The sequence below is a fragment of the Gopherus evgoodei genome, chromosome 3, assembly GCF_007399415.2.
Source record: "Gopherus evgoodei ecotype Sinaloan lineage chromosome 3, rGopEvg1_v1.p, whole genome shotgun sequence".
Taxonomy (NCBI): domain Eukaryota; kingdom Metazoa; phylum Chordata; order Testudines; family Testudinidae; genus Gopherus; species Gopherus evgoodei.
In genome coordinates this window covers 160,042,516-160,114,376 of record NC_044324.1, presented here as the reverse complement: position 1 = coordinate 160,114,376, position 71,861 = coordinate 160,042,516, and the positions used below count along the sequence as shown (strand labels likewise).

The window sequence follows — 71,861 nt, the reverse complement described above, 5'->3', positions numbered from 1 at the left end:
CTCCCCATTCTCATGCCTGGGGCAAGGGACAGCTCTGGGGGCTCTTCACTCTCCTCTCCTCCTTCCCAGGCCTGGTGTTGCTGGGATGGAGGAGGGAGGGGGAAGGATCAGACTGACCCATTATTATTCACAGGAGGGGAGTGGGGAGAAGAGCTTTTTTTCCTTCCAGGGGAAGAGCTCTGCCTGATTCTTGCAACAGCTCTGATTGGCTGCTCTTCCCCAGAGCTGGGAAAGTGGGAAAGGCAGCCAATCACAGAGGGCTTTCCCCAGGTAGGGCTAAAATTCCCAGGAGGGCTGGAGCTTCTCGCATCATTGCAAGACTGGCTCCGATCCCCACCAAAATTAGGCAGGATGGAATGACAAGAGTTGGAAGCAGGTTGTTGGGCACCTCCAATTCAACCATGGGCCAGGGTCAATGAGACACAGGGACCAGGAGGACATGTTTAATTTTCCTGAGATTTTTAGCTAGATCAGAAAGTTCAACTAGAATAGAGAAACCAAGTGAAATTGGCATCTGCTAATTTCAGCTGAGCTGCTTAATCACCTGGGGTACCCTCATCCAATAAGGGACAAAAGCAGAATACCACGTTCCTTGCCACTGCTGACATGCTCCAGCAAACAAGGCTTGACTGCAAAATGCAAGGTGAACAGCAATTTAATAAATAGCTAAACTGGGCAAAAAGAGTTCACTACGTGCTACTGCAGCCAGCTTACAAATATGTACACATCTGGTTGCTTCACAGATGTGAGTCAAACTTGAACCAAGGCTGATTGAAGTGCTTTCAGGGTTTGGGTGAGCAGTTCATGAAGCTCTGGCATGCCTGTGTATGTGACAGCTTACTGGAGTATGGCATGTCATTGTTGTGTCTTGTTTTCACATGCATGCTGAATGCAAGTACATGTGAGAGTCTGAACACAGGGGCATACCTATGACAGAGAGAGATGGAAGGACACAACATACACCAAGGGAAATAGAATCAGAGGACTAGATCACAAAGGTCCTCCTGACAAAGGAAGGACATTTTGTGGGGGACATTTTCTTCCTTTCATTACCTTCTCTATTCCAGTTGGCTTAACTGTGTAATGATGTCTATGGAGTTGTGTGTCCCCAGCTCAGGGGAAGAGGTTCATTTTGCACACTGAATTCCTACTCTGCCCATACTTTGGGACTCAAGAGAAGCAAACCTGGCAGCTTCCAGTTAATTGCCAGTATCTGGAGCAAATGCCCAGTTTGCTAAGCTCGGTGAGACAATGAATGAACACTTACTCAGTCTTTTCCCTCTGTCTCAAAGGTCAGTGCCGTGTTCTTTTGCTGCTTCCCCTTCCTCCCAGGACCTTGGATCCCTGTTTAAGGAACTTGAAATGACAATAACATGTAAACTGTTTGGCCAGGGTGTATAAGTAGAGGACTTTGTTTATCATAAATACATGATAATGGGGCAAAGGAGAGGAACAGAACAGTAGTACTCTGTATTGGTAAAGTCTTTTTCTATGGGTTCTCATTCTCACCTACTCACCTATGTGGAAAAGTCTGATGATATAGGGCTGGGCCCTCAGCTGGTTTAAATCAGTGCAACTCCATTGAAATCCACGGGCGACATCCCCAGCTACTATAATCAAGGCAGCTCTGCTGAGGTCAATGGAACGACATTGATTTAGGAAGATGTGGTCCATATGCTGAAGAGAAATGAGAGGAGAACATATTCAACTCCGTTGTTTTTATTAAGAAAAAAAACATATCCCGGGAATAAAGTGGGGGCTGTCAGGGCTGTGTTACTGCACAAACCCAGGCCTGGCATCCATTAGTGCAGTGTGAGGCCTGCTCTAATTTATGCCACTGGCAGCAGCCCCTCCAAGACCTTATGCTAGGAGAGGATCAGCAGAGCAAGCAGAGATCCCCATGAACCTACCCCCTCCATACCGCTCCTTCTCCCAACACGCCCCCTTCAGTGGGGGTGCTCTTGCTGCAGGAGTTTGCTTGGCCACTGTTATACCAGTGGGAGTTCCCCTCTGCGGGGGCCGAGCAGCACAAAGAAGCTGGATTATAACAGAGGGCCTGGCCCTTGGTCCCTATCTATTTAGGCACATCTGTGACCTCAATCATTATAGTATCTGAGCAGTTAGTACAAGTTTTGACAACACAATGGTCTGTTTTGGTTTTTTGGGAGTTGGAACCTTCATACACAGTAACACTACATTTTGTATCAGTTAAAGTTGCTGCACACATCACATATGTAACACAAATCTCTAAAGCAAGGATTATACCCTCAACTCCTCTATCCAGAAACCCATTCTTTTGCACTTGCACATCTATTTATAGACTACAGACAATGAACCAGAACCTTAACTCTGCCCTAGTAGGGATGCCAGCCTTCCAGCACATCCTTCCCCAAACTCCCCCTACCATTACCATCACAAATGGACCAGGCTTCCTCTTCTACTCTTCCTTCTGCACAGTTCCAGGAAATTGCACTCCCATTTTGGGAGTGGGGTGCTGGAAGGCAGGCTCAGTGGCAAGCCATCACTGGAATATGAGGCAAGTGTGATGAGGAGGCAGTGTGGGCCAGTGGCTAGGGCCTCAAACCAGCACTCTGGCCACCTGGAGTCTATTTCCAGCTTTGCCGCTGACTGCTCTGTGACACTGGACCGTGACTTCACCCCTCCTTTCTGTTTTCCTTCCTATCCTTTGTCTGTCTGGTTTATTTAGACTGTAAGCTTTGCAGGGCAGGGACTGTCTTTCACTATACATTTGCACAGTGTCTAGTACAGCGGGATCCCGGTCTTGACTGGGTCTGATAGCCAAGACTGCAGTATGAGTAATGAATATTCAATCAGTAGAAGCCCGACAGGAAAAAGATGGCCTCAGTGAGAGTAGACAGTCCTGTAATGATCTTTTGTCTTGTCATGGAGCAAAAGTTAAAAACTTTCACATTCTGGTTTAAAAGCCTAGTCTCACGTCTGAAGAGTTTCCAGCTTAGGGGATTTTCTATGTTTAGCACCATGAAAGCAGGACATCAAAGCTTTGCTTTCTCAGGAGCTGCAGGATGCAGCCGCAAATGCTACCATGAAATAAGCAGCTCTGCGCTGAGTTCTGTGGACTTGCCTGAGAACACAGAGCTGAGATCCTCTGTCAAGCTTTTGGGACGATAACACAAATGCCTTGTAATTTCCCAGAAGATCAGTGGAAGGCTCCTGGCTCCAAGCCTATCATTCAGGTAGTGGCACAGGAGAAACAGACAGAGAGTGACCCTGACATGGTTCTAAACAGGGGTGAGGGCCACTTGCCTGCGTCATTATGGAGATAACATCAGTCTGTTGGAGATGGCCTTACAGCAGCCTAATCATTCCTGCAGACAGAGGTGAAGCTGGACCCCGGGAGTAGCTCCCCTTTTCAGCTAATCTCTGGGCAGCTGAGGGATCAATATGGGCAGGGACATTGTTTCACAGGTTTCAGCTCTAATAAGCCAGCCAGTCTCACAGGCTTCTGAAGATGCCACAGGTACTCAGATACCACGGTGACAGGCATAGCGTATGTACTAGGGGCTCTAATGGATGGAGTGGTCCTTGGTTTTCCATATCTGCACTATGTGGAAGAGTCACTGCTCAGTCTCTTTCTCCCTTTGGTGGGGAGGGGTGGAAGTGGGCTGGCAGTGCTGCAGAGGAGGCCTATGCTCAGCTTCTCAGGGGAAAGGGAGCACCTACTCCTGCCCAGCTTTAGAGAGGGGCTGAGTTCTGCAGGGTGTCCATGGCCAAAACATGGATCCCATAGATAAGGGGCCTTGCTGGTGTCAAGGGTGCAAAAGAGGGGACCCAGAAGGCTCCCGAATCACACAGAGGACCATCTCCAGGCCTTTGCTACCCTCATAATCCTTTAATGGTTTCTGCACCTTTCTGTGGGTGGCTTTGAAGCCATCACACCCAGAACATGTTGAGGCTGATGCCATCACAGAACATGCCTACCTGAAATGCAACCCCAGCAGGGTGCAGCACAGAGCTCTGCCGAGTTCTGCAGAACTCCAAAATCAAAGTGTGTGGACCCACCAGACCCAGCAATTCCCTGGTAAAATGCACACACCCAAGATGTTTCCAGCATAACTCATTGGCCTTAAATATTCAGAAACCCACAGTTATGTCCTCTGGGATGTAGGTCAAACAAAATAAACCAACAGAAAAAGCAGCAGGTTTTTTACTTTTGAGAGTTGGATGCTACAACCATTGGTGTCCTGAGAAGTAACATCTGCCATTTGCAGAGCAAACCCAGGGAAAGCAGGGTTTGTTCAGGCTTCTGGGAGTAAAATGAGAGATGAACTGTATGCTTAGGTGCTGGATAAACATCCTCATCCTAAAGCCTTTTGCTGCCCACTGGTGAGAGGCCATGGGCACATGCACTGGCAGAAGATGTAATGGAACCTACTCTTCCCTGAGGCAGAGCCCGTGCAATCTGTGGACTTCAGTGAAGAATCTGGCCCATCATGAAGGCTGTTGAGCAGTGAGGGCTTGTGTGTTCAGAATAGAGTCAGTGGTACCCCGAAAAGGGTGGCTGGGACAGCACTTGCACACACACACATGCACACACACAAACACACACAAACTTGGTTCACTTTCCAGAACCCCTTCCCCTCCCTCGTACACTCACTAAAAGAGTCTGGAAATTGTCTGAGGAAAAGCCCAGCTGGAACTCAGTGCCACAAGCTATCAGTGAGGCCAAGAACTGTGTGGGAGTCACGAAGGGAGCAGACGTTCAGCTGCATTGCGAGAACATCCAGCGTTACATTAGATAGGGTAAGAAAACAAGAGGTGTAAACTCTTGTGCTTTGGAACATAAGCCAGCTACTGACTTATAGGGATTAAGCAGAAACTTCCCTTATGGGCAGATTATTCCAGAAGTGCCTACAGCTGGGTTTCATGCACCTTCCTCAGAAGTAACTAGTACTGACTAGTTTCAGGGTGGTAACCATGTTAGTCTGTATCAGCAAAAACAATAAGGAGAACTTGTGGCACCTTAGAGACTAACAAATGTATTTGGGCATAAGCTTTTGTAGGCTAAATCCCACTTCATCAGATGCATGGAGTGGAAAATACAGTAGGCAGGTATATATACACAGCACATGAAAAGATGGGAGTTGTCTTACCAAGTGGGGGGTGAGCGCTAATGAGACAATTAAATTAAAGTGGAAAAGGGCTATTCTCAACAGTGGAATACCAAGGGAGGAAAAATCACTTTTGTAGTGGTAATGAGGCCAATGTAATCAGGTGGCTCATTTCAAACAGTTGACAAGAAGGTGTGAGTAACAGTAGGGGGAAATTATTATGGGGAAATTAGTTTTTGTAGTGACCCATCCACTCTCAGTCTATATTCAGGCCTAATTTGATGGTGTCCAGTTTGCAAATTGATTACAGTTCTATCGTTTCTCGTTGGAGTCTGTTTCTGAAGTTTTTTTGTTGAAGAATTGCCACTCTTAAGTCTGTTATTGAGTGTCCAGGGAGACTGACAGAGAGAGGACATTGAACAGGATGATCCGCTGGGCCAAATCAGCCTGGGAATTTCTGTGGAGCAATGGAAGGAGTGGGAAGAAGCTGGGAAGGGGAAGATATGGAGAAGAGCTGAGGAATCTCTATTCCTATAGAGCAGTGGTTCTCTAACTTTTGTACTGGTGACCCCTTTCACATAGCAAGCCTCTGAGTGTGACCTCCCCTTATAAATGAAAAACACTCTTTAATATATTTAACACCATTATAAATGCTGGAGGCAAAGTGGGGTTTGGGTGGAGGCTGATAGTTTGTGGCCCCCCATGTAATAACGTTGTAACCCCCTGAGGGGTTCTGACCCCCAGTTTGAGAACCCCTGCTATAGAGTGTGCTCTCCTTCTTTCTCTCACTCTTGTTTTTGCCAAGCATGTAAAGTTTTGAAAAAAGAATTGCCTAGATAGATAGATAGATAGATAGATAGATAGATAGATAGATAGATAGATAGATAGATAGATAGATAGATAGATATTTTTTAATTGTCTGCCCAAATGAATTCTCAGGTCAGCTGCCCCATGATGTCCCAGCCAGGGATGGCTGATCCTCCCCAAACTAAACAAACGTTTGCAAGAGCAACAATAAGCAACAGAATATTAAACACTAAATCAAAGCATGTCCAGTTCCTCCCCCATGGAATAGAAAAGAAATACTGCGGGAAATCTAATCTGAACCAGGTAAAGAAACTGTGCCTACAAGATATTTTTGAGAGAGAATTCCTCTCCAAGAGACTTTGTGTGGAAACCATGACTAAGGAAGGGGTGATCCACAACATGCCTGGCGCACCTGGTGTGTAAATAAATAGTCCCAACCACACCTCCATGTCGAATGGCTGAGAACAGTGCACATCCAACTGCAGGAGCCAAAGGAAAGAAAGAGAGAACGTTCCTCTGAGCAGCTAGCTTTGCAGTACAGGCAGCTCCATAGAGCAGGAGAGAGGCCATCTAAGTCAGATTCACTGGTTGTGAGGGCATGGGCAGGGCTGTGTGTGGGGAGCTGAGGACTAGAATAGCAGGGAGTTGGGGATGGGGTGTTTCTTATCACTGTTACCTTCAGGAACCATGTCTGCATAAATGTGCAGCACCCAGAACAATGAGGCCTTCACCATGATTACCGATAATATATACATATAACTGAAAAGAAATCCTACTAGAGCAGCACAGCTCCCCGTCCAGGCATCTCCCCCTGCTCCCATTCCACAGTGGAACAGCAGTTAAAGTCTGCAAACAGTTCACTCCATCCTTCAAGCAGCATTTTGGCTGTGGCTTTGGGAAAGGGGAGACAATCTGAAATCAAGGAGAGATTAAGGTGCTCAAGTATCTTCCCTTCTGCTCTGCCAGGCACCTGAGTAGGTGTGCCACCACTCATGACTATTGAGTCATGCTTGCCAGGACTTCGTCTTATAAAATCTCTAACTGCCTTTGTGGGTGGCTGTTGAGCTGCCCTCTGGTAATTCAGCATCAGCTGATTGGGGTAGCACAAGTGCCAGCAGCATTCCTTTCATGCAATATCTGACCCATTTACCAGAACAGGACCTAATCAATGAGTTTTGCTGCCCTTTTGTCATCTTATCCCCTACTTGCTTTTCCTCCCTCTATAAATATCTATCCAACAGCTGTGTCCATTGCAATGAAGGGTACAAGCAACTGAATTCACCGGCTCAGCCTGGGAAGGTAGGGCACTAGTACTTAGAGTCACACTGCATGCTGCTGAGATCATCAGGTTCCCCACCCCAGCACTCCAGTGCCAGGAGCCACACTCCCAGCCCCGGAGCACAGAAGCCACCCACAAACATCGTGATTGATACTGTTCCAGAGCCAAATTCAGAGGTATACGTTGGTTAGACTCCTCCACACTAAATTACTTCCTACCTCCTCGGGTAGCTTTCCTTTTTACTTTCTCACCAGATCCTCTCAGGGCTCGTCAACACTGAAAATGCTGCGGCTGCACCACTGCAGCATTTCAGTGAGGATGCTACCTATGCTGACGGGAGGACTTCTCCCATCAGTGTAGGTACCACCTCCCCAAGAGGCAGTAGCTATGATGGCAGGAGAAGCTGTCCCGTAGACATAACACTGTCCACACCAGGGGTTTGATCAGTATATCCGTGTTGCTTAGGAGTATAGATTTTCCACACCCCTAAGCAACGTAGTGATACCGAGATAAGTTGCTAGTGTAGACCAAGCCTCAGACTCACTTACACTGGAGTCTCTAAGAAGGTGTAACTTGCACCTCAAGGACCTGGAAGAAAATGTAGGTTACAGTAGGGCCTGGCCTACTTCAGATTACACTTCCTTGCAGCCTCCTGTAACCCACTAACCCCACTTTTTATCCTATGACTACAGGGGTGTTAATGGGCCACTTCTCCTTGAATGGTCCCTTACATTATGCTTAACTATCTGTTCCACCTTGCATTTAGCTGTGGCACTGGGAGTTCCTATCCCAGAACTGGAGAAGAGCTCTGCATAGTTGGAAAGCTTGTCTCTCTCCCCAACAGAAGTTGGTCCACTAAAAGCTACCACCTCACCTACCTTATTGCGCTGATGTTACAGCCTCTTGTTCATTATTTTTCTCTCTTCCGCCTTCTTTTCTGACCCTTCAGTGTGTGAGAGACACACACTTTACACCTGGTCAGTCTCCGAGGGCCAAATGCAGAGGTGATGGGTAAGTTGCGAAGGTGTAGGTTCTACATTGGTAAATTATGCATAAGTGAATGAATCTAAGCTGGTGTAACATACTCTAACAGGGGTGAAAGTAGAGCAGGGTGAAATTTTTTGGCCACAACTTTTCTCAGCAAAAAATGCAGATTTAGCAACACTAAAATGTTTCTTGAATTTGTTGTATACAGTGTTGTAGCCATATCGCTCCCAGGAGGGCAGAGCAACAGGGTGTGTGAGATAATATCTTTTATTGGACCAACTTCTGTGGTCGAAGAAGAGCTCTGTGTGGCTCAAAAGCTTGTCTCCCTCCCCAACAGAAGTTGGTCCAATAAAAGTGTCATAAACAGATAAGAAAAGTTAATAGAACAGAAGTGCTTCATATCTCTTTGCCTGGAAAGGGTTAACAAGATCAGTGAGCCTGACTGTCACCTGACCAGAGGACCAATCAGAGAACAGGATACTTTCAAATCTTGAGGGAGGGAAGTTTTTGTGCTGTGCTGTTAGTTTTTGGTTGTTGTTCACTCTGGGGGCTCAGAGGGATCAGATGTGCAACCAGGTTCCTCTCCAATCTCTCCAATACAGGCTCTTATAAGTTCAGACTAGTGAGTACTAGGTAGATAAAGCGAGTTTGGCTTATGGTTGTTTTCTTTATTTGCAAATGTGTATTTGGTTGGAAGAAGTTCAAATGTGTATTTGGCTGAAAGGAGTTCAAATTGGTATTTTGCTGAAAAGATTTTAATTTGTACTTGTATACTTAGGCTGGGAGAGTATTCCCAGTGTCTATAGCTGAAAGACCCTGCACCTATTCCATTTTAAATTTACAAAGATAACTTTTACTGTTTTTTCTTTCTTTAATTAAAAGCTTTTCTTGTTTAAGAACCTGATTTATTTTTATTCTGGTGAAATCCCAGGGGACTGGGTCTGAATTCACCAGGGAATTGGTGGGGAGAAAGGAGGGAAGGGGGAGAGAGAGGATGATTTCTCTCTGTGGCAGGATTACTTTCTCTCAGGAAGAGTCTGGGAGGGGAAGAGAGAAGGAGGGGGGAAGGTGCATTTTCCTCTCTGTTTCAGGATTCAAGGGGTTTGAATCACAGTGATCTTCCAGGGTAACCCAGGGAGGGGAAGCCTGGGAGAGGCAACAGTGAGGGAAAGGGTTTACTTTCCTTGTATTAAGATCCAAAGGGTCTGGGTCTTGGAGGTCCCCGGGCAAGGTTTTTGGGGGCCAGAGTGTACCAGGCACTGGAATTCCTGGTTGGTGGCAGTGCTACAGGTTCTAAGCTGGTAATTGAGCTTAGAGGAATTCATGCTGGTACCCCATCTTTTGGACGCTAAGATTCAGAGTGGGGAATTATACCATGACAAAAAGGTATTACCTTGCCCACCTTATCTCTCAAAATTGTGTCTGTCTCACCCAACTGTTCTTGTTGAAAACAAAAACATTCCAAAAAAGTTAAAACTTTTCATTTTGACATTTTCTAAAGGGTCTAATTTTTCATTTTGAAGCGACTTTTTGGTTTGAAATTTTCTTATGTTTTATCTTTTAAAAATGCCAAAATATTTTTGAAAGCTTCAAATCTGAATGGAACATTTTGTTCAACCTGAAACAAACAATTTTTTTAAACTTTTCAATTCACCAAATGTTTACAAATATTCATTTTCAGTTTGACCCAAAACAAAGTTTTTCTCCCCAATTTTTCAGAATTGCCAGCAAACTGATAAAAAGCATTATTTACATAGCTGTAGTTCAGGTTCCGGTACCCTGCATAAGAATATGTCTCCTCTGTCAATTCAGACTAATGTCAGCTGCCAACACCCCCCTATGTAGACATGCAGAGTTGTGTGGCTGACACTTGCTAGCTGGTGGATTCTCTTAGCTCAAATGCAGGATGTAAGAGTGTTTGGAGGATCTCTGCGAGGCACATGGAATTGGGGGAAAGTGTCCTGCATGAGTAAGTCTAACCTCCAACTTATGTTGTTATGGAAGTTAACAATAAAAGAAACCCCAGATAAGCTTTGACCACATCTAATGTGTAGTTACTCTGTGCAAGCAAGATGGGAACTCCACTTGGTACCACAAGCACACTGTGGGGGCTGGAGGAAGGTTACCTCAATTTAGACTCACTGCTGAATCTGGCCTTAGTCTCTGAGTGGATCCACACAGCAGGGCACGGGTGTTCCAGCTTTATAAATACCAAGGGTGGCAGACAGCATTTCATTAATAGCACGAGAGATGTTTCTTGCTAAGCAATAGTCAGAAGCATGGTGATTACTGCTGTTACATGCCAAGGTCTGAGTTCCGAGTCATTTTGCAACTAGCTCATTCTTTCATTGCTGTTGTTTCATTCTCCAAATGAGGGTCCCCCATCTTTAGAACAAGCTGCAAAGTCAGGAGACGAGCAGATGGTAGGCTCTGACCCAATGGGGGAGGCTTCCTGCTGCCAGGTGATCGGTTTACAAACAGTGGCTCACATGAGCAATGAATACATATTAATAGACAGGGAGGCGCCAATGACTTTGGAACGGTGACCCTGTGTAATATACAGTAGCTTTGTGATAAGAGGGTGCAACACCCTCAGGTATCCAAAGGTGAGTATCTCATTTCTTATAATCGCCCAAGATTGTAGACTGCACCAGGATAGGAGGCTGAGGGATCTTAGCCATCATTATTGAAGGACCACCTGCTTCCCATGAGGAGTTGTGGGCCTTCCTGTAGTTGATTCTGGTCACAATGTTTCTCCTGAGACCAGCAATACTGCTGCTATTCCAACCCTGCAATTGCTTCTCACTGATTTGCAGCCATCTGCTATTCCAGCCCTGGGCTCCCCACACACAGCTCTGCCAGTACCCCTTACCCCTGACCTGCAGCTGCTATTTCAGCCTTGGAATCTCCACACTGTTCTGTTGATGCCCCTCTCTCCTCACTCCTGAATCCAGTTCTCCAAAAATGAAAGGATAAGCCTGAAACTCATTGCATCCTTGAATCTGTGCTTTTAACCCCAAAGAACCCGAAAGCCACTTTGGGCTCCATCTTGCTTTACAGGAAGAAAGTAGCAATAAGATGGATATTTCATCCTGAAACCACAGAGCTTGCCATGCAGCTAGAAACAATGTAACAGATCTGCCAAGCCTTAATCAAGGGAGAAACTTCCTTTCCAAAGCAACGTTGATGAGAGTAATGACTCAGGAGAATATATTAATTCAGGCAACAGTTGCACATCACGTGCATGTGAGGTTGTTATCTTACTCTGCTAAGAGTTTGCCCCTCTATATCATACGCGATCTCAAAGCATTTTACAAACATTATTAATTACGCTTTAACAATTATTCTTTAATTTTCCCTTTAACCCAGTGGGGTAGATTAGTATCACCACTCCCATTTTACATTTAAGGAAACAGACACAGAGACACAGAGTGGGGACGGCCCAGATCCTTGAAGCTATCTAGGCTTCTAACTTCCAATGACATCCATGCCAAAGTGACTTGCCCAAGATGACACAGCAAGTCAGTGGCCAGACTGGGAATAGAGCTGCAGAATTCCGATGCTGTCCCCTGCTCTAGCCACCCGCTCCTACTCGTTGCCTGGGCTAGAAGAGCCCACTGAAATCTTCTCTTTGTATCCAGAGACGGGACCTTCTCGGGTTACCTCAGTGCAAGTTTTCATGTGCTGTTTTGCCATCCCTAGCACCTTTTTCTGAGTCAGAGGTCGCTCACTGTATGCACCAGACCCAGAGCTTGCACTAGTATGCGTGTAGTCATTGACTGGTGTAGAACAGTGGTTCTCAGCCAGGGGCACACAGAGGTCTTCAAGGGGATACATCAACTCATCTAGATATTTGCCTAGTTTTTAACAGGCAACATAAAAGGCACCAGCAAAGTCAGCACAAACTAAAGTTTCAGTTACTTCTTTATACTGCTCTATATACTATACTTTGAAATGTAAGTGAAGTATTTATACTCCAGTTGATTTATTTTATAACTATGTGGTAACAATGAGAAGGTGAGACATTTTTCAGTACTAGTGTGCTGGGACAGTTTTCTGTTTTGATGTCTGATTCTGTAAACAAGTAGTTTTTAAGTGAGGTGAAACTTGGGGGTACGCAAGACAAATCAGCCTCCTGAAAGGGGTCCAGTAGTCTGGAAAGGCTGATAGCCATTGATGTAGAGTTCTGTCTGTTTTGCTACCTAGTCTCAGCTCTGAGACACCCGTGGATTTGGTCATTAACATTCATGGTTGTAATTTGAATGAGGAATGAAGGATGCACTTCAGTCTGTGGGTGTGCATGAGCATATGTCCCAGAGTGAGCTGAGCATCACGGCACGTATATGGTGTATGATTGCATGGACGTGGAGGCATGAAGTAATCGTACATTAAAGAACAATATCATTTGGTAGTGATCAAATATCATGACATTTCACACAGTGAGCTCAGGAAGGACAATGCAATTAGTCTGGGAAATGATCTGACACTGGATCTTGTGATACAGCCTGTTACAGAGTGACTAATGATAGGTGTATAGCTGCTTTATGTCAGTGAAGGGGCACAAAACAGCCAGAGTGTACCTGTGAATTCTGCCTTGAATTATTTAGAGTAGAAAAATCTTGGTTCTGCTTTTCTTCTTACAGGCAATTAAAACTAACAATCGGTAAAAACAAAAACACTCTTTGTCCCTACTCTGCCTGAGGGAGTAATGAAATAGCTGTAATATTAATATGAGGATATACACACACACATTTTCTTTTCATTAACATAACAAAAAACATCTGCATAGATTTTTGCTGCCACACTTGCACCCAGCTGCCCCCTCTTTAAAGTGCTAATCTTACTGAAAAGACTCAGTTGGCAGCCCTAAATCAGTTCCTGATTCAGCTTGGTGGCATGAAGTAGCCCAGTTGGCTGAAGTAAGCCGCAGTTTCTCTCGGACGCATCATCTCCAGCACTTCTCTAGAAACAAACCACCGCTTCCTCTGCAGCCAAAACTCCAGCTCTCAATAGTGCTAGATGTAGCCAGGCTCCTTAACTACACCAGCCTGAATTAGGAAGCACTTCAAGGCTTCCAGTTCAGTGAGATTAATAACACATTATAGGAGCCTGTCTGTTTGCAACAGGGGCAGCTGGGTTTTCCATTGGCTAGCAGCCCGTGCTGGTCATGTGACAGGATATTGACCTTTCTGACTGGGGCCAGGTTATAAAGTTTAGTTTCTTAGCAGTATTTACAGGCGTCCTACCTGTAGTATGTGGGATTATAGATTTTGGCTTCTTTCTCAGCTGTAAAGCCTATATAACACTGTAAATAGCTAACATTGGGGAAGGGAGCTTCAAACCTTTTTGTCTCCTCTTTCCCCCTTAGCTTTCCACACACATGACCATTAAGCACTGGCTCCACTGAAATCAGTGGCAGTTTTGCCCTTGACTTCTGTGGGACCAGGATTTCACCCTGTGTGTGTAGGGATTGTTTGGAAAGTATCGCAGCCCTGCTGAGAGTTAATTGCACCCTGTTGTGCCTGTGAACGAAGGGCTGTATAACCTGCAGGGCCCTATGTTGGAAAAAGTTAGTCAGACAGTAAATAAAACTAACCTGGTGGATGTGATTCACTTGCATTTTCAGATGCTTTTTTATAGGACTTATCACAAAAGGCTGTTAAGGATAATTAATAGCCTCTGGATGAGGGGCAAAGTCTTCTTGTACATTAATCACTTTGCCAGCTTTTAAAGAAAGAATCCTAGTCAAAGGCTGGTCCTCAGAGCAGCGGGAGCCAGCCAGGTGCCCCAGAAGTCTAATGGTGCCCCAGGACTGGAGTGTGATGACAGTTATTTAAAATTTTTATTAATGCTCTTGCGAAGGAGGAGGCAAAATCTCAAGTAAGAGAAGAGAGGTTATTGTACCTTTGTATTAGGCACTGGTGTGACTGCTGCTGGAACGCTGCATTGCATTCTGGTGCCTGCCATTCAAGAAGGATGTTGATAAATTCAGGAGGCCTGGGAAAGAGCCACGAGAATGATTTAACAATTAGAAAACAAGATTTATAGTGATAGACTCAAGGATCTCAAGCTATTTAGCTTAACAGAGAGAAGGTTAAGGGGTGACTTGATTCCATAAGTAGGTACCTACATGGGGAACAAACATTTGATAATGGGCTCTTCAGCCTAGCAGAGAAAGGTACAACACGCTCCAATCGCTGGAAGTCAAAGCTTGTCAAATTCAGACTAGAAATTAGATGTACATTTTTTTGATAATGAGAGTAATTAACCATTGGAACAATTTACCAAGGGGTTGTGGTGGATCCTCCAGCACTGACAATCTTTAAACGAAGACTGGATGTTTTTCTAAAAGAGCTGCTCTGGGAATGATTTTGGGGAAGTTCTATGGCCTGTGTTATACAGGAGGTCAGACTAGATGATCACAATGGTCCCTCCTTGCTTTGGAATCTGTGAATCTGGGAACTTTATTGTTGAGACTCAGCTGTTTGAGCAGTTTGAAGCGGATTGAAAAGCAATATGATGCGCTTTGAAATTCACCTTGGATAGGTGCAAGGTGACATTCTCTGGCACAAAATAACATATTTTTTTCCTATCTGCCAAAGTACTGTGAATTTCCTCTGAGGAAAAATATTGGTGCTTGCCCTGAGTATAGAATCCATCCAACAAACAAAGTAGGGGGCCTGAGTGCATTAAAAACGGGACAGGAAATAAGCAAGAAATGTTTCTGATGACACTAGGGTACATGGAACAATCCTCATTTGTCCCTAAGGAAGCTCTAAGACTGACAATAGGCAAGACAGATGGTTAGAAGTGGAGTGAGATTACACACAAAGGGACGCAACAGAAAAACTAGGATTTCGTAGCCTGAAAAGGGTTGGGTAGGATTTAGTGGAGGAATTTAAGAGTGTGAAGGAAGCTCAGGATTGCCAAAACAAGCATTTTAAAAGAGTATACCAGACCTCAAAATATTGTAGGACTGGCTTAATAATAAAAGTTGGGGGGTTTGTTTTGGTTTTGGTTTTTTGCCTCCTGGCTTCTGAACCTTCAGGGCACCCTGTGGTCACACTGTCAAGCTTTTCTCCACAACCATGAGGGCTACACACATTTTTTCCCCGCTGACATCTAAGATGTTCATCTAATCACATGATTCCAGGAGACAGGGCTTTCAGAAGAACACCAAGTAGCATGAGACTCACATTAAAGTCATGAGAGTTGGCAACATTGGAAGCAGATCAGTGCCTGCTTTTAAATGTAGAACCATGAGATAAGAACGTGGGGTGACTCAGTGAAATCAATACCCAGAAGAGTGTCAGTGGAGAATCTGAGCACATTTGGGACCTTCCTTGGAGGTCCAGGTCTTGCAGATTTTGACCTAAGATATGATGTGCTGAGACTTAAAGGCAGCTGCCCAGTGCGGGCTCAGAGACTGGTAAATGTCACTGAGTGCCTGGGAGTTCAAACATTCCTGCAAAACCTAACTGTCAGTTTCCAGCTCTCAGAGCAATTTACTCAAATGATAGATCTCTCCATGAGACTGGAAGAGATTTCATAACTGCACATGGGGTGGGGTTCCTTGTGCCCCACGGCAGACAGATTATCTTACGATCGCCACACCCCACTTCTGAGACAGTCACCCTATGCCGTCTCCTCTCAACGTCACAGGTCACCTCTCTTTCCCTTCACCCGCCCTCTTTTTGTTTCTTGTGCCAGAATGGACTCGCCTGAACTGTACGTCACACAAAGGAGTTTGTCTCCCCTGCCATTTCCTCCCCTCCCTCTCCCTTTCCTGTCACCCACACTTCATTGTATCCAGGAAACCAGAGCACAAGCATTAACCCCTGGACTCACAGTGATCACACTAGTGGAGATTGCCCTGGCAACACTGGGGGCTCATGTCTCCCCTCCCACACCTGAGTCAGGCAGCAGAGCATCACCAGATCAGGGAGCAGTAGCAATACTGTGCAATTCCTAGGAATCATAATGTGCTTTCCACACAAAAGCCCCAAACTGGCAATTTACAGGGCCCGGGCAGTCTGCTGCTCCTTCACAGCATCCCCATCCACATGTGTGCATTGCAGGACTGGGACATAAATAGGCAGGATCCACTTTGCCCACCGCAGCCTCGTACAGGGTGGAATGTGCAGCTATTTGAAAGCGGAGCCGTTGAGGACCAAAAGTGCAAGCACATCCTCTCTGCAGTATGGAATTACCTGAGCTGGACTATGGCCATGCAATGGGAATTAACTATGTGAAAAGTGCTGTGACATCTTCAATGATTACAACTAGCCAGGAGAGCATATCTCTTGAAATATAATAAAACTAAGAATAAACAACACAGAACCTTTCGTCGGAGCCTCGAAGTGCTCTGCCAAGGTGAGGATTATTCTTATTTTCAGAAAAGAGCCCCCCACAGATAACATGCTCCAGATTTATCACACCCTTTTCCTGGTGTCAGCAGGTTCCCACAGCTTTTTACTTCCTGTATGACCCTGGATTGGTGGATTCCCAGTCACTTCTGAATTTTCAGTCAAGATTGGCTGGCTATCTAAAAGCTATGCTGTAACTCGCCTAGAAGTGATGGGTTTGGTGCAAAGATTACTGAGGGAGGTCCTTTGGCCTGTGTTATACAGTAGGCCAGACTAGGTGATCACAGTGATCTCTTCAGGCCTTAACACTTATGAATCTATTAAAAGTTGATGGAACCATAACATTTGTTGGCCCCAGGAGCATTGCAGGGTACAGCGTACAACTACTGAGAGGCGGGAACGTCAGCGGCTTCACGCGGGCTCTCCTGAGCTGTTCCACAGGGACTGCAACTAAGGGGGCAGGAGACTTCCCTCTGATTTGCACCTAACACTCACCTTTGAGGGAGTTCTGTCAGGAGTGTGGGGAACTGCACCTTTAAGAGACTTGTGTTGTGTAATGTAGAGGCAGTTGGCGCTGAGACACTGAATGAAGAAGATCTCTGTCAAACACTTTGTCTCTGAGTGCTTACTGCACACTGCAGAGAGAGGTAAAGGCCCCAAGGGATGTTTCTGAGACAGCCCCTTTATGCTCTATCCAATAGTTTGGTTGAGTCTTTGTGATGCTGCTGTCTGTATCTGTCAACATCAGAGCCTGGCACCGGTTTTATGTCACTCTCTCAGCTTGGCAAATCAAGGGACCTTTGCCAAATTGGACCTTCTGTCCTCACCAAGTGGCCCAAAGCAGGTGAGGGACCCTACCAGTGCACATGGAAATAGTGCCAGGAAGAGCTGGGGGAGAAAGGCTTGAAATAGCAGAGCTGAGCCTTTTCCTTGTCGTCATCAGCCTTGTAACTCAACACCTGGCATCTGCAGTCTGAAAATCACAGGTTTTGCCATCAGCCAACCTGGAGTGTGGTGGGAGTGCACCTTCCCCCATGCTGTACAGCGTATGCTGGGTGCACATCTTCAGAATGTAATCCTGGAGGTGTCTGTCTATAGTGTGTTGCGCCAGGCCACTTCTGGAGTTTGCATGTGATCCAGATGCCTGAGGAGTCATTTGAATCGTGTGTTTCTGATGACACATCCAAAAGGGCAGGGTTCACTTTGTAAAAATAGACTCTTAAAGAGTTTCAAACAGTAAGATTACATCATGCAGGTAGAGTTGTGTAACTCAACCCAAGAGCACAGGTACTTCATAGTAAGTCCCCATGTGATGTAGGTATGTCATGTACCCGGAACTACATATACACTACAATCAGCAATCAGAACTGAACACTTCTGCTACAGTTCTGTTAGCTGTAAGTGGTAAACTTTTATAATCCCTGGGGCAAGCCCCTAGCAGTGACATGCACTAAGCCAGTATATTAGCCAGGTTTGCCTGCATAACCTCATAAGCAGTACAGGTATCCTTACATAGGTGGGCCGCAGCTTGAGAAGGTGTCATAGCATCCACCATGCCAATGCGTGAACCCCGTAGTATTGACAAAGCATCAGAGGGGCCATTAGTACACAGCCTCAGAGTGCATGAAAATCCCTGAGGAACCTGCACACAGTATCTGCACACAGTTCCTTAGTCATGCAGCATGGCATCAGATCCCAACCCATGTCCCCTCCATGGTGCAAAGCCCTCAGGACTCTCTCAGTCCAACCAAGGTCCATGCTCATTGAGCAGAAAGCAAATCCTGAAGGAGGGTCATTCAAAATACTACTGCTAGTGTCACCATCGCTCTAACCTCATCCTCTGCCTCTCTGAGGATCCCTCCCTCATCTCTTCACCCTTTTCTGCATCATACACCAACTTCTTGTACTTATCTTCTAGGCCTTTCACATTTTAGCCCATCATGTCTATGTATCCTTTTACCTTATCGTGACGATCTCCTGTTTAAGGCACTGGACTAGGACACAGGCTATTTGGCCGGCATTCAGTCCTGAAAACTCCTTGTGTGACCTCAGGAAAATCATTCATCTCTTTGCCTCAGTTCCCCACCCTTTGTCTGGCTTGTTTATTTAGACAGTAAGATCTTTGGGGCTTGGACTGTCTCTTCCTCTGGGTTTGTACAGTGCTTAGCGCAATGGGATCCTGAATTTGGGTGGTGGGAGGGGGGGTGAAGTGTCTACGTGCTACTCTAATACAAATAAATAGTAATAATAAATTCACTCCTGTGCAGAGGGCCAGCATAAGGTCTATGAACTACTTAAATCTTAATGCTTAAATGGGACTCTAGGGCATAGGTCTTGTGCTTAGGCACTAAATTTACTCACAGTGAATAGGAATCTGCCCATGGGCCTGATCCCTTTCTCAGCAGCACATAGGATGACCGGACAGCAAATGTGAAAAATCAGGATGGGGTTGGGAGATAATAGGACCCTTTTTAAGAAAAAGACCCAAAAATTGGGACTGTCCCTATAAAATCGGGACATCTGGTTGCCCTAGCAGCACAGTGAAGGGGCAGGGATCACCTGTGCTTTAACGTCCATCCTAAATCTGGTAGCATGGTCCCAGTCGGTTCAAAGTCACCCCAATCTAACCTTTCACCAGCACAAGGCTCTCTCCATTCTTACATTCATGGGCGGGCAAGCTGCCTCCAAAGCACCCAGGTGTTAGCGAAGTCATTGTCCAGTGGTTAAAGCAGCTGCAGGGTGGCAACCAAAGGAAGATTGTGAATGAGTTTAAAACATCTCGGCATCAGCATGATTTTGTCACAAGTCCTATGCTGGATGGGCCCTTTTCACCTTCTTCAGGTACCTCATCTCCTTTAATACTGCCGAGCAAATGAATGGGGCATTAAATGCATGGACGAGCTCCATGACGCTGCACAAAGGCAGCTTTAATTTACTGGTGAGCACCATACGGAGTCCTCAAGACAAAAATCCCATCATGGGGGAGGAAAGATTGTACTCCTAAATTTGAGTGCAAACCTTCAAATCCAGCCTTCCATGCATAGTCTTTACTTAAGGAGTCACCCAACTGAGCTGCACGGGATCAGGCTTGTACTGATGGAGATAAGCTATCCGAAGGAATGGGGACTTTAGCTTCATTCCAAAGGGCACCCTGATGGCACCACTTCCTCAGAGGTCTCACATCTCGTGAAGGGATCATTCCTCAGCCACACTATGGCTACGGCATAGTCTCTGAGCATGTGTGCATCCGAGGCAGCTGCAAAAGTTCCTTTGCACCCAGCCTTAGAGAAGACACAAAGGAGACTTCCAACAAGCAGAAAACCTTGGGGGAAAGATGTGGGATCTTACCAAACAGAGCCGGTTCTCTCACTGAGCAGCAGGACACCGACATTCCCTAGCTATGTAAATGTGTTAGTTCTCCAATCCCCTAATGAAGTTTAACATTAGGGGCACATTCCCATTCCCCTCCCCATCAGGCCCCCGCATACAACCAATGGCTAATGAAGAGCAGAGTGGGTAATAGTCTGGGTTTGTCATGCAGCTTCCCTGAGGCGGGCTTTAGTTCTCCATCTTGGATAAAGTCAGTTGGGTTCCTTTGTGCTGAGATTTCATTTTCAGACGTGCCCCTTGGAGCAGCGTGGAAGCATGGCAGAGGGCACCTTCTTGGCTTCCAAAGTAATGGTAGCCAGGCAGGCTGTCTCTGCATCTTACATATATGGAAGCATCCACCGCATTGCTGGATGTACAAGATATTTGTGAATGAAATCAGTACAGCCTCCTAAAATACTTGCTCCCCTTCCCTTCTGCAGCACAATCTATGTTCAATGGGCTCTGTTAATACCCTGTGCTAGCGTGTCGTCAAATATGCCCACACTCATGGGTGACAACCCGCATCCAATACACTCACCTTCAGGACAACCAGAGGATTAAGTCCATCTGATATGCCCACCTCCATGGCTGAGGAAGAATGGAAAAAGGACACTGGTGGTTTAGCACATTACTTGGCACGTACTAAGTGCTTTTAATCTGTGGATACCAAAGATGTGTCGGTATCATTCTCCCCATTTTACAAAGGGGTAAAGTGAGACACAGAGAGGTGCCAGAACATGACGGCCATGGCTTGGCTGAACCATTGCTGATAGTGTTGTGTTGATATAATAAAACTTGTATTAAAATGTGCACAATAATCATCTCCCTCTCTCCTCTTTGTAGGGCTCTCCTCTTCTTAGATAGTAAGTCCACTGAGGACCATTAGGGTCACATCTGCGTCTATGTTTCTACTCCACCAGTACAATGGGGCTTCAGTCCTGATACTAGTGGCAGAGTTAGAAGTAGCCTGCTGGTCTCCTGACGCCCAGGCCGGAGCTCTAACCATTTAGATAACACTCCTCTACCAGAGCCAGGAAGAGAAGCCAAGAGTCCTGACTCCTAGTCTCCTTTGCTCAAACCCACCAGACCACAAGCTCCTCTTAAAACTGGGAACAAAAATCACAGAGTCCAACCACTGAATCCCAGGTGCTCTCTCACCTCGAGGCAACACTGGAGCGGGGGGGTCTGTTTATACACTGGAAGAACAACAGGATGCAAAGCAGAAGGAGAAGCCAAAGAAAATCAAGATCAGAATTAAATTCTTTAATACAAAAAAAAGTTTGTTTGTCATCGTTGTAGTTGTTTTTTAAGATATAGCTGTACTTTTGTGTTGGTTTGTTTAAAAATAAATATGTACTACGGAATATCTTGAAAAAATTCACTAGACACAATATGTATTGTTAATATCTTTTTCCCCGCAATTATTACAGATAAACAGTAGCACCAATAAATAAAATGATAACAAATATTAAAATTAAAAAAGGAGAAATTCAGGATGTAGAATTTTCTAGTGTTCCTTTTTTTTTTACATATATAAAAAAAATCGTAGCGTCTATTTAATCCGAATCACACATATACATAGACATATATATATATATATACACACACACAGCCAAATATATATATAGTATGTAGATGTATATCTAACCCTTGTCTCAATAGGAATGTGTAGGGGTGTCTGTTAGAGAAACTCAATTAAATAACTACTTAGAACATGCTACTGAGTCTGCCAACAATTGGGGAGATGGGTTGGGGCATATAAGGGTTAAACTTATACACAATCAGTTAAAAAAAAAAAGGAGGTATGGTTTATAAATAGTTGAAATTAAATATTAACAAGAAATACTGAAAAATCCCTACTCTTTAATTAAATTATGTTTAATTTCTAATTTAAAAAGGGATATTAAATAAGTATATAAAACACTTTCTCTTCCCGCCTTGAAGCTTCTGTCTTAAGCACGATGCAGCGTGAATATATACATGATGGATTCAGGCACACACCCGCGTGTTTTCCTCCTCCTGAAAACCATCAGTTGGCTGGGGAATTCGTAGTGGTTAGTAGTCACTTGTGGTGAGTCTGTTTTTAGACTGTCTTGTCTTTTGGGATGCTTTCATTCGGTACATTATTAGGCGTTGGAAGTTCAATTGCAGGTGGTGGCTGGCAGCATTCTGACACAAACCAAGTATCCTTTTGATTATTGTTTTTTTAATCACAGAACTCGATTATATATATCCACATAGACATACAAACACTCATTGGTGTGCAGGGGTGTGTGTGTGTGTATGTGTGTATGTGCATACTGGCGCATATTACAGATACAGAGAGAGATGGCCAAGATTTTCAAAAGAGATTAGTGATTTGAGGTGATGGGTACCCAACTTGAGAGTCCTTAAAGGGGCCTGGTGTTTCGAGAAGAGGTGAAAAATCAGGTCTCCTTAGGGTATCTCATATGAAGCACTCAGAAAAAAAATCACCCCAAATCACTAGGCACTTTTGAAAATCTTTGCTGTATAGATATATATATAAGTACAGATAATTAGATATACAGACACACAAACACACACACCCCTACTGTGTATATACTTTTGATTAATATCCCTTTCCAGAAATGTTCTATCCGCATCTTGGACGCTCTTCAGTGGCAGCGCTGTGCATGAGGAGAGCAGACCATGCTGTCTGGCTATGCACGGGTCCCCATTCTTGCTTCAGCGCCCTACAGGCCCATCTGTCGTTTTGCAGCCACCAGGGTGAGAAACCGAGTTTCTTGTGATACCTCCTCAAGGGGAACGGTTCGTGCGTCAGCTGCCCACCATCCTTAAGGCCAGGCTCTACCCTTGGCAGAGTTTCTACAGCAAGTCAAATCAACGCAATATGTACACTGACATCCCGTGTCCCAGCAAGGCAGGTCGTGAGACGAATAGGGGCAAAGGTTGGAGGGAAGGAGGGGGGGAAAGAATCCTCAACCACGTAGAGGGCCCAGCGTGCCAATCTGCTTCCTTGACCTTTGACCCATAACACCCCAAGGCACCGCTCTTTGGAATCTCCTGCCCTCCTCTCTGGTTCCTCTCCTCCCCAGCACGGGGAAGAGATGGTGGTTTGTGGAACAGCCCACACAACAGAGAAACAGTGGCAGCCGCACAAGTCAGTCAGAGTTAAGAAGGCTACACCCAGCGCTTTCCAGTCTCAGCTTGTTTCTTATGCCCCAAGTAGCCCGCTTGTGTCCACAGCAGTCGAGTATATCCAGTGAAGACACCAATAACATTAGCAATGTTAAAAAAAATTCAGTGTGTGTACGTACACACACGCGCACGCACACACACACACCCACATACAGATGCGGTTAAAATATACACACATATATAGATGCATGTATGTATATATATTTATACCTACATATGCGTTTGTATGGGAATCCCATAAAATACACCCCTATAGTCTTCCTGGCTCTGTTATTTAGCAGCATGAAAAGGAAAAAAAAAATAAAGTTCAAAACCCTGTGCGGCGGGTGCCTCGGGGAATGTTCCTTCCGGAGTCCATTGTCCGTACTGAAAGTGCTGTGCTCTACCGATCCTTCATTTTAGGGTTCATTTGGATTAGGGTTTTTGTTTTTTTCCTTTCTTTCTTTCTTTTTCCATCCAGGCGAGAAATCAAGCTCCAGAAACAGGGCTGTTCCCCCTTCTTCTCCGCTGCTCACCGTCTCGGCTTTTCACATCTGCTGGGGAGGAGAGGGAGGAAAGAGAGAAAAGCGGTTACATTTGTGTGGCAGGGAGGGTGCTGACAAGTTTAAGACTGCGCTGAGGCTTTGCGGGGACTAGCTGAAGGCACCGCAGGGACCCAGGTAGTGATTCTTCCCGTACTAGAAGAGGGAGAAAAATCACTGAGAATATCAACCCAGCCAAATCACATTCCCCTGGGTTCTTAGGTTGTGGGGTGAGTTAGGAACAGAATTACAGCTGAAAAGCGCCTTCTCCCTCCTCAACCTTCAAACCCACCCTGCTTCCCATCTGCCCCTTCTCACACTCACACACCAACTCATGCAGAGACACACATACACTCCCGCCCCAACTCCCAACTTCACCTGTGGTTCCCACTGGAAGCAGTGCAGCCAAAACAGTCTCATGCAGGTAAGATGAAAGGAAAGTGCGTCTCATTCCACTAGCTGCTGTGAGCACGGGTTAGTGCCAGAGAACAGCGGCAGCCACTTGTGGAAGCAGCAGGAGAAACAAGAGCTGGCCCTGCCCCGTAGGGCCCAACTTCAGAAACTCCAGCGAGGAGAGAGGGAGGAACTTCAGCTTAACCAGCTTTAAATCCGGAAACAGCTAAATCACCCGCTCCCATGGCTCCATCCTGCACTCCCAGCCAATGCACTAGCTCTGGAAACCTCTAATCATGCCACTCACCCCACCACAGGGAGGGCTTGGCAAGAAAGACTAATAATCTCTCAAACCAGGAAGGTGTTTTCCCCCCACCACACTTGGGAATATTTCCCACCCTTGAATTCTGAGGGGATGATTTCCAGCTGCTCCTGGGAGGGGGGAGGGAGGTGGTGGGAGATAAAGGTCATGGGCAGGGAGCTGTCTGGTCTCACTCTCTGTAACTCAAGAAGGGCTGGCTTGGCTCTGCCCACAGCACCAATCACTCTCCCGCTCAGGTTACACCTCCCTCCCACCAAAATAATTTCCTTTGCATTCACAAGCCCTGGCAGTGCCAGAAGTCTGGGCTTCCTGGGGTTTGGCACAAAGCAGGATGGCACAATGCTTTCGGGGTGTGAGCACCTCACTCCTAGGGATGGCTGTAATACACAGCCGCTGATCAACCACAAAACTACCACCAGGCAGGGGACGAGATGCCTCAGCTTCCAGCCACTGACCACATAGGACCCTCATTTTCACAGCCACTTGCCCTCTTCACCCCCAGCAGAAACAGACTGATACCCTCTTACGGGAACCAAATCTTTGTGAATCGAGGCTGGAGTTTATAGCTACAGGCTGGTTCTTAGCAGTTCCTTTTACACAACTATAGAGATGCTCACACACACCAGCAGGATCCTCAGCTGGTGTCAATCAACACAGCACCATTGAATTCAATGAGGTGACACTGATTTTCACCAGCTGAGGATCTGGCCCATGGTTTCTATGCAGGTCTGTCTCCAGCTATAGCTATGACTGATAGAGAAGATGTAAGTAGGCTGAAGACACCCACACAGCATGGATGGCTGGACAAACCACACTCTCTCTGTAGTCCCATCACACATGCAGCCAGAAACACAGACCCCGCCTTATGTATGCTATAGACAGACACACACATACCATGTCTCATGGCAAAGCCTCACATGTTCTCATCTCATTGTTAGGGCATGTAGGGAGCTGTGTGCACACCACAGGCCAGAGTCCTCTCCCTGGCATTTAGGAGCATGAAGGCAAGGAGAACAGCCAGCTCTAGGGGTGCATGGGGGAAAGCTCGGGGAAAGGGAGGACTTCCTGGACTGTTTCCAGTCTCCCCAGAGGGGTGTGAAAGAGTCACCCTCCAAACGCACCAAGGGATACATTGTCTATGCAAAAGGGGGAATGTAATCAAAGTGCGATAGAGAAGCCGTGTGACTTTTCTAAATCAACCAATGGGAAGTATGTACACTGGGATGTATATGGGGTTACAGGCTCGTTCCCTGTTTAACACAGCAACACAAAATCCACCAGGGTGTCCTGCTAGTGGGTATGCCGGCCCCAAACGCCCCGTCTGTGCAAGTGTCCCACCCGATCCCTGCCAGCGCATTCAAAGCTCACAGCAGACGAACGGCAAATGCTGTCCCCTTCCCATTGCAAGGTGTCCCTCTGATCCCTGGCCCTTAGTACAGAGGAAAGGAGCGACCACAGAGCATTGGTGCCAGAAGCCAGCAGGAAGCAAGCTCCCCCTCTCTCTCTTTCTTTCTCTTTGGGTGTTTCTCTTTCATCCTTCAGGACACAAACCTGCAAGTGCGCTCGTTTAACTCAAGCTGCCTCGACTTGCAACGTGAGTCTGTGAATTTGCAGGAACATTTACAGGTCTGGGGATCTTGTACAAACAAGTGCTTTCTCCTCTCTGAGCAAGGCTCACAGTGACTGCAAAAAGGCAAAAGGAAAGAAGTCTAAGCTACAGCGCTTCAGCAGGAAGAAAATACACATGCAACACCCTACACATCCAAGCAATCCCCTGCCCCCACCCCGCTGCTCCCACACGGCCCCATTGGAGCGTTGCTGGCCAACGGACTCGCACAGCAGCACTCCGACAGGCCCGGAACCTAGTCGCAACAACACCCACTTGCGTTAGCGTAAAGAGACAGAAAACAGGCTCTCAGCACGGTATTCATCAATCCTGCATTGGGGCCAATCCACACGGGGGCAGGGAGGTGAGAGAACCTCTCTGACTATGGCTGGGTTAGCAATGGGCCCCTGAAATGGAATGTCCAAGCTACAAAGAGGCCAGCAGCTAGTCGGTTAAACCCTCGTGGTCTCTCCTCCCCTAGAGAGGCAGGCAGGGGTCCACTATGCAGTGAGAGCAGAGAAGACCCCTGCCCCTTGCTGCTACAGTTGAGTTTTGTCTTGTCCTTCCTTGGGCACTGGGGGATTTAATTCATTCTTTAAGCCCCCAGCTCACTCCAGACCTGCCACCTGAGAGACTATCAGGAGAAAGGGTGTGAATTTACAATGCAGAATCGTCTGAAGCAGAGTGAGAGAGAGAGAGAGAAGCCACCAAATCCAGCAGATGCAGAAAGCCCCCTAAATCACCCAGCCTTCCACTACTCTAGGCTTGTGTTTTCATCAGACACACACGCACATGCACACACGCATGCACAGCTGAGGCCAGTCTCCTGTCGCCCGCCTCGCAGCAGGGACTGGTGGAGGACGGAAGCCGAGATGAGAAGAGGGATTGCATAGGCGCATTATAAGGAGTGATTACAGCGCAACGAGCCCGCCGAGCCACCACATTCCTGTGCCCTCGGAAACGACTACAGCCGCTCATCAAAGAGAGGAGATGCCAAGCAAGCAAAAGCCACCTGCCCTGAGCTGCACTACCCCTGCCCAGTGCCAGAACTGTGCCACCACCAGTGCTGCCCCGCAGGGCTATGAGCCAACCAGTGATTCGGAGGGAAGGGGGGAGATTTTGAGTGTGCTGCAAGCAGGCTGATTGGTTTGGGACAGAGTCTACGAGCACATGACACAAACGTACAAGCTGAGCAGTTTGTACCGGCTTTTCTTGCGCTTTCTCTTTTGCCCCTTCCCCTTTCCTCGCTTTGATTTTCTGGAAGAAAAACCAAAAAAAAAAAAAAAGAAAAGAAAAAGAGAGAGAGAGAGAGAGAGAGAGAGAGAGAACGGAAGAAAACCGAAAGGAAAAAATACAGCTGTGTGTGTCCATTCGGGGGAGGGGGAAATACCCGGGGCAGGGCCGGAGAACCAGCGTCTGGGATGATGTGCTCATCACACCATTCACACTGGCCTTCTCATGCTCCCACCACAACCACGGGTCAGAGAGCCCTTCAGATCAAAGGCAGCCTGGACCAGTCCCAGCAACAGCATCCTATTGCCCTGCTGCTACTGCCTCTGGCCCAAACTCTGGGAGGGCCGGCAACAGAGCACCCGTCACTGACTGACAAGAAGAAACCAGAACAGAGAGACTCCCTTCCTCCTTGATAAACTAAAGCGCTGGGCCCAGACATACCCAGGTGTGCAGGATAAGCTGCAACACCAGCGCCGCCCCATGCATCGCCAGTATCCCAAAGTGAACGTTGCTGCTGCAGAGAATTCCATCGCGGTGACCAGCCGGGCCAGGGTTACTACGTGCTGGGACAGGGAGTGGAAGTTGCCCTCTGTGAGGGCGGGGTGTGTGGGTGTGTGTTCAATCTTTGCCACGGGAGCCTTGCTACTAAGGGGTAATGAGTTGAAAGCGTTTGGTCAAAGTTCTCCCAGGACTTTGCCCCGCACCCACTGCCTTCGTGGCAGCCAGGGACGGTTTGGCATAGGCAGTAGCCTGCTCACTTGTGGGGGGAGGACCCTGCAGCACCAGGCACATCAGGCACCCAACCTGTTTCCCTTTGCTGTGGTGGCTGCATGGGCAGATCGAGTGAGTGATTCCTGCAGGCAGGTGAGCAGCGGGGCAGGAGGAGTCAGAACCTGAGTGACTCACTCGCTCATCCTTGCTGGTCGCTGGCTCCTGACTGTCAGCCCATGGCTGGGAGCTCCAGAGCTCCCGCCCACTGGCAGCTTCCTACCTGCTCTGCATGAAGGAGGAAGAGGCCTGACCTAGTTCTGACACCTGGGAGGGGAAACAGACCCCTCTTTGCCAGCCAAGCAGTTTTCAAACCTCCCCCTCCCCCTTCCACCTGGCACTGCCGGAGAGAGGAGCGGACGGAGCCAAGAGACTGACTCATTTTACACCTTCTTCTTCCAAATCCATCCATCGCTTCTGATTGGCAGGCGGGTCTGGGAGGAGCCAGCACTGATTCGGCTGCCAATGGCAGAGCAGGGGGACAGCCTGCTCAACCCCCTCCAGCTGCACTAGCACCAGCGGAAGGGACACATGCGACAGAGACAGCAGACAAAGTCCCAGAGTTTGTTAGTCGAGTGACCCTTGCACCAAAGCCCTCCTCCTCCCCAGTTCTGCCTCCTTCCTCACTTCCCCGGCTCAGTCCACCTTGGCTGGGTGGAGAAGGGTGAGGAGAGAGGGCGGGAGGACCCTGAAGGTAACTGGCAGGGCGTTTCTTGGGCCCTGTTCAAGCCTGTTTGCTGGCACCGGCAACTGAGCATTAATTTCCTTCCAAACTCTCTCCTAGCTGCGGGCAAACCGCGCGTCCCAGGAACACAAGCAGAGTTATGGGGTGGGGGCAAAGGGAGGGAAATGTCCACTGGGGGAGATTTCCACGCCTTGCAGACTACAGAGAGACATTAAGGACAAATGTACTCGGGGGTGGAGGTGGGGGGACGGAAACATCAAGCACAACAGAGACTTCAGTCCGACCCAAACCAAACTGTCACCAGCGTGCAGGAATGGCATAGAGAAGGGGAGGTGCTGCGAGTCAGGTTAGAGGAGAGGGAATGTTGCACAAACAGAGGGGAACAGGCCAGCTTCTTCGCCCACCCCCCACAGCACCAGCACTCACACAGCCCCAGCTCTCTCACACTTTCAAACTATAGAGTCACTCGGACTGAACCACCACTGCACATACTAGTCCAGAGAGAAGGAGCCTCCAGCCGAAGCCTTGTGGACGCTGGCCTGATGGAACCCTGAGCCGAATTCCAGGGACGACGGGAAGCAACTCTGGCTGCACAGCTGACCAGGAGGGTGTTCTCTCTCTTTCTCTCTCATCTCCCCATGCCCCAGCTCCACCACTTCCCTAGCTGGCACTGTGCATCCAAATGGCAGAGCTGCTAGCCCAGCCATGCGCAGTCCAGCTCTCCCACTCTTAGGGAGGTGTCACGCTTCCCTCTTTATGGATTGATTTGTGCCGGGTGAGTGCAGGATCCTTCGTTCCTCCCTCTCTGTTATCATTGCCGTGAGCAGATGGCGTCAGGGTAATTTTCGTGACTGTTTTTGGAAAGGTTCTACCCTGACCCCTTCCGTGTCACCCGAGCAAATTCACAACTTTGACCGAGATTCTACCTCTTGCTAAAGCCTCCGCGGGGAACATTCACACATGCTGCTAGGCGAGCTAAAGTGGCTCCTTTCCTTCTTCCACCCGCCCCTCACTGAGCAGTGTCCAGCCCCATACAGTGTTCGCCTTGCCTCCACCGGGCCTCGAGTGCAATCTCTTCCTGCTGCCAAGCACGGCTCTTGTTCAGAGAGGGAGGCCCTGCCAGGAACCAAAGCTGAGATGGATAGTCTGGCTGCTGAAAGAGTCTCTGCGCAAGCTGATGCGAAAGAAGCCAGCAAGCTCTCACCAAAACAGCGGGGAAAAAGAAAGGCAGCAATTGCCAGTGACCACAGCAACACCCAGGTGCTGCACCAGAATCCATTCCTGAATGGCACCTAACTTCATTCCAAGATTTCTCTGCCACTCTATGTAATGTGTCAGGGAGCAGACTCCTGCAGTCCATATAAGAAGGAAGAACCCCCGGAACTGGATTTCTGTGCCCTTCTGGAATGGATTCAGGGTATAACCCCCTTAACAGCACAATTAGCTTATTAAAGAAACAACGCCTAGATCTGAGCATCTCCTGCTGTCAAAGGAGCAAAGAGGGGGAAATAAACCGCCAGCCAACCACCAAAAGAAAAAGGAGGAAAAGGCTAGTCACTTACTTTTCTTGTTTAGCTTTGACGTCTTTCTTTGGTCTGCGGGGCAAGAGAGAACAAACGCTGGCTTAGAAGGGCACCAGTGGCAGGCCCTTACTCTACTGTCCTCCCCTTCACCATCCCAGCCCCCCCTCCCCAAGAACAGCAGTCCCACCCCTGTGCCCCGGGCACATTGCATATAGGCCCCATCTATCCCGACTGGCTGAGTGACTTCTCTGGAGGGGTTTGTCCTCCTTTTGCAACCCGCTGGCAGCCAAGGGGCTCCACGGGACAAAGGCTATCATCGGCACTCTCTCGGCCTCTCCTCCAGCCCCCTGACAGTCTCTAGAAAGGTGATGATGTCACCAGCGAAGGACCCTTTGCTCCCCAGCCCAGCTGCCCCTCTGTGAACCAGCTTGGAGCAGACCTGCAGCCTCAGGCCAGGGTTCCTAACCCCCACTGCCAGTAAAAAGGAAAGGCCAGCTCCCTGTGGGCAGGTGCATTCTGAGGGCAGCTGGCGCCCTGGAGATCCCCAGCGTGGCTCCATCCTCACCTGCAATCACATCTACTGTGCTGTAAGAAGCTCATGTGCACTATGTGCTGACTTTGATGGGGTTTAATTCTCATTATCTGGAAAGAAAGACACAGAGAGAGTCACAATCATGGGTCAGTCAGGGCTGATTGGCATCTCTGCCAAGGAGCACAGACAAAAGAAACATTCCCAGCCCCCCATTGTCTCTCTGAGGAGGATACCAAAGCTCCAAGCGGTGCTTCCAGGTGCATCCCCACGGTAAGTGGATTCCTTTGCACGCCTGGCAGGAAGCAGCACCAAGCTCAGCCTAGGGCTTTATTTTTTCAGACATGAAGTGGAGCTGGTGCTGGTGAAAAGTGCAGAGTGACAGCCCTGGACGCTGGTACAGAAGCAAGGGAAGCTGTGAAAGCTTTCCCCATGCTGCCCTGTCCATAGACTTCCTCCCTAGTGACATTTCTAAAGGCTGACACTTGCTTCAACAGTACCAGGCCCCTCTAAGACCGACAAGAAAACAGCTGATTTCATAGCAGCCACAAAACTGCCCTCAGCTGGAGACAAACTTCAGTCCCTACCAACACAAGTGGCATTTAAACCAAGATTCCACAGCCCACTCTTGATCACCTGCCTCATCCTGGATTCAAACTGGTGCCTTCCTGGTGTAAGGCTCTGGGAGCAAACTCATGATCCCCCGAGTTGCCCACTCTGCCCAGGCTGCTCACACAGAATGAAAGCCACTGCGTAGCAAGACGTGAACCATTCAATGCTGCAGAGCTACGATTCCTGCACTCAGCACTAGAATCATCCCTGTAGGGCCAGCTCTTCAGCTAGTGTCAATCAGTGCAGCTTCAGCAAAGTTACTTAAGCCACGGATCAGACCCTCTGTATTTATACTGCACTCATCACGGTGGTATCTGAACCCAGATGGGATGCTAGAACTGGTGCTTCCAGCAGAGATCTGCTGATGTGCTCCTGCCCCCAATGCATGTGCACATCAGTCAGCTCCAGTGAGTCCAGTGTGAAGGGGCAGGAAGAAACATGCATCCCTATTTACAGCACCCTGCATAATGGGTCCCCGATCCTGACTGGAGCCTGAACTGCTGCTGCAATATAAATACTGCAAGATTCTCAACACACACAGTCAAATTTGGCTCAGGTCACGAGTAAAAGGAGTGTGTTTAGTGTCAACATAGTCCCATGTGGTCTCTTGTCCATACCACAAAGCCACTGCAATATTTACAGTCTCCGCTTGAGGGGCCCAAAGCTGGAACGGGGGTGGGAGGAGGCTGCAGGTCAGGGGTGAGGAACTGTGTATGGGGAGCCCAGGACTGGAATAGCAGGGGTAGTGCTGGTCAGGCTCAGGGGCATCAGCATTACTGTGGGGGTGAGAGGCGGGAACCTGGCCAGTGTGGAGATACAGTGGTTGATCTATATGGAGAACACTTTCACAGAGAGCCTCCTGCCAATATGCCTGGCCTTCGCCAGCCTCTGACTTTCCTGAGCACTGAATTCAGCAGTTTCAAAATGAAAGCGAGACAGGCACAGAGACTTTTCCACTTGACACTGCAGCAGCTGCATTTCTTAGAGCCCCGTCCCACCCCTGCTGGGCCACTGGAGCTAATAGCCCAAATCCCCAGCTCTGGTGGTAAAGGCTGACCTGACATGCCCTCCAGGGGAGAGTTCAGAGAGGGCATCCTCTTTAACACTACCAGCCGCCACAGAAGCAAGCGCTGCCTGATACAAGTACCAGAGCAAGAGTTAATGTGGAACAAGGGGCTGGGAAGATTCCCTACCCGGCCTCCGAGATAACACAGGGAAGTCATTAGAAGTGCTCCCTTTATAATGCAGCTTCTCTGTCTGTGGCTAGTGAGTTAACTCCACTGACCCAGAAAATGGATTTTCCCCTTAACATTAAATGGAAGCAACTCCTGTTAAATCCACTTGGTGCAGCCACTGGAGATCAGACCCCTGAAGCAATGTCTCATCACACCAGCCTATGGCTAGAAGTGAGACTTGACCACTCCCCCTTTCCCCTCACTAAGACTCCAGAGGAGGCTCATCTGCCTTCTCTGTAGAGGTCTCTCTCCTTTTCCTCCTTGGTTGCCTAAGAGCGAGCAAGTTACAGTGACCAAGGGGATGGCCGAGGGCAGGAGGTATCATTCCCTCTGCTATCCCCATTCTCCAGCCTCACCTCCATGGTGACGTTGTGCACCTCCATGGGGACGCATTCTAGGCCCTCGTCACCGCAGCAGCCTGCACACCTCAGCAGGGGTACGCAGGACGGCTTGAAGATATACTCCACCTCATCGGGGTACTCCTGGAAAATGTCCACCAGGGTCTCAATCGTCCTGCAGACGCTGCGCTCGTAGACCTCCAGGAACTTAATAACTATGAGGCGGGGGGGAGGGAAGGAGAGAAAGAGAGGGAATGAATTAACAGCAGCTCGGCCTGGGAACACTCACACCTTTCCCTTAAAATGAGACAAGCAGTTGCAATCACTGATCCCTCTGCCCTTTACTGGGGGCCGTGCTGCCCTGATCTGCCTCTGCAGTACAGAGTCCCTCATCTTCACCCCAACAATCTGAGGGGGCCCCCATTGGTGTAAACTAACTTCCCAGGTATCCTGTTAACTCCTTAGGGGAAGGGGGGCTCTTGCCTGAATTAGCTGCTGCTTCTGAGTAGCAGAGGAAGGGTGGAAGTGGGAAGATAACTGTCTAGGCTGATCTAAGTCACCTGGCCCCAATGCCTCCTCTACCTGCCTTCCTACCCGTAATCTGACACACTCCATCGGACGCCCTGCCACTAAATGTCTTAGCTCAGCCAAAAAGCACCTGATGCTGACACGGATGGTTTTGGGTGGGGGTGAGTCATTGGTAGGATTTATCTTTCACTCCATTCAAAGTGTCAAATTCTCATCCAATGGACACTGGGAATGCCATAATCTAAAGTGGGAAGTGACTCCCAAAAGGTCAAGACAGAGGGGACAGACTCCACCAGTGCCAATCTTCGGGAACAGAAGCTCCCTTGGGGTGAAGGAAAATGGGTTTGAATCATTAAAAGTGCATTCTCACTCCTTCGTGCTGTCCCTCCCCCATTCTACCTTCCTGGTCACCCACCCAGAGCCTGCCTGTCAAATCCAGAGCATCCGTTTCAATATGCCACCTTCTGCAGCACTTCACTGCCTGTTAACGACATTTGCCAGAGTATCAGTTCCTAATTCCCCGGAACCTCTCAGGCAGACCACAGTTTCTCAGCCCAGGAAATCCAGGGTCAGCGGAGTGGAGGAATCAAAGCCACCTCTCAGCATCCAGAGTAATAACTGGGCCACATACCAGAATGAAGCGGAGTGGGGTGCAGATCTGCCTTTACTTTCTCCCTTTCACTCAGAGTACCCAAGTGAACGAAATATCAGGTGCTGGGACCCACTCTGATTTCACAAGTGTTTCCCAGTGCTCCCCTGTCTGGTGCCAAAGATTCATCTCACTGCTTGGTCAAGGGGCGGAGAGATTTAATGAGGTAATAGATGAATACACAGACAAAGCCCTGTTCTGCAGATAGCAAACGCACGGCACCCTACAGTCCAGCATGCATTCTAGAGAGGAAGTTTCAAAGAGCAGAGGAAGAACGTATGCATAGGGAGACAGTGGCTGGACTGTGCTGTTCCACATTAGAATGATACGCCTGCACTGTATGCACACAGTCCTGTAATGGTGAGGCTGATAACCCCTTGTGATAAGCACAAACTGCTTGCATCATGGAAAAAATGGTCTCTACTAAGCGTTTCTGGAGTGCCCTGAACCTGTGACAAACTAGCATAAAGGTTACTTTGCCACAAAAATATAAAAGCTGCAGAGCTCTGAGCTCAGGGCCCACAGTTAATTGTTGAAAGTTAATTCTAGGTCATGCAGAGCTGACAGTGTCACAGTACTGCTGGCAGCGGGTGCGAGGGGGAGGAGCATCTGTTTGGGAATTGAAAGTGTCAGAGAGCACAAACGCTATTAAAAGGGAAAGTGGCTCAGGAAAGGGAAATGTGACCTGCAAGACAGGGACTCGTTGCTAGCATTCTTCCTCCAGAAGAGTCACTCCCCCTTCTCCTCCCCAAGCCTGCCTCTCATCTCCTTCCCTGTCTTGTCTGTGTCACCTCCTTCTTCTTGTTCCCCGTCAGGGTGACCTTAACCTTAAAAACAGACTACCTCTATTACAGTAGATTTAAACAATTTAGCCCCTGGGAAATTACACAGGCCCAGAGACAGCCATGGAGGCACACTGCTGATTATTCACACTCTCCCAGCGTTAAGGATCTGGGAACTGCCACAATTCAGATAAGTCTGGGATAAAAATGCAGATGGACCATGCAGGGATGGAATCGCTACATGTGCAAACCAAACACTACTGAGTGCGCTAGTCTAGTCATGACAGGCAGAAACTGAAACTGACTAGAAACTAAAGTGAAACTGACCAGCTTGCTTCCATTGTCCAAACTGAGTGTGTCAGAAGGGAAAACCAGCTGCATAAATGATGAAAAAATACATTTGGCTTTTAAAAATTCATTTTTACTTTATTTTTATTTTTTTATAACCAAAGGGGTTATTAGCAACATAAGGAAGGTGATTCCATTTCTAAGGCCAGATTTATCGGTGGATTCCAAATACACTGCTTTGCCAGAACAGCACCAAGCAGCTGAATCATGCCAGTGATTGTGGTCTACAGTTTGGTTTCAAAACTGCATGTGTAGTTTCCTTTGCAGAGTCTTTTGTTTCATTTGTACAGTCTCCAGTCCTTACACATTCAGCAGTGCCCTGACCATAGTGCTGGGGATTCACGGTGCTGCCAAACCCAGAATGTCCCCATAGGAAATCTCCAGTAGAAGCCACAGCCTTTACTTGCTGCTGTTTTTTGTCTTTGACTATGAAAGGTTATTTTCAGGAGCATGTGTCAGCTTCTGAAGAGGGGGAAGGGAATCTGTACCAAATGTAAATCAGAATATCCTGCCCAAAAAGGGGCAGATCTCACCAGATGCATTGATTTATGTGAGTGTAAGGTGCTCGATATTTAGCAGGATCAAGCCCAAATTTGGAAAAGAGGGTGATGCTCACAGAATGGGTCTGTGATTGGTTCATTGCTGTGCCCATCACTGGCTGAGCAGCTATATATGCATACTGTTCTTTTAAAAATAAAATGCGCAATCACAAGCAGTGGTGGTTTCCTTTATTTATACCAGAAAAATCTTTTCTTGTGGAGCAAACAAAGAGCATTTGTCTGGCTTCTCTACAACGGCCTGTGCCACAAAATCATGTGGAAGGATATCTGAGCAGCAGGGCGGCTAGGTCTACAATTACAAATAGTCCCCAGATTGGATCAGGTCCATCCCAAATGTAATCCTGGCTGAAGTGGGTGGGTCAGTGAAGAGGCCAAAGAAACAAAATGACCTTTCATCCCAGGACCTTTACGAAGCATGAAGCTGTATGACTCCCCTTGTGGAGTAGCTGAGTATTATCACCCCATTTCACAGAGGGGGAAACAGAAGCACGGGGAGGGTAGCAAGGGGGAAGGAACAGAATCTGACTTCCCAAGGTCTCGGTGCAGATTAAAAGCAGAGTCAGGAAGATAACCCACGGCTCCTGATTTCTAATACCCTGAGCTAACCATAGACATATTTGCATCGCGGAACCAGGAATAGAACCTATGAGTTCTGATTCCTAGTCTCTCTGCTCCAATCAATAGACCAATCTCTCTTTCCTTCCCATCACCATTCTTGTGATGTGGAACCAGGAGTGTGTGGAAATTAAGAACCCTCCAGGATAACAGGCACCATTCAACTCCTCCTCTCACCAAGATTGTTGGGAGCTCAAAGGGGGCACAGAACAGGGTATTAGCTGCTACTCGTTTCTACCACTAGCAGAGGGACTGGGTATCAAAATAGTGGGTTCAATCCTGCTTCCTCTGAAGTCAGTAAGCCTTTCACTGTTCACAGGGCAGTCTGCCAGCAAACCAGAAATGGATGACAATGCAAAATGGACACCTTGTAACAAATCTAGCCTGCTAGAAATCTCTGGCAACACTCCTATGGCTTGTCATGCCAATAAAGTTATTGAAATTGAAATTGAGTGCGGCAGGGAGGGGTTCAGTCCCTAGGTGCACTGCTAGAGCCCCCTGCTGCCCTGCTGTGGGAATAACACCGAGGGTCACAACCTGCCAGGCTATGCCAATCAAGAGGAAGATAAAGACAAGCTGGGACCGTGGATGGCCACTGCCAGCGTGACAGTGGATTTCTCCAGCATGAAGGTGGAAAAGAACGGTAACCCTGTCTGAGATGTGGCACAGAAGGTCACCTCACCGTACTGCTCCAAAGTCCACATGCTGTAATCCCCAGTCTGAATCAAGAACTACAGAGAGACAGCTGAGCCATTAAAATATACCGGCTCCCACAAGTCAGAAGTGGGCTACCAAGACTTGCCATCTCATAGACTTTAAGGTCAGAAGGGATCATACAGCTTGGTGCCTACTGCAGTTCTAGTCTAAACCCAGATTTATTCAGCCCTCTGTCCAAACACCTGATTTACTACCCATTATAGTCTTTGAGCAGCTAGAATTATCTGAGATAGCAATGACTTGAGACGCACCAAGGTCTCACTTCCTTTTCATCTAGTATCCCCATAGGTACTAGACTGCCAGCAATAAACTGAATGGAATCAACTGGGCTATGGTACCAACTAATACACTCTCTAGGCCTGCTACCTCAAACAGTGCAAAAGGGAATGTGTTTCAGGTCTGTTACTATATAGTGCAACCCTCTCCTCCTTCCAAGAGTTCTGGCTGAGAGTCTGGAAAAGTAGCCTTGGCTGCTTTTTTTTTTTTTACGATGACCTATCTTACTGGCTCAGGAAGATCCAGGTGCTGATTGGTCCTTTGTCTGATGATCAGATCTTATTACTGAGCAGGGCACAGTGAGTGCGCATGGGAAAGAGGAGAGGGAGACAGGCAGCAAAAATGACAAACTCCTTCCTGTGACATTAGGGAACTACTCATAGCCACTCAGCTTCTGGTAAATTGGTTGGGTTTCAGCATTCTGGGAAATGGGCAATGGGTTCATAAGGATCTCTGCAATATGTTCCACTGGATTGATATAGCCTGTGTCCCTCTATCTCTCCAGAAAAGATGAAGGAAGAGAAAAGTCTGCTCTTCAGACAGGCCCACCTGTTTCACAAAACGGCTTTCCAAATTAAAGAGCAGCTCTGACTAATGTATTTGAGCATAAGCTTCCGTGGGCTACAGCCCACTTTTTCGGACGCATAGAATCCGAAGAAGGGTGCTGTAGCCCACGAAAGCTTATGCTCAAATAAATTTGTTAGTCTCTAAGGTGCCACAAGTACTCCTGTTCTTTTTGCAGATACAAACTAACACGCCTGCTACTCTGAAATCTGACTAATATGAAGCCACAAAAGGGTTAAATCTGGTGTCTCACATTTCAAGTCCTGTTCTCTCCCCCCCTCCCCGACACACATGCACACTTTGCTCCTGCTTTCCAGAAGGTGGCAGTATTGGTCCTCAGGTTCTTCCCAGCAGCTTGGCTCAATGTCTCCCCCAAATACCCCATTCCCCACCTCCCAGAGCTTCTGCTCTTCCTAATTGCTTGTAAACCCTGTAGCTGTTGAGAAGAAAGAGGCAAGCCACTTACCTTCATTGGGTTTCCTCTCCCCATCCCCCAGGGTCGGAGCGGCCTGCGACAACTGCAAAGATAATAGAAAATTAGTCAAAACACAAAGTCATTATCCTGTTCCCAAGGGCGGTTAGGGAGCTGAGCCGCTTCCCAGGATTCCACCCTAATGCTGCAGTAACAATGCCACTGGAAGCAACAGTGTTTCGGAGCATTATTGTAGCGTTCAGATGCATTCCAGCCCCCCTAGTTCCATCCCAACTCTCTTCTCCCCTTGGAAAATAAAGCCGCCACAAAGGAGCATGTTTGACTTCCCTATTACAGCCTTACAGGGAAAAGTGTTGCATGCGGGGAGAAGTTATTAGTAAAGGCTTTTGCTGGCTTTGAGGGGAAGTGTTCCCCCCCCCGCCCCATGTGACTGCAAGACAAGCACAGAGAAACCTTTGTCTTCTCTTTCCTCCAGAGCAGGAGAAAATGAAATAAAAATAACACCTTCAGCCTGGGCTTAAAAAGCGGGGGGGGGGGGGGGGGGGGGGGGAAGCAGAGACACAGCATCCAGGCAAAGGCAATTCACCCCCATGTGTGTATGAGAGAGAGTCAGAGAGGGCACTTGGGAGGGGAGTGGGTGGGGATCTGGTTTAATGCAACATGAGTTTAAAAAAGAACACAGAGAAATTAACTGCTCAAAGGCATTTTGAATTATTAAGGTCAAAAAACAGAGCGGGAATCTGGGCGAGGGAGAAAAACAACATTGGTGACCTTCTAACGCTGACATGACAAATACGCTAGGAGATTTGTCCACGTTCATGTTCCAAGGAAAGTTAGTGGAAGGTATTTCAAAAAGGGGCCTAGGTTACAAAGCAGGCTAGCAAGTGCAGATGGATTGGGTACTGTTTTTAAAGGGACAACAGCCCTATTTTTTCTACCTCCCCTCTCACTCCTAAATTAGTCTCTGTTATAAAGGTAAATCATTTGAGCTGGCATTATGTGACGGGGGGGGGAGGAGGGTGAGAAAAGTCTCATGGTTTGAAAGGTCATCTCTGCTCTTACCATGTTTGCCGCTGAGTGGTGGCTATGGTTGGGCATCGATATTTAGCTTTATGTCAGAGTGATTAACTGTTACATCACCCCCTCACACAGTAACTGCCTCAAACTCCCCTTGCTCCCTCCCACTTCCCCAGCATGAAGGGCATTGCGCACCACAGCACAATGGGCCCACAGATCTAGGCCAGAGCCTATGTGCTACAGAACCAAGTCTAGGCCCCTGAGCTCCCTCTGTCACACTTTCCTAACCAAAAAAAAACAACCCCTCCTGCTGCTTTTGTAGTGACAAGACAGCTTCTGAGTAACTGACATAGGCATTCATGGATTTAACTAACCTGCCCCCCAACCAGAGGGAGAGATGGTGAGAAAGCATTACAGTGTTTTATCAGAGAACTGTTTTAAATTTCAGGTGAGACCTTAAAAACCCAGCTCCTGTCTGCTCTGTGTGAGCATTATAGCTCTGACTGCATTTTCCATAAGGCAGACTTCACCCTGCTGGCCTTGACCAAAAACACCCATTCAATCACTATTTGTGCAAGGTGTTGCCATCTGCATATCCTCCACCCCAGAGACAGCTGCATTTCAGTGGAGCTGCATTAAAGTGCTTTGGGATGAGTGGTGATATATAACGCAATATATTATTTATCACTGATTGTATTAGGCTTTTTAAAAAAATAATCACTGTCATCTCACAAATGGCCAGGTATGTGACTGGAGCCAGCCAGCCCAAGCCAGTGTGAGGCCTGCCAAATAGATCAGCTACCTGTATGATTCCACACAAACCCACACACAGCCTAGCACAACTAGTTTTAAGAGGAGGGAGGAGATGGAGCTTCCAAAGCATGAGAAAAACCCCTTTCCCAATTATTCCCCAAGGAGAGTGTATAGTTCCCTCTAGCTAAGGTTCCCTTGATCTGCCTCCCAACACCACTGAAGCACATAAGCTCCTGGCCCTAGGTATAACATGCAAATCCAGCCTTCAGTCACCCAGTTAAGGGCCTATTCCCCATGGGAAGAGAAGCTATCTTCCCTCACTTGGCGTTAGGGCTGTGATATCAGCTTTAAAAGAGGACTCCCAGGAACACTTTCATTTCCGAAGGGTGAAGGTCACTGCAAAAGCACAAACAAAATGGAGGAGGAAGAGGCTGCAGCAGCCCTCCAGAACCAGCCCATGCCTGAAGACCAAGGGTCAAAAGGGACAGAAAAGCATCAGCTGTACCCTAGCGAAGGACGGAAATCACCAACCAGATCAGTCTGTTCAATCTACAAGACCCAAAAGTACTGTTAGGGTAGGGCTTGGAGTCAGGCACAGCATGACCATTGCCTGCTACTGAGAACTGGCCTGGAGACACCTTTACAGCTTAGCTGTGCCTACTCGCTTTCTGTGGCCGCTGGCCTCCTCTGCCACATGGCCCCCACGTCACTGGCAGGTGTCAGGAAACAGGTGTAAGCAGCTCATTTTCACTCCTCACCTGCAACACAGCCCATACCTCATTCTTCAGCAGAATCCACCATCTCACAACTAGCACCTGGTGCAGCAGCTAGAACCCATTCTGGGAAGTAACCAAACTCTAACCCGTGATTTTACTGCTATCAAGGTGTGTAAGTGTGTGTGCAAACTGCTAGCTAACAAAGTCTGCAAGCATGTTAAAAGTTGTACAACAGTCTGGGAAGTCACCTGAATTAGATTGCTGTGCCAGCCTGAAATCAACCCCTCATGACACTCCTGACTACCAGCTGGCCCGGAAAGAAGGTGATTTCACAGCAGGCTTCTGGAATTATTAATAATACAAGTTCTCTCTAGAGGCCCTGCTCCACTAGCGTATTTCTCTCACTCCTTTTCCCTTTCCAATGACTGGCACCCACGGAGCCTGTCTGTTGAGGCAGCATTGCTTGGATGGAAGGGACCTTGCCTCACATTAGACCAGGCGGCTATGTATCTCAGAAAGGGCAACTGAAAAACAAAAATGGAAGAGCCCTTCAGGGGACAACAAGGCCCAGTGCCCTTCGGTGGGAGCCTGAAGGTCATGCTGCCTGGGCTCTCTCTCCTCTACTGGCATTTGGAACTACTCATCACTTCCGTAATATGATTGCTTTCCATGTTTTTCTATGGCATGGATGCAGTCCCTGAGCTAGTGGCAGATAAATTGCCTTAGGGTAGGAGCTATACAAGAAAAAGCTTCTTTTGTGCTCTTTGCTATTTGCAGGTTGTTGAGAATTTGTGGTCTGAAATCAGCTAAACACTCCCCAACACAGTCAGCTCCTGACTCACCCTGTCTGTATCTGCTCCTTCTCTGTCCCCTGTCTGCTTGACTGAGGGATCCAGTTCTAATGCCAAGCAAGTTATTCTCTTGAGGAAGAGAAAAGGTTAATCCAATTGTTCCCCCCACCACAACCCTTCTCTTCCTTCCCCTCCCCCTAATCTCTGCAGGCTCATTAAAAGAGCTTTGTAACTGTTTGGGGCTGGAACAAACAATCCAGCCACTTTGGGAGGGACTCTGGGACGGGAGTTATGGCACTTTCAGTCTTAGGCGCTAGGAATTCTTCTCAGAGGTTTCTACGCAAGGAGGAGGCTTTACTGCAACCCTTCCCCATTGTACACGCAGAGAGAGGTCGGTAATCCTGCAAGCTGCCGGCAGACAGCCTGGGGACCTCTGAGACAGAGTAGAATGGGGCAAGAGAATCTAGGTTTGTCCAAGAATTAGAGATCCTCTGGGATGGCAGTGTGGAATCCCCCTTTCTGCTCCCAAGACCTGTTCCTGTTAGTTTGTTCTCAGAGCAAGAGCGAGAAGCAGCTTTGGGGAAGGTGACCCGCTGTGGCTTGTCTATGCAGCATGGAAGAGGCTGGGGAAGTTAGTTCTCCTGGTGTTTCCAGTGTGGCCTGGCTCACAGACACACCAAAAGCAGGAGCGGGGTGGGTGTGAGATCATTAACAGTCTAGTCACAGGCTCTCTTTCCCTCCCTCCCTCAGTGTCTGATCACTGCCGGATCCCTATGGCAATACAGCTGGTGTACCCAAGTCTCTCCACATTCCAGGGCAGGAAGGGAAGAGCTCGCCTCCCAGGATATTCTCACCCTGCGGTCACTCCTAGGAGGCTGCAGTTTAGAATCAAACCCATCAAACAAAGAAATGATGGGGCTGGCCTGTGCTTCCCTGCTTTCTAGGGAAAAGGGGCTGTGGGGAAATTAACTTATCCTCTCCCCAAACCCACCGGCCCCACCTGACCCTGAGAGGAGTGAGGACAGGGTGGCAGGGCCAGGGCTGGCTAACATTTGGGGAGGGTGGTATTCTAACTGCATTCTCCCCCCACCCTAACCCTCATTACAAAGGATACTCCCCACAAGTAGACTGGGACACCTGCAGCAGCACCGCCCATCCCAGGCCACCAACTCACAATTTCCCACTGTCCCAGCCTCCCAGCAAGTAGTGATAATAATAGTAACAGCCTCAACAATGAGTAATTATAACTCTGCCTTTACTAAAGTGGCATTGTAATACCAGCCCCACTCCTCTGCATTTATGAAAGAAGCATTGCATTACCTGTATACCTTGCTTTTCCTATGAGCCTGGGACGGGGCTTTATTTAATTCTCCCCAGCATGCCTGGCTAGGCAGATAAGTTTATTCAGCACCACTGCTTGATAAACAGTGCAGATAAAATATCTTCATCAAAGCGCGAACCTCGGGTCCCAACACAAAGAGTCATGTTTTATGCCATGCCCACGGTTATCGCCATGCTGCCTACGTGAGATCTGTCTAGCCACCAGCATTTCTAATGTTCCCACCACGGTAGTATCTAGGCGACCGACATACAAATAAGGGCAGAACTCACATCCGTCTGCAGGAACCTGGCGGTCTATCTAGGCACTTATCTGGCCCCCATCTCTGTACTATCGGAGGAGCATCTCACCGTCTGTAATGCCTTAACCCTCACAACACTCTGTGAGGCAGGGATGCCTCTTCCCAGCCACTCGGCTATTCCTCCTTATTTGTTCCTACCTTTTCCCTCTGTCTCCTTCGTTCCTTGTCATTATCCTTCACTGGTGAGGGGAGACTTTTGCCGAAGGCTTTTTGCACTGTGTTCTGAAAACGGCCAGACTTGGATTCTGTCTGATCTGCCGGATTCAAAGCTTTTTCTTTTTTTTTTTCAAAACCACCTTAACGTGAGACTAGCCAAGGACAGGCCAGTGATATCACCATAAGTTAACACATGACACTCTCCAATAGGAGGGAAGCCTGGCTTTCTATCAAGTGCAGGCTAATATGCTGCTGTCACTAAGAAAGTGGCAATATAACAGGCTAGCAACAAAGCGTGTGATGCCTGCCAGACTTTAGTTACATCTGAAATGGCTTCTAATTGAGTAGTTACCTTCTAGTGCCAGTGCTGAGCAAACAATGTGAACAGCAGGTTCGTTTCCCAATTACATTTATTTTCACACTGGAGGGCCTGGCCCTCGGCAATGGCCTCCCCAAATTCCTGAAGACAAATGACAGAAGAAAACTAACTTGTTCTTATCCCTCCAATTATAATATATGCCCACCTAGCCAATATACACCACAGCCACCTGGACGATCAATCTAACCCGTTTAAAAACTCTTGGCAACACATCCCACTTGACTCCCTTAAAAGAGACAGGAGTTTGTACAAAGAGGTGTATTTTTTTAAGGAGGCCAAACCGATTTCCGATCCCTGGGAATGCCAGGGAGGCTAGGGAGAGAAGGGGGAAATCGGAGTTTTGAAATCTCAGCGATGTATTTTGCAAACCACTCTGTATGAAATACGGAATCCATTCTGCCCCCTTTGATCTCTGTTTGTTTTTCCAGCAAGGTGTTCTCGGAGCGCCAGGCAGTAACATGCCCGAGAGATCTAACTAAAGACAAATAGGGCAAAACAGCCCTTTGCAATGTCAGGAGACAGAGGACGAGGCTCGCAGCCCAGGCACGGTGCTACCAGAAGCTGATGCAAGAAGTCAGCGTGCCGCTTCCATGCCCGGGGAGCGATGACGGGGCCAAGCACGGGGATCATGTCCGCCTGTGGATTTCAAATAAGTCTCCCAACTTCTACGAAACTCCACAGGCAACAGATCCGTCCCATTCCCAGGAGAAAGAAGAGAGCGGGCACGGGCTGAGCAGCGAGTGGGAAACCAGGAATCCTCCAGGAACTCATAAAATCCCGGACCTCTCTCCCCACCCACCCCCCGACCCCCACCCCAGTACAGGGGTGCCTGCTGGCCATTAAACTCAAAGTGCATCTGTGTGTGTGTGTGTGTTCACTGCAGCTCACACACCTTTCTCGGTGTTTGTCTGAGGGCGTGCGGCGTCTGGGGCTACTTCTGCAGGGGATACACGGCACCGCACACACAGTCGTGCCCTTGCACACGCACGCAGAGACAGCTGCATATGTGACTTCCATGCCCGTAGTCTGGGCGCGGGGAAGGCAAGGGGTGCTCGCTCTGCCACGGGCATCAAGGAGATCCCAGCCTCGAGGCACAGTCGGTGGCAGTCGCAGGCCGGGGGGATGGGGGAGACCACGCCGGTCAGGGGGAAGGCGCCCCCTACACACACACACGCACGCACACAAACCCCCCCCCCCTTACCTTGGCGTTGTGGAGATAGAGCAGCGCCGCCAGCCCCCAGTGGATCCAAGTGAACAGAAAGTTCATGATTCCTGGAGCAAGTCGGGGGAGGGGGGTGGCTTGCTGAGCTTTTGCTGTCTCTCTCCGGCCGCCTGTCTCCTTCCCTTTCTCTCTACTCCTCTGTGCCCTCGTCCTCCCTCTCCTGGAGCCGCTCCCCTGGGCGATTTCTGCAAAGCTTGCGGCCAGTGGGGAACTCTTCAGTCTCGGGTTTCACCCCTCCATGAGCCCGGCTCTCTAACCGCCAAAGGAACAGACACCCCCCCTTTTTTCCTCTCTCTCTCTCTCTCTCCCCCTCTCTCTTGTTCCCTGCACAAAGCTCAGCCTCCTCCGTCCGGCCCGGTTCCGATCTGATCTCCGGAGGGACAATCCACTTTCCAAACGGCACCGATTTGTAACAGATTCCCCCTTGGAGAGGTAAGAAAAACCCACGCGCGCGCACACAAAAAAAGTTTGCCCGAAAGTTTCAATGCATTTTCCAGTCTTCGGGTTGGTTTCCTGCGGCTGCTCCCAAGCTGGAGTTTCCTTTCAGGGGAGGGGGCGCTGATCCCCGCTTTGGATCCCTGGTTCTGTTCTCCTGCAACTGGGAGGGATCGGGGGTGGGGATTGGATCCCTTTCCTTCTTTCCACCGCTTTCAAAATCCAAAGTGGCCGGGGAGCGGAGGGAAAATCCAAGGCAGTAAGAGTGGGGGCGGGGGGAATAAATTAATGAGTGGGTAAAAATAATAATTAATAACAATAGCAAATCCCAGCGCACAGGGAGAGCTGCTGCTCCTAATCTGCTCTGCTCCTTCCTGTGCTGCTCTGGCTCGCTCGCTCTCCTTTCTTGGCGGAGAGTCTGGCTGCACTTTGCTGTCGCTCGCTGGTGAACGTCAGGCAAGAGCCACAGCCCAGCGCTCTCTCTCTCTCCCTGCCTCGCTTCGCCCTCCCTCTGCAACTGCAACTGCACCGCTCAGCCAGCTCCGCTCCCTACTCAGAAGAGCTTGCTAAGCCCCGCCCAGCTCCACCCTCCTTCCCTCCCTCGTCTGGCAGGGGGCCAAATTCTGCGGGGTGGGGGGGGGGTTCCAATTCGTACACCGCCTGCTCCTTCCGAAAGCTCTCCACAGAGTCGTGTGGTGCTGGCAACCGCTTGCAGCCAGAGGAACCGGGGATCCTCTCCAGTACCCCGAGCCTCTTTCAGTTCCCCACCACCCCACAAGTCACGATTGCGTTCCCGCTTTTGCGAGCCCCTGTGGGCGCGTGTTCAAAAAATCAGAATTCACCTCGTGAACGGGGCTTGCTCCAAACCAAAGCAACATTATGGGGGCAAGAGGGGGGGCTATGTCCTCGCCTGCTAATCTCCAAAGGGCCTCTGACCCCAACATCCTATGATCTCTTAGCACCTAGGAAAAGGAATATTTGCTCCTCCTATGTAGGTTTGACTTCTCTCCAGCCTGTGTGATTTCGTGTCCACTCAAAGGACCTGTGGATGCACGCTGGTGTGCTGTGGGGACCATTCTGTCAGACAAACCTCACTCAGTTTCCTGGGGGTTAAAAATCTGTGCAGACAAAATGTGGACCCCACATACATTCCCTAATCAAGATCCTTCACTCCTGCCACCCACAATATTTCATCCTTAGGAGAATATTGTTTTTTCCCTTCCTTTTTCTTGCACTAGTTTGCATGTATTAAAATAGAGAGATCTCCTGCCTCCTGGCAATCGGGTATATTGCATATTCAACCTGGGCAAATTCCTTGAGTTCACCACAGAGTGCTGAAAGGGGAAGGGGGTGGAAATGGGGAAGGACATATTCTCTCATTAGAAAGCAGTTTATTTCCAGCATAGTGCCACTAGGCCTGTGATGATACAGAGAAGCATTGACTCTATAGAGGCACCTGCTGGTGGTGGAAAACACACACAAAAATCATTTTATTTCCCTTCGTGGTTCTTCGATTCGCTCTTCTTTTTGTTGGCTTATCTTGGAATCCCTTTTGTGCTGCCATCTCATGCAGCATTCACCAATGGGGGGGGTCAGTCTTGCTGATCCAGTCTAAGACTTGGTCTGAGTAAGGACTGACTCACTTCCAGCAACTGCAGTGGTGGGCTCCTCTTGTGCACTGCAGGATTTGCAGCAGAGGGGAGAAGTCAGAGCTTGGTAGAAGCCTGAGAAGGGTCTGTGGTCCTGCTTGCAATAGGGCAGGAGGGTTGTTCAAACGTTGCAAAAGACTCCCTCCTTTTTTCTAATTATTACAAAGACTCCTTCCGAGGAAGCAAATTGCAAATGTCTGGACTTTCCCTTAAATGTCACTGCCAAAAATTGCCTCAGGGCTGAGCTGATAGGCCCACAGGAAGGGGGTAGGATATTTCTCTAAATAAAGCTAAAATAAAAGGTCTCACATTCTGGACCTTTCCCAACAATGTTTTGTGCAGATCCTTATATGCAGTCCCATCCTCCTGTCCTGGCCCCTGCATCACTCTCCATGGGCAGCAAACAGCTGGGCCTATAGGGAGGGAGAACTGCACAGTTTTCTTTATTCGGTGTAAAGTCCAATCAGCTTTTTTTAATTAGTTTTTTTAATGAATGAATGTTGTTATGAATCGAACAATCCATAACTTTAACAATCCTGTGTCTGGGTGAAATTGACAAGGCCTATGCATCACAGTAATCTATCAAAATAATTTTCAATCCACCAATGGGTCATATCCCCATAAAGTTACAATATACTCTAAATAATGTACAGTATCCTCACTTTTAAAATTACCCCTATAACATTGCTCACCTGGTCTTATGTTTCACCTGGCCAACATCCTTTTACCAAAAAAGTAGCCAAACTGAAATCGGACCAAATGTTCATGTACCTGCATGAATTCAGGCACAACCGAGAAGATGCATGTGCCTTCCCATGTTAAGGTTCTACTGCAGCTAATATGAGGCAATAGCTATAAGCATTTCTATGGTGCCTAGAATGTTTATTAGAACAAAGAAACCAAACAAACGTTCTTGCCATATTTCTGTATGGTTCTTATTCTTTTACTCATGATAACAAGTCATAAGTAGCTGGAGGATGGGAGGAAGAAATTAATGGCCACAATGTTAAATAATGGGTACCTCAAAATACTAAACCCATATTTAGGCTCTTAAGTTAGTGGCCTTGTTTTTAAAATGGCTGAGCAGTAACTTATTTGGTAGCTGCTAGGTGCTGGGTACTTTTAATAACCAGGCCATTTAGGACTTATTCTTGTACCATTGAAGTCAATGGGAGATTTTCTCTTGACTTCAATGGGCATAAAATCTAGGTGCTTAAATATTAATGTTAAGTGGTCTGAAAAAACGGGGGTGTCTATCATAATCTGGGAGCAGGAACTTCACTAAGACAGTGCTTGAACTGCATCCCTCAGTGATCTGGCTCAAATATTAAATATTTATTTTTGCCAGATCTGTGACCCCCTCCTTCAAACCCCCCCCACACACACACATACACTGTATCTAGTATCAGAGGGGTAGCCGTATTAGTCTGGATCTGTAAAAGCAGCAAAGAGTCCTGTGGCACCTTATAGACTAATACATTTTGGAGCATGAGCTTTCGTGGTGAATACCCACTTCATCGTGGGTATTAACCCACCAAAGCTCATGCTCCAAAACGTCTGTTAGTCTATAAGGTGCCACAGGACTCTTTGCTGCTTTTACATACACTGTAAGCACTAAATTTATAAGCCTAACTTTGGGCCTTCATTTTTGGAAATCTTGACCCATGCTAGTAATATCCTTCAGTTAATCACTCGATTAACCCTGAAAACATGCAGAAATATCAAGCCATTTTCAGTAACATTGCACTAATGTGCTTGGAAGAGCTGGCAGTTTGTAGGCTGGAAAGTCAGGTTTCCAAGAACTGCATTCTCATTTTTTTTCCTCCCCCTGCTTTCTGACCCCTGAAGGTATAACCAGAACAATTCTAAGGGATCCCGGACCCTAAGCAAATTTAAAAATGGAATGGGAAGCCTGAGAAAAATGGACATTAAAAACCAAATGAAAGAGTATTTTCTTAGAATTCCATCTTGTGGGCAAGTCTGATGGAATCTGGATTTGGATCCTCTAAATTGGGAGAGAAGTCAGGGAAACAAAGAATAATTTTAAACATTTTAGTGCCAGAGCTATTTCTTAATACACAAATTACTCTCTGATTTCATATAAAGTCCCCCAGTGCCAAGCCTGGAGCATAGCACCAGAAGAAGATGTAGCTTGGTCAGTTCTCCCAGCGGATCTGGAAAAGGAGCCAAAAACAGTATTGTACCATACTGGGAAAAGCCATGAGTTGACAGGTCTGAATCCTAATGATTCAAATATGTTTCAGTTGATTATTTTTCCTTGAGAAATCACAGCTATGCAATATATAGTAGCTTGAGTATGATATAGTCAATTGCTAAACTGTGGGTGAGTGAAGTAGATAGATCAGTGAATCATTCAATCCTTTTTTTTTCTTTCTTTCTTCACTTACACTAACAGAAGCAACTCCAGGTGTAACAAAAGGTTTTCTTTCTGCGATGCTTTGCCAACGCTCCCTCTGGTGTGGTATAAATAGAATACAGGCAGCAGGCAATGTTAATACAGTTTGTATTTGCAGTCATTAGAGATGCCCATGCACCACCCACTGGCAGCTTCACTTGCCTCTGTCATTCAGGAGTTTCTGTGGAAATTCTCAGTTTCTGGAAATAAAAAATGCATGGTACACTGTGCACCATCACACAGGCTATCACTAGATATTACTTTTACATCTTGGGTGGTTTTTTTCCGCTGTCAGATGCTAAATCAGGCATATCTGGAGACCTGAAGAAGAGCTCTGGGTAGCTCAAAAGCCTGTCTCACCAATAGACAGGGCCGGCTCCAGACCCCAGTGCGCCAAGCGCGTGCTTGGGGCGGCATGCCACGGATGGCACTCTGCTGGTTGCCGGGAGGGCGGCAGGCGGCTCCAGTGGACCTCCCGCAGGCGTGCCTGCGGAGAGTCCACTGGTCCCGCAGTTCCAGTGGAGCATCCGCAGGCACGCCTGCGGGAAGTCCACCAGAGCCGCGGGACCTGCGAGTGGCAGAGCGCCCCCCGCGGCGTGCCGCCATGCTTGGGGCAGCGAAATGGCTAGAGCCAGCCCTGCGAATAGACATTGATTCAAAAAAGTTATGACCTCACCTGCCTTCTCTCTCTCTTGCACTGGGACCAACACGGCTACAGCAACACTGCAAACAACATTTAAAGATGACAGCTGTACGTTTTTTAGGGCTTTTAACCTCAGAATACTGCACATACTCCAATGAGTATCCTAATGAAACTATGTTTAGGACTGTTTAAATCTAGGGAGCTTTTTTAATGGTGCCTTCTCCATGTGAACTTGATAGGTTCTCATACACACATACATATACACAGCCACACTGTAAAACCATCAAATTAGGGAATTAAATGCTGGAATGCTTCCCAGTTAATAAAAACAAAAGATACAAGCAGAACAAAGGAAAAATGAGATACATAAGATAACGGGGTTGTAAACTCTTCAGCTCTCAGCATCTTCTGCACGGGGGCTGACTTTTGCTTTTGCTGGTGGGGGCTTCTTTCCACCTCCTCCCCCTTACAAGCAGTGGGCAGGGACTCAGGGAGAAGAGACTGAGCAGGGGTGAGGCCTTGGAGTAGAGGGGTGGGTGGCCCCCCGGGAAAACACCAAGTACGGGCTTGAGCCCCAGAACACTCATGGAGTCGGTGCCTGTGGTCTTCTGGACTCTCAGGATACATCTGCACGGCAATTAAACATGTGTGGCTGGCCCATGTCAGCTAACTTGGGTTTGCCCATCTAGGGCTGTGTGGCTGTAAAACTGCTGTGTAGAGGTTTGGGCTCAGGCTGCAGCCTGAGCTCTGGGACCCTGCAAGAAGGGAGGGTCCCAGAGCCCAGGCTCCCGCCCAAGCCTAGATATCTACACTGCAATTTTTAACCTCACATCCCAAGCCCTGCGGACATGAGTCAATTGACAAGGGCCAGCCGCAGCCATGCCAGAGGGCTTTTATTCCAGTATAGACATACCCTCATAAAGTAGCAGCCTGAAATTGTAGTCAGCAGGGTTTTCTGCTGCCACAATGGAACTTTTAGTGGAACTTCAGGTGCAAGGAGAAACTGATCAAAGGCTGGCATAGCCTGTTTGTTGATGTTATGACTTCCTCTCCCCAAGGTGGCTGGACTTGGAAAGTCTGGAAAGTCAATCTTCCCTCAAATGGTTCATTGACCCAAAAGCCGAGCTTCTGGGACTTTCTGTTGATCCTTATAGTATGCATACTCCAATTGCTCTGTCTTATAGCTCCTCTCTTCAATGTCTTCAGTCCAATGAGGTTCAAATGAGGTCATCTTTAGCTAGCATCAGTTCTGGAAAACTCCACTTTAGATCAGTAATTCAAAAGGATATTTGAGTGTTTGCCTGCTGGCTGCCATAGAAGCTGAAAGTCCAAGTCTCATACAAAAAAATGCAGACATGCCACTTTTGAGGAAGTTGGCACAGTCTTCTCTGGGGAAAATATTTTAAGCTAACATGCCACCAGTTTTACAGGAAGGTCAATGTAAAAGAAACTCTATAAAAATAGCTGAATAAAAAACCATCCAGGCAACTGCTATTCACCCAACAGTCATCTATCAGCAATATTAAAAATAAATTCAGACTTATGATCCAGTTCATCTTTTCCCTTTGTTTTCTACTAGTCTAAAAATAGACTAATGTTCTTTCTGGATCTAGGCTATAGGTAAAACAGCTTGACATTCCAAAATCTACATCGTGATAGAGAAAAGTTACTTTACAGCTTACCTAGTGAACACCTATTTAAAAATAGAAAATGTTATATTTATATCAGGTCTGAATTCCCATATACGCAGTTTTTCACACACAGGGACTACAATTACTCTTCCAAAACTAGAAGGGTAAGAGGAAGGGACTTTGGATCATAGAATCATAGAACCATGGGGTTAGGAGGGACCACGAGGGTCATCTCGTCTAACCTCCTACGGCGATGCAGGATTTGTTGTCTTCACCATATGTACATCGTTTTAAATTCTACCTGGGAGTAAAAATAAATGGAGCTTTGCCCCATTCCCTTGCTGCACATTTCATGATGGTTACAGTGTGAGTGAGCTAACATTTTAACTACCCAAATCATGTATATAGTGCAGTGTGTCCACGCACGTGCACACAGAGATTCAAGATCCCCTGAAGGAGTAGGGCAATGGCCTGTTGTTGTTATTATTTATTGTGATAGCCACCCAAATGGGCTACGTGCTTTCCAAGTACAGAGGGCGACACAGTCCCTGCCCTAAAGAATCAATCACATTCTGACAGAATATTTCAATAAACATCTGGATGTCTGCTTTGCTCTCTAGTGAGCTGTACGCTACACTTCCAGTGACGCATATTATGTCTCTGATTGTTTGCCTTCCTCCCCAGGAGAGTTTAGCCAGTTTGTAAATGCAACCGAGAGGACGTTGAGTAAGATGTAATGAAGCTGCCATCATAATTTTGAAATGAAAGTGCCCCGTTTTCATTGAATCATAAACACCCTTCTGCCCTCTTTCACACAAAACAGTTTTCAAAAGTGCTCAACCTACCATCTCAACCAAAGTTTAGGTTCATAGGCCGCTCTGCCACTTAATGTTATGAAACTTGAAGATTCGGATCCTGAAGTCTACTCCTGTCCCTTTAAAAGTCATTACTCTGCTTTATGGTTTGTTAAAGTTTCACTAGTCCCAGAATGATTTTTGCTGGTAGTGTTGATGCTGGAATAATACAGAACTCTAGATGTAGACTCTGAGTTTGTCCTTATTATTGGGTGAATCAGGTTTTCGCAAAAAAGTTAACTTGTTTTTTCTGCAAAATCACATCTTAAAATCATAGGGGCTTGTCTACCAAAAAAAGCTGTACTTTACCTTATAGGAAGGGGAATAAGCTACACTGGTATAAGGCATGTTTGAACCAGTTTAATTGTGTCCACACTATGGGTTGTACCAGTATAACTATATTGGTAGAAGATCACTTCCCAACTGAAATAGTTAAATTGATACAAAAACCATGGAGAAGATCAGATATAAGATTCCCTTTTATTTTAATCCCTTTCAAATGTTTGGCTCTGTGATGGGGCATACTCCCCACACCAGCCTTGAAAGAACTGAATTAGGCTAATTGGGCCCGGTCAATCAGTTAAGCTGCAAATGGAGGAGATTTAGGCACTAATTAGGAGGAAGCTAGGGTTGCCAGGCATCCAGTTTTCGACTGGAACACCCGGTCGAAAAGGGACCCTGGTGGCTGCAGTTGGCACTGCCGACTGGGCTGCTAAAAGTCCAGCTGGTGGTGCAACGGAGGCCTGGGGCTAAAGCAGGCTCCCTGTCTGCCATGGCTCCGCACTGCTCCTGGAAGTGGCCCCCAGGTCCCTGTGGCCCCTAGGTACTGGCCCCAGCCCGACTGCCAGCTCCACAGCTCCCATAGGCCAGGAACTGCAACCAATGGGAGCTGCAGGGGGCGGTGCCTGCGGGTGCGAAGGTAGCATGCACCGCACAGAGCTGCCTGGCTGCGCCTCCACCTAGAGGCCCCTGAGACCTGGAGGCCCCTTCCTTGGAGTCACAGTAAGCGCCACCAGGACCCCACATCCCAACCTCTTGGCTCAGCCTGGAGTCCCCTCCCACACCCCAAATCCCTCATCCCCAGCCCCACCCCAGAACCCAGACCCCCAGTCAGAGCCCTCACCCCCCCAGACCCCAACCCCCTGGCCCAGCCCAGAGCCCCCTCCTGCACTCCAAACCCCTCATCCCCAGCCCCACCCCAGAGCCGCACCCCCAGCCCAGAGCCCATACTCCCTCCCACATCCCAACCCCCTGCCCCAGCCCGATGAAAGTGAGTGAGAGTGGGGAAGAGTGAGAGACAGAGGGAGGGGGTAATGGAGTGAGTGAAGGCAGGGTCTCAGAGAAGGGGAGGGGCGGGGCAGGAGTGTTTGGTTTTGTGTAATTAGAAAGTTGGCAACCCTAGAGGAAGCTGACCTGTGAGGGAACAGGCAGGGGCTGGCAACAGCGTGGGAGGCTGCAGGAAGGAAGTCTGCAGTCTCTCTCCCTGAGGTCAGGGAGAAGGAAGAGGGGTGAGGAAGGGTTTACCTAGTAGGCCCAAGAGAGAGGGGCTGTCTAGGAAAGCTGGAGAATGAAAAGCTTGGAGAAGCAGGGTAGGAAGTAGTCCAGGGGTGAGCGCAGTAAGGTTGGTGTAGCCACAGACCTTAACGGCTCACTGCAGAGCTCTGGACTGGAACCCACAGGGTAGGCCTGGGTTCCCCTGCCATCCACGGCAGAGTGCTATTACATGGAGCAGCGAATGGGAAGACTGCCTGAGTCACTGTGGGAGTGACATAGTCAGGGCAGTGGGCATGAGGACTGCCTGACCCTGCATGTGGAGAGAGACCTTGAAAGACTCCCCTGGAAGAGGAAATCACAGTGGGACCTGGCCAGAGGGTCGAGTCACAAAGTGGCCGCACTGTAACTACTTGAGCAGGAGGAGAGCGGCAGCGGTGAGAGAGAAGAAAGGGGGCACTGAACTGGGTGGAGCTAATCCCCAGAATCACCAGAAGGAGGCACCAGCCAGCAGGGTGTAGAGATCCTGTGATGGGCTCATATTCATACATGTCCCCAGGAGCTCTCCACTGGCTAAAATAGTAGCAATCAAATATGGACTGAAGTAGGGGTTGCCAAGCTTCCAGGATTGTCCTGGAGTCTCTAGGAATTAAAGATTAATCTTTAATTAAAGATTATGTCATGTGATGAAACCTCAAGGAATATTCCAACCAAAATTGGCAACCCTAGAGTTGGGGCGGGATCATTTTCTCTGCCCCACCTTTGAGATTTATGTCATTGATTTGTATTGGGCTTGTTTTTCTGTGTCTCAGTAGCAAGCATGACACCCTGCTCCGGCCTGGACAGCATTGCCATAGGAACAGTCCAGAGTCAGAGACAGGACCAAAACACTCCTAGAGAACATTGTGTGCTCGTTTCAACCACTGGGTACCAGGGTTGTCTGATACATGACTTTCACCTCACACATGATGGGCACTGTGGCAAAATAATCCAGGCAGGCTTTTGTTCCCGACTAAAGTGAATTTCACAATCTAGTGCTATCTAAAAAAAACCCTGAAGCTGGCTAATTGCACATACTGGTAAGTGTATATCACATAGAGGCACCCTCATATCAATCACAGTGCATAGGGGATTGGGAAACCTACTCAGTCTGCACCATGAGGTATTGTTTCTAATTCCCTGCTAACGTGCCAGGCTCCCTGGCACAGTGTTTTGCTGTACCACTTTTTGGAGATTTCTCTCCTGGTTCTGGGTGTGCTCAGCCAGATGGATATTGGAATATCTGCAACTGCCAAAAGCCTCTCCTGAGATGGAGTTTTTCTTTATGTTTTAAAAACACAGATTGAAGAGCAGCCTGTCATTTTGGAGGTTGGCATTAATTGTCTGGAAGGAAAACATCTTGTGGTGACTGGGAGGTTTATTTTGTACCCTATCAGTTCGTGTATTGATTACCATATAGCTAGGTCTCTTTGTCCAACAGTCTCTGCTGGGTTAATGTTCATGTACTGTGTAGCACCAGATTTGCCCTGGGTAATTATGGGTATACCACTGGGACAGTGCTACCAATCAGCTTGAGCGTGTAACATTTCACTCTGCCACATCACACCAGTGACCCTCGGAAGCCCCTAAGTGTTGAGTGATTCTGCTGTGCAGGTGCTTTTGTCTGTTATTTGAACCATACAGACTCCCTGTGGTATTTTTGGAAGGCCTACCTAGCAGCAAAGGGACCATCTGAAGAGCAAGGTGTATTCCTGGAAGATTTTGGGACCTTTACAGGCTCTCCCTTGTTTAATGATGTATTCTAGGTCCAAGAGGAACCCCGTAAAGTGCATGCAGTTTGCAGTTCTGCTTTGTGGTTGGATTGCATCCTCCAGTGAATGGAAGTTAGGACTAGTGGCAGGTTTATTTCTTCCTGCAGGGTTTCATTTGAAGAAGCTGCCTTTTATTTCTTTATGAAGTGGGTGGTAAGAATGGAGTATTCTCATTAGTGGACAAGACTCTGGGATGCAAGTTATTTGAGCCTGTTGATAAAGGGACCGTCTACTGGTAAGCAAAGGAAACATAAAGTATATGATGCTTATTCCTGGCTGCTCCAGTGACTCTCAGCTGCAGTCAGACAAGACCAGAGAAGAAGAAAGAACTCAAAGGAGGGGGATATAACAGCACACAATCCCTTTCCCCAAAACTCAACAGCATGCAAACAAGCCAAGCCAAAGTCCATCCAACCAAGAAGAAGCAGACCCTTCTACCAGCACTGCTGATAAAATGAGATTCTTAACACCATCATCTGCAGCAGACCCAAAGAGTTCCTGACATCCGTGTTATTTCAGCACTGAGATACCCTTCTCTACAGAGAAGCAGATTATATGACAGGAGGAGTGTTGCTGCTGCATATTGTACTTTGACTTGCTTTGGCAACACCTAGGTTGAGCTAGAAGTAAAAAACACAATAGTTCTTACATCACAGTTGCAACAATGTGTGGCATGCAGGCCTGGTCAGAAAGGGGTGATGAGAGGATAGGATGAGTGCACAGTCTCAGTGCTGCAGGAGGGGCAGCTCTCAGCAGAAATATATCCTACTTTAGAGCTCATCTTGACAGATAGAGGAATTGGACACAGAACTAAACATTTGTGATTGCTTAGGTGTAAAGTCCCAACTGGTCATATATATATATGACTTTATTCTATATAGATTTAGATTAGATTTGGTGCTTTAAAAAGGCCAGTTGCACAGAGCTGAAAACAAGTTTGAGCCAAATCAGATGGAATAAGGATAGAATAGAATAAAATAGAAATATGTGAATGATATTTGGGAACTGTTTAAAAACACTTTATTAGATGTTCAAAAAGCCATAATTTCAAAATTGGAGAAAGAAGGCCACATTCATAAAAAAAAATTGCCTGGCTTAGTGGGGAAGCAAAAGGAGATAGAAAAAAAATGGAAAAAGGGGAAAGTTTAATAGCAAAGAATATAAATCAGAAGCTAGGAATTTTAGAAAAATTGTAAGGAAAGCAAAAAGACACATGGGGAAACCCATAGCCTATAGAGTTAAGGACAATCGGAAGGAGGGTTTTTTGAGCATATTAGGAACAGAAGGAATCCTAACAATGGTATTGGTCCATTATGAGATGGAAATGGTAGAATTGTCAATAATAATGCAGAAAAGGCAAAAGTGTTCAATAAATATTTCTATCCTGTGTTAGGGAAAAAGTCAGATGAGGTATTTATATCATATGATAATGAAATACTTTCTATTCCTGCAGGAACTAAGGAGGATGTTAAATAGTATCTACTAAAGACAGACATTTTAAATCAGCAGGCCCAGATAACTTGCATCCCAAAATTTTGAAAGAGCTGGCTGAGGAGCTTTCTGGACCATTAATATTGTGTTTTCAATAAGACTTAGAACACTGGGGAAGTTACAGAGGACTGGAAGAAAGCTAATGTGGTGCCAATATTTGTAAAGGGTAAACGGAATATGACCCAGGTAGTTATAACCCTGACAGCTTGACGTCCATCCTGAGCAAAATAACAAAACAGAACATATGGGACTTGATTAATAGAGAATGAAAATGAGGATAAAAAAATAATGCAAATCAACATGGGTTTATGGAAAATTGATCTTGTCAAACTAACTTGATATCTTTTTTTATGGGATTACAAGATTGGATGATAAAAGTAATAGTGTTGATATAAAATAGTAAGACTTCTGTAAGATATTTGAATTGGTACTGCATTGCATTTTGGTTAAGAAACAAGAACAATATAGAATCCACATGGTGCACATTAAATTGATTAAAAACTGGCTAAGTGATAAGTTTCAAAATATAATTGCAAATGGGAAATCATTATCAAGGGTCTGTGTTTCTAGGGGTGTCCCAAAGGGATCACTTCTTGGTCCTACATTATTTATCAGTGATTTTATGTTTCCTTCCAGGTCATTAATAAACGTGTTCAAGTTTGCAGATGTCACAAAGATTGGGAGAGTGGTAAACAATTAAGAGGGCAGGTCACTGAAGCAGAGCGATCTGGATCTCTTGGTAAGCAGGTTGGGGTGGATATGGGATTTCAATATGGAAATCAGACTTCAGTGTTAGGGTTTTTATTAACTATAGGTATAGAAAAGTATTGGTAAGTGGAATAGAATACCATCCTAAAGGAGTTTTAACTGCCATTCCAGCTGACACAAACTAACAGCAGGCAGAAAATCCAAAGTTGGGGCTGAAACCTATTCGTCTCACAATGACACTGTGGCCTGGTCTACACTACATGTTTAAATCAAATTTAGCAGCGTTAAACCGATTTAACCCTGCACCCGTCCACACAACGAGGCCCTTTATATCGATATAAAGGGCTCTTTAAACCGGTTTCTGTACTCCTCCCCAACAAGAGGAGTAGTGCTGAAATCGGTATTGCCATGTCGGATTAGGATAGTGTGGCCGCAAATCACCAGTATTGGCCTCCGGGCGGTATCCCACAGTGCACCATTGTGACCACTCTGGAAAGCCATTTGAACTCAGATGCACTGGCCAGGTAGACAGGAAAAGCCCCGCGAACTTTTGAATTTCATTTCCTGTTTGGCCAGCGTGGAGCGCTCACCAGCACAGGTGACCACGCAGAGCTCATCAGCACAGGTAACCATGCAGTCTCCTGAGAATTGAAAAAGAGCTCCAGCATGGACCGCACAGGTGGTACTGGATCTGATCGCTATATGGGGAGAGGATTCTGTGCTAACAGAACTCCGTTCCAAAAGACGAAATGAAAAAACATTTGAAAATATTTCCAAGGCCATGATGGAGAGAGGCCACACCAGGGACTCAGTACAGTGCCATGTGAAAGTTAAGGAGCTCAGACAAGCCTACCAGAAAACCAAAGAAGAGAATGAAAGGTCCGGCGCAGGGCCGAAAACATGCCGCTTCTACGCTGAGCTGCATGCAATTCTAGGGGGGTCCGCCACCAGTTCCCCACCCCTGTCCGTGGATTCCAAGGTGGGGTTGGTAATCTCAGCCATGCCTGAGGATTCTGCGGACAGTAATCTCAGCCATGCCTGAGGATTCTGTGGATGGAGAGGAAGAGGAGGACGAGCTTGCAGAGAGCACACAGCACTCCTTTCTCCCCAACAGCCAGGAGCTTTTTCTCATCCAGACGGAATTACCCTCCCAGCCCTCCCAAGCCACTAGCCCAGACAATGAAGCCATGGAAGCGACCTCTGGTGAGTGTACCTTTGTAAATATAAAACATGGTTTAAAAGCAAGCGTTTTTTAATGATTAATTTGCCCTGAGGACTTTGGATGCATTCGCGGCCAGTACAGTTATTGGAAAAGTCTGTTAACATGTCTGGGGATGGAGCGGAAATCCTCCAGGGACATCTCCATGAAGCTCTCCTGGAGGTACTCCCAAAGCCTTTGCAGAAGGTTTCTGGGCAGGGCAGCCTTATTCCATCCTCCATGGTAGGACACTTGACCACGCCATGCATGTAGCAAGTAATCTGGTATCATTGCATGACAAAGCCTAGCTGCGTATGGTCCCTGTGATTGCTGGCATTCAAGCAACATCCATTCTTTATCTCGCTTTGTTATCCCCAGGAGAGTGATATCATTCATGGTAACCTAGTTGAAATTTAGGAATTTAATTAAGAGGACGGACATGGCCATTCCTACTGGGCTGTTTGCCTGTTGCTTAAAAGAAATCTTTCCTTGCAGGTAGCCAAGTGGGCGGGGAGGGGGAATTGGCACTGAGTTTTTTTGCGTTTGGCTAGCAGTGATCTTCCATGATACCAGCCACGCGATGGGGGGAGGGGTAAAGCGATCATCCCAGAGAATTGGATGCGGGGGGTGGTTTCAGCTGCTGCATGTTAACAGGAAAGAAGCAGCACTGAACGGGATTTGCTTGGTATTCGGGAAAGGAGGGCACTGTATAATGAAGGCTGCAGAAGCTGAAAGACAATGGCTTACCATGGATGCATTCAAGCTGAACTCTGCTGCCCGGACCTGTGTCTGTGAGATCTCTAACACCAGAGCAGCAGACACTCAATATTAAGATGCAAATGCGACCTTGCAGTGAAATCACATGTGCTATGTAAGGTGAATAGTGTTGTTCACCTTAAAAGAGTATAAGCATTGTCCTGTAAAATGTATCTTTTTAACTACTTCTCTCCCTTTTTTCCCTCCCTCATGCAGCTGCAAATTTTTAGCCTCCCTACTCCATCCCGAAGGCTATCTCAGATAAGGTGGCGGAAAAAAAAGACGCGAGATGAAATGTTCTCGGAAATCATGGAAGTGACCAGCAATGAAAGAGCTCATCTGAATGAGTGGAAGGATGTGGTATCAAATTACAAGAAAGATGCCAGTGAACGTGAGGACAGGAGGGACCAACGTGAGGAGAGGAGGGACGCTCGAGATGAAAGGTGGCGGCAGGAAGATCAGCGGTGGCAGGATGCAACGCTGGGGCTGCTGCGTGATCAAACTGACATCCTCCGACGTCCGGTGGACCTTCAGGAACAGCAGCAGGATCACCAAGTGCTGCTGCAGCCCCTGTGTAACCACCCTTACGCCTTACCATGTTCCATATCCTCCTCACCCAGACGTGTAAGAACGTATGGGGGAAGGCTTCGTGCACCCTCCCCATTCCACGCCCATGGACAGCCCAACCAAAAGGCTGTCATTACTTTGAAATTTTTTTAGTGGCTTTTTTCTTCCCTCTTATCCTCCTCCCAAACCACACCCGGGTTACCTTGTCAGTTCTCTCCCTCTTTTTATAATGAATTTATAAAGAATACATGATTTTTAAATGATAGTGACTTTATTTCCTTAGAAAGCAAGCTGTAATCGAAGCAGGAAGGTGGGTTGCTTACAGGGAATGAGTCAATCAAAGAGGGGTGGGTTCATCAAGGGGAAGCAAACACAGCAGTCAGACCGTACCCTGGCCCGTGATGAAACTCGTTTTCAAAGCTTCTCTGATACGCACCGCTTCCTGGTGTGCTCTTCTAATCACCCTTGTATCTGGCTGCGCATAATCAGAGGCCAGGTGATTTGCCTCAGCCTTCCACCCCACCATAAAGGTCTCCCCCTTACTCTCTCAGAGATTGTGGAGCACACAGCAAGCAGCAATAACAATGGGGACATTGATTTGGCTGAGATCAGAGCGAGTCAGTAACGTGTGCCAGCGCACCTTTAAAAGGCCAAATGCACATTCTACCACCATTCTGCACTTGCTCAGCCTGTAGTTGAACAGCTCCTGACTACTGTCCAGGCTGCCTATGTATGGCTTCATGAGCCATGGCATCAAGGGGTAGGCTGGGTCCCCCAGGATAACTACAGGCATTTCAACATCCCCAACTGTTATTTTCTGGTCTGGGAAGTAATTCCCTTGCTGGAGCCGTTTAAACAGAGTAGTGTTCCTGAAGACGTAAGTGTTATGAACCCTTCCCGGCCATCCCACGTGGATGTTGGTGAAATGTCCCTTGTGATCCACCAGTGCTTGCAGCACCATTGAAAAGTACCCCTTGCGGTTTATGTACTGGGTGCCCTGGTGCTCCAGTGCCAAGATAGGGATATGGGTTCCATCTATCGCCCCACCACAGTTAGGGAATCCCATTGCAGCAAAGCCATCCACTATGACCTGCACGTTTCCCAGAGTCACAACCTTTCGTAGCAGCAGCTTAATGATTGCTTTGGCTACTTGCATCACAGCAGCACCCACAGTAGATTTTCCCACTCCAAATTGATTCCCGACTGACCAGTAGCTGTCTGGCGCTGCAAGCTTCCAGAGGGCTATTGCCACTCACTTCTCAACTGTGAGGGCTGCTCTCATCTTGGTATTCTGGCGTTTCAGGGCAGGGGAAAGCAAGTCACAAAGTTCCATGAAAGTGCCCTTACGCATGCGAAAGTTTTGCAGCCACTGGGAATCGTCCCAAATCTGCAAAACTATGCGGTCCCACAAGTCTGTGCTTGTTTCCCAGGCCCAAAATTGGCATTCAATGGCTAGAACCTGCCCAATTACCAGCAGGATCTCCAAAGCGCAAGGGCCCGCGGTTTGAGAGAATTCTGTGTCCATGTCCTCATCACTCTCGTCGCCGCGCTGCCATAGCCGCCTTCTCCTCGCCTGGTTTTGCAGGTCCTGGTTCAGCATAGACTGCATGAGAATGCGCGAGGTGTTTACAACATCCACGATTGCGGTCTTGATCTGAGCAGGGTCCATGCTTGCTGTGCTATGGCGTTTGCACAGGTCCCCCAGGAAAAAAGGCGAGAAAAGGTTGTCTGCTGCTTTCACGGAGAGAGGAGTGAGGCTGTACCTAGAACCACCCGTGACAATGTTTTTGCCCCATCAGGCACTGGGATATCAACCCAGAATTCCAAGGGGCAGGGGAGACTGTGGGAACTATGGGATAGCTACCCACAGTGCAACGCTCCAGAAATCGACACTAGCATCGGTACATGGACGCACACCGCCGAATTAATGTGCTTAGTGTGGCTGCATGCACTTGACTTAATACAATCTGTTTTAAAAGCCTGGTTTCTGTAAAATCGGAATAATCCCATAGTATAGACGTACCCTGAGAAGCCTAGCATGCTGCTCTGATAGTGAATTCCCTGACTGTGACAACCTTAGTGGGTTTTTGTGCCCAGGGTGTGATTGGAATTCTCATCATTCTACCTAGATACTTATATCCTCCCCCCTTGCGATAGTATCTGAGTACCTCACAATCTTTAAGATAGGGAAGTACTACTATCCCCACATTATAGATGAGGATCAGAGGTACATAGAAAGTAAATGACTTTCCCAAAGGGAACCTGTGGCAGAAAAGGAAATTGAACCCAGATCTCAATTTTCTAAATCCCAGGCTAGGATTCTAAACCACTGGAGCACCTCTTGACTATAGCACTAGCTCAGACTTTCATGCTATCTGTATTTCCTTCTGCCTGAGGAGTAGCGATTGACACGAGATACTTAGCATATGATCAGATCTACACTAGGACATTCCCCAGGAGACTACCCATTTGTGATTCTGTTAGTTTTTCTCGTTATCTTTATTTATAGAAGCTAGATATGGAAAAGGCCCATGAGATCAGCTGACACCCCTTCCCACCCCCAAGACTGCAGGAATAAAATAGCCTTCACACCCACAGTTAGACTGAGTGTGAATTTCAGCCTTGACGAAGGTAGCCATTAGGATTGGCTGCTTGTTGGTCAATGTCATGAGAAAATAGGGACTCTTTGAACATTGCCTTCCAAACCATGTAAGCCACTGCCTGAAAACTCAATCATAAGACAGGCTCAATGGGTAGAGGACTATACCATCTACCTGCTTCTTGCAATAGGGTAGCTATGGAATGCCATCAAATAGGGATGTGGACTGGAAACATCATTAACTTACTGGCAGTCAGGGATGTGAGTGTTCTTTGGACTGTTTACTCACACTTCACAATGTCACGTGGCTGGAAGAGAGGTGTGATTCCATGACTCGAGTGCCCTGATACCATGCTGATGGGTGCGGCAGAAATGCATCAGGAAGAAGCCAAATCCTGACATTCTTACTCAGAGGAAACCCCACTGAGGTCAAAGGGAGTTGAAATATGGACTGAGAACAAATGAGTGAGGATTTCAGGATCTGGGAGAGTTATTAAAACTTCTTAATTAAGGGCATGTTATTTGACTTTTCAAGACCGTGTGTGCTAGCTGCTGTGGATGGAAACACGCCAATGGGAAATGTACCTCATATTTCCTACACCCCCAAAATCACATTGTATAGCCTGTTCTATTAAAACCTGTATAGGGCTTTATCCAAAGCCCGGGGAAGTCAATGGGAGTAGTCACATTAACTTCAATGGGCTTATATAGGGCTGCTGAGCACCCTATCAGAAAAAAGGTACCACTCCTCCAGTTTCTGTTGCAGACAGCAGGGAACATAGTAAGTCTGAAAACGCTCTTGAATCCCATATCTTTAATGCTGTACTTTGTGCCAAAACAACCCTGCCATATAGGGCTAACCTCCCCACACTTCTGCTCTCTTTTTCAGCAGAACTTGGTACAATTGCCTAGGCAGCATTCTCCACCTTTCAGCCAGAAGGGTCCCAAAGTGCTTCACTAACTGTATACTGTATATACTGTGAGAAATCCAACACCCGGTACTGACAGCCTCTGGGATGGAGCTGCATTTCTGTCACACACAGCCAGCAAAGCCACACAAACAGGGGAGGCAAAGAGCAACAACTTGAAACTGAGAGTTTGACATGTTTATATACAAATCATAAAAAGGCAGGGAATTTTGCTATCATTGTTTACTATTGTGTGTGCAGCAGGTATATCTATAGATAATGTAAGCAAAATAGTGGAGGTCATACAGGCATACCGATTTGGGGGTATTTATATGGGAAGAGATAGGGCAGTGAGCAAGGATAGATAAGGCAGTGTAGGAGGAAAAGAGACAGAGGAATTTTGAGCAGTATATTTGAGAAGACCTTGGGAGTGAAGTTAGAACCTTTCAAGACAATATTTTAAATAGACCTGAAAATGAGAACAGATTTTTCTGCAGAACAATTGTCTTTTTTTTCCTTTGTAAACATAGACGAAGGAAGGATAAATTGACAAAAACTCGATCACATTAACAAATATATGTAAAAATATCTAACAAATCCTAACTGAACATCATATTCCAGACCCTCTTTGCAGCCCTCAACAGCCTGAAATGCACAGGGGTAAAGAGTAAAGGGCCACTAGTAATTCCAAAATCCAGTCTCCTGTGATTACCTGCCAACCTTTAAACAAAATGCCTTCACACACTGTCAACCGTAACTGTAATTCCATTGTCTTTACATTCTGGCCATTGAGCTCCCAGTTGAGAGAACAGTCAAGCAGAACACAGTGTGTAATACAGAAATCTAGAGGAGACAAAGAGAAAGTGCATCCAGGAGAGAGAAATATTGTTCAGTACTGATCACCAAGCAAAATCTACACAAATTCCAGAAGATAAGAATTGTTAATAATTTCCTCCTCTGAGTGGTCGGCCCTGGCCTCTTCTGCAACCTCTTGTTCCCATGAAGATAACATTTTTGAATTAAAAAAATCTTGGCACCATTCATGTATATCCATATCTATATGATATAAACTAATGCAGAATTTCCCTGGATAAAACACTGGAACATTTCCATCCCTGTTCTAGAAATTTTTGACTTTAGACAATCAAATTTCTGTTATCTCTGATGGGTTATATGGGACGTTTGAGGAAATATGGACATGACTGAAAAGTTAAACTTTCAGCATTTTCTTTCAAGCAAACTCCAAGCTCTGTCTCCAACAGACATACATACAGTACTAAGTGTTCTTGAGATCAGAAAGTGAACCATTAATTCTACCACACAGCAAACACCTGCAGCTGCTCCTGTAATCCAAAATACTGGTTAAGGTCCATCACATTTTTTTTCCTTTAAAGGTCTGATTAAGCTCCCAGTGGGAGCTAGATCAAGCCGTAAAATAGTATCTGGACCTTCTAGAGGATTCCATGTCATTTAAACTTTTTTGCACATTCCACATTTGTAGCCCTAGTGTTATTTTCCAGTATTTCCAAGATTGTATGTGTTTTGGTTTTGGTAACAATGTATTTTCTTAAATAAATTGCTTTTCAGGGACTGGGTTATGGCTCTCCACCTGTGACTGCTATGTCCTGGATCTGTGCTCACTGTTTGCAGACTTTTCGGCACACAATTCAACAAATCATCCTTCATGTGCTCAATTATCCTAGAGTAAAAGCATTAGTTCCACTGTTGTCAATTCTTTCCATTGCCTGGCGCCGGAAGCCTCATCCTCAGAGAGAGTCCCCAGCCAAATCACTAATTTCAGAAGTGGACATGCCTGATATAAGGAAAATGGTAAACTGCTTGCATCTCCAGATATCGGAAATGTGACCAACAGTGTCCAGAATAATATCATAATCACACAGAGTGTTCAGCTTGTGGGCTGCAAAGTAACTGTAAAAATGGGCATTTCTTACTGTGCAGCTCTGGTCCCTTTGTATATTTAGACTCATAGTTACTTACTCTACTAACTAAAACACATGTGTATTGCATTTTGACCAGGAGCCATACAACTCTGAGAGAGCAAGCTGGAGTCTGTTCACAGAATCATCAACTTCATTCCAGCTTTATTACTGTCATGAATCAGAAAGAACCCAGCTTGACAATCAGACCCCAGACTGAGATTGCAGAGCTAACACTTACTGTAAATAAACCATTGTTTTACTTGTAAACTGAGAAAATTTCACCTGGAGTCAATGGTAACATGGTGTCCCATGCTCTCCCTGCGGAGGCTGAGGGATCAGTGAGCTTAGGGGTAAAGTTTCCCGCAGATCCCCAGTCTACATGAGTTTAAGTGCTCACATGTCTCTCCCATGGCCTACAGTGTTCTCCCCCCTGAGGGGAGAATTTGAGGAGATTTTGTGTGGTAAATGTCATGACGTTTCCTGGAACCCATGGGAGAATTCAGTATGACCTTTTGTAATCTGAGCATTATCTAGAAGGATGTGTTCTTTATTACGCCCCCATGCTGCTTACACTGAAGAGTCCTGTCTGCGGTAGCATAATTACCGATTGTTGAGAAAGGGTGCGGATGAACCCGGTCTGAACACAGCCAAATTGCAAGAGCAGCCCAAGATGAACTGTTTCAGGAATGACAGCTCACCTATTGCTACAAAATAGCTCTTTGTTCTCATTATTCCAGTTGGAAGTATAGATGTAGCGGGGTAGTCACCCGCTCCTGCCCTGAGAGATTTAAAGACAGCCATGGAAGAGGGCTGTGGCAGGGGAAAAGCTATTAGGCTGATTGGGAGGCAGCCTCAACTGTGACCACACCCTAATAAGGGCCCAGCTGGCCCTATAAAGGCTTGAGCCAGGAGCTCAAGGAGACAGTCTCTCTCTGTGTTCAGAGAGAGAAGGGCCTGGCTGCAGGGTGCTTAACCAGGTATCTGGAGTGGAGCAGGGCTGGAGGAAGGCCACAGGAGCCGGGGAGCTCCGGTCTAGGAAAGCCCAAGGCTGCAGGCCTGGTAAGACCTATTAGGTGCTGGGTTGCAGGGGCAGCCCATGGGTAGCCAGAGGCAGCAGGTCCAAACCCCTTTGCCTGTGATGAGTGGCTTATACTGCAGTCTGCACCAGTGAACAGGGGCTAGATGGAGACTGGGCAGCAGCCAAGACTGAGGCAAAGTGGGGATAGTGGGTGGGGGTTCCCCTGGGAGGGGGAGACCCAGACTGTGGGGGTACTGCCAGGGGCAGCACCCAGTTAAAGTGTCCCAGGGTCCTGGAAGGGACATGGGGCCAAATGACAGGAAGGACACCTGGCCTGCAGAGGGTGCTCTGACGACTGGTGAGCTAATTCCTGAGATGACCAGCAGGAAGTGCTGCCGGGTGAGTCTGTGCCTGATTACAATAGGCCAGATTTTTTTTGACTTAAGCAAAAATTCTCTCTTCTCTTGCTACCTGTTCAAAGCTCTGACAGTTTGGAACCTCACTTAACTAGTGACTGTTTCATCCAGACATTTGCCTGTTACTGCAGAAGGCTCTGATGCTCCATGAATCCCAAACCTCTCTGCACCTTCCCTACATCCGTTCATTGGTCTCTGTCATGTAGTTCTAGTAAACTCTAGGTTGCAGGGCTGCTAATAGCAGGTCACGCTCTTGTACCATATATGTACTGGCTACAGGTATTCCTTTACAGAGATACTAGAAATTTGTCCCTGAGATCTTTTAATGAACTGCTAGGAATGGCTGTTGTGTGCTTAAGCATACTCTAATAGAATAATACAGTATAGTTAACATTATAATACAGTTTAACATTTTATTACATCTCCCTCATTACATTTTAAATTCCTAGTATTTACAAAAATTGACACTATCATGCTATCTTTAGAGTTCCATACAGCTCAGTCTGCTAAGTGTCTCTGAATCACACTGGTTTTCTAATTGCACAGCCCAACAACATGGTCATCTGGCTGTCCATTAGTTGCAACCACTGCCTGTAGTCAGTTTCAAATCTTTAAGTCATTGTCTTCTTCCTCTGCACCAGCCATTTGTAGTGTTTGCTCTGTTGACTGTTCTTTCTGAGGGGGAAAAAAATGTAGATATTGATGGTTTCTGTGAACTCTCCACTGTCAGTCTTGATCACATATGATCTGGGCACTGAATTCTTTTTCTTTGACAGCTGGCATTCTCCATCCCTTTTCTCCGTCCAATATAACACAAACATGGTCACCAGGTTCTAGACCCTGAACTATATTCAGTAGCTGTTCTTGGTGTTAATCTGTAGTTCAGAAGAGCAAGGAATGGAACTTCCTGCTGTAGGATTTTCTTGGCGGCCTGTACAACTCTCTCAGCCTCTCCATTTGCTTGTGCGTAATGTAAGCTGCTAGTAACATGATCAAAATCATATTTTGTTCAGAATGATTTAAATTCTGCTGCAGTGAATTGTGGTCTGTTTTCCATCACTAGTTGTGGAATACCAAGATGAGCAAAAGTGCACTTTTGTTTCTCAATAATACTGCAAAATGTTATGTCTTTCAAATACCTTATTTCTATATACCCAGAAAAATAGTCCACTATGATCAGGTCATGTTGTCCTCTGAATTTGCATAAATCTGTGGCTAGTCTCTTCCAAGGTCTGTCTGGTAGAGGTATTTGTAAGGCTCATCATTGTTTCTTGAGGTTATTAGTACTAGATATCCTTTCAAAAGTCCAGTGTCACCACATTCTCCATAGAGTTCTTCCACTTTTCTCACTAGGCCCATCATGGTTTCCATGCTGCAGCTGAGAAGGATGTTGGCATTTGCATTTTTGATCACATGTACTCTGAATGCAAAGCTTTCTTCTTTATGATTTGTTTCTGTGTTTCTGTGGTCCATATATTTCAGAATACCTCCAGGGCTAATCAGGTCTGTGTCAGGTGACTTCACCTCTGGGAGGGTTGAAAGTAATTGTCCATCCCTCCTGAGATGACTGTCATTTTTGCTCCTGAGTCAATTTTAAAAACAACAGTCTTTCCATGAATACTCAGTTTCACTCTCTAGGTAGGCTCTGTGTCATCATGTGTGATAGTTAATAGAAACAATGGCCCTTGATTGTCTGTCTGTAATATTCAATGTCCTGACTGCCTTGATATTGCAAACAGATGCAAAATGTCCATATTTTGTGCATTTATTACACTCATAGACTCATAGACTTTAAGGTCAGAAGGGACCATTATGATCATCTAGTCTGACCTCCTGCACAATGCAGGCCACAGAATCTCACCCATCCACTTCTATAACAAACCCCTAACCTAAGTCTGAGTTATTGAAATCCTCAAATTGTGGTTTGAAGACCTCAAGCTGCAGAGAATCCTCCAGCAAGTGACCCGTGCCCCATGCTGCAGAGGAAGGTGAAAAACCTCCAGGGCCTCTGCCAATCTACCCTGGAGGAAAATTCCTTCCAGACCCCAAATATGGCGATCAGTTAAACCCTGAGCATGTGGGCAAGACTCACCAGCCAGCACCCAGGAAATAATTCTCTGTAGTAACTCAGATCGCAATCCATCTAACATCCCATCACAGACCACTGGGCATACTTACCTGCTGATAACCGATGATCAATTGCTAAATTAATTGCCAAAATTAGGCTATCCCATCATACCATCCCCTCCATAAACTTATCAAGCTTAGTCTTAAAGCCAGATATGTCTTTTGCCCCCACTACTCTTCTTGGAAGGCTGTTGCAGAACTTCACTCCTCTAATGGTTAGAAACCTTCATCTAATTTCAAGTCTAAACTTCCTAGTGTCCAGTTTATATCCATATACACCTTGTGCCTTTGGCTAAATATTCATCTGTTGAGCTATGAATCTTTCCACATCTTGTATATTTAAAATGAAAGTTTTTGTAATTTGCCTTGGACTCTCTCATAGATTCAGGGCTTTTATGGTAATGACTCAGAGTCCATAGACTCTAGGACTGGAAGGGACCTCGAGAGATCATCGAGTCCAGTCCCCTGCCCTCATGGCAGGACCAAATACTGTCTAGACCATCCCTAATAGACATTTATCTAACCTACTCTTAAATATCTCCAGAGATGGAGATTCCACAACTTCCCTAGGCAATCTATTCCAGTGTTTAACTACCCTGACAGTTAGGAACTTTTTCTTAATGTCCAACCTAAATCTCCCTTGCTGCAGTTTAAGCCCATTGCTTCTTGTTCTATCATTGGAGGCTAAGGTGAATAAGTTTTCTCCCTCCTCCTGATGACACCCTTTTAGATACCTGAAAACTGCTATCATGTCCCCTCTCAGTCTTCTCTTTTCCAAACTAAACAAACCCAATTCCTTCAGCCTTCCTTCATAGGTCATGTTCTCAAGACCTTTAATCATTCTTGTTGCTCTTTTCTGGACCCTCTCCAATTTCTCCATATCTTTCTTGAAATGCAGTGCCCAGAACTGGACACAATACTCCAGTTGAGGCCTAACCAGCGCAGATTAAAGCAGAAGAATGACTTCTCGTGTCTTGTTTACAACACACCTGTTAATGCATCCCAGAATCATGTTTGCTTTTTTTGCAACAGTATCACACTGTTGACTCATATTAAGCTTGTGGTCCATTATGACCCCTAGATCTCTTTCTGCCATACTCCTTCCTAGACAGTCTCTTCCCATTCTGTATGTGTGAAACTGATTGTTTCTTCCTAGGTGGAGCACTTTGCATTTATCTTTATTGAACTTCATCCTGTTTACCTCAGACCATTTCTCCAATTTGTCCAGATCATTTTGAATTTTGACCCTGTCCTCCAAAGCAGTTGCAATCCCTCCCAGTTTGGTATCGTCCGCAAACTTAATAAGCGTACTTTCTATGCCAACATCTAAATCGTTGATGAAGATATTGAACAAGTCCCAAAACAGACCCCTGCGGAACCCCACTTGTTATACCTTTCCAGCAGGATTAGGAGCCATTAACAACTACTCTGAGTACGGTTATCCAGCCAGTTATGCACCCACCTTATAGTAGCCCCATCTAAATTGTACTTTCCTAGTTTATCTATAAGAATATCATGTGAGACCGTATCAAATGCCTTACTAAAGTCTAGGTATATCACATCCACCGCTTCTCCCTTATCCACAAGGCTCGTTATCCTATCAAAGAATGCTATCAGATTAGTTTGACACGATTTGTTCTTTACAAATCCATGCTGGCTATTCCCTATCACCTTACCACCTTCCAAGTGTTTGCAGATGATTTCTTTGATTACCTGCTCCATTATCTTCCCTGGCACAGAAGTTAAACTAACTGGTCTGTAGTTTCCTGGGTTGTTTTTATTTCCCTTTTTATAGATGGGCACTATATTTGCCCCCTTCCAGTCTTCTGGAATCTCCCCCGTCTCCCATGATTTCCCAAAGATAATAGCTAGAAGCTCAGATACCTCCTCTATTAACTCCTTGAGTATTCTAGGATGCATTTCATCAGGCCCTGGTGACTTGCAGGCATCTAACTTTTCTAAGTGATTTTTTACTTGCTCTTTTTTTATTTTATCTTCTAAATCTACCCTCTTCCTGTAAGCATTCACTATACTAGACATTCCTTCAGACTTCTCAGTGAAGACCGAAACAAAGAAGTCATTAAGCATCTCTGCCATTTCCAAGTCTCCCGTTACTGTTTCCCCTTCCTCATTGAGCAGTGGGCCTACCCTGTCCTTAGTCTTCCTCTTGCTTCTAATGTATTGATAACAAGTCTTCTTGTTTCCCCTTATTCC

At 47.0% G+C, this 71,861-nt stretch overlaps 1 protein-coding gene across 5 annotated transcripts; it reads right to left on the bottom strand.

Annotated features, from left to right (window-relative positions):
* Positions 1–23,351: 23,351 nt before the first annotated feature.
* VEGFA (vascular endothelial growth factor A) lies at positions 23,352–45,936 on the bottom strand. 5 transcript variants are annotated; one of them, XM_030557194.1, is made up of 8 exons: positions 44,969–45,936; positions 38,349–38,400; positions 32,862–33,058; positions 30,695–30,771; positions 30,169–30,201; positions 27,106–27,177; positions 25,866–25,997; positions 23,352–23,611 (listed from the first exon to the last, which is right to left on the bottom strand). In XM_030557194.1, exons 1-8 carry the CDS (start codon positions 45,032–45,034, stop codon positions 23,590–23,592), a joined length of 651 nt encoding a protein of 216 aa, XP_030413054.1. In that variant the 5' UTR covers positions 45,035–45,936; the 3' UTR covers positions 23,352–23,589. The 5 variants fall into 5 exon arrangements, with proteins under 5 accessions (XP_030413054.1, XP_030413055.1, XP_030413057.1 ...); XM_030557195.1 differs by having other exon boundaries at positions 27,124–27,177; XM_030557197.1 differs by lacking the exon at positions 25,866–25,997.
* Between the last annotated feature and the right edge of the window lie 25,925 nt (positions 45,937–71,861).

Coding starts and splice junctions, on each gene's coding strand:
- VEGFA (XM_030557194.1), bottom strand. CDS start 45,034: ATGAACTTTCTGTTCACTTGGATCCACTGGGGGCTGGCGGCGCTGCTC. Junction 30,202..30,694: donor CACAGTAGATGTGATTGCAG/GTGAGGATGGAG, acceptor CTTGCCCCGCAG/ACCAAAGAAAGACGTCAAAG. Junction 23,612..25,865: donor TTAAACGAGCGCACTTGCAG/GTTTGTGTCCTG, acceptor CCTCCCCAGCAG/ATGTGAAAAGCCGAGACGGT.